Below are 72,089 nucleotides of genomic sequence, written 5' to 3' on the forward strand. Positions count from 1 at the left end.
TTTCTAATCATCTAGCCACTTTTTCTTCATTATAATAAATAAATATATTTTTATTTAACATTAATTTGTTAGGATCAAGGAATAAAGTATTAAATTCTTAGAAAAATGCATGTATATACTTTATTTATTAACATTTTAATATCTTATTTTTTATAAATTTATTTTTAAAAAAATGTTGTTATATCTATGTATTAGCTGTCATCAGCGTACTACGCCCCCGAGGAGAGTTGTTTGCAAATTGTGTCTTTTTCTTATAGTTATTTCGATTACCTATGCAAAAAAATAGTAATTAAAGGTGTTAAATAAATAAATAAATTATTAATTAAATAAATTTTCATTAACAAACTTATAGATAAAACATACAAAACAAAAACATTTTTTTTCTTACGTTAATATCATTATTCTTACACTCGAAAAATATATTATATAATAACATTATGTAACGTCGTTAAATGAATAAAGATAATAATGATTATTAAGTAACAATATTGGGCGTGGCATCTGTGGGTCTTCCGCATCATAGAGCCAATCGGCGCACTTCTACTTTTCTATTGGTTATTATTATTTTTAGATACATTTTAACCTATCTTAATTATTCGAATCTCAAGATTAAGAACGTCAGTCGTAGTTAGAACGCAGTGATCTACACTTCAAACCTCGAAACACTGTTCAAAGAACCTAGCCGTTGTCACGTCTCATATTTTTCGACAATAATAGCTGATACATCTTCGATTCTGTACACACATTTTAAGGTTAGTCGTGATCAATTGTTTAATTATACGCTTTAAAAAATTATTTTAATCTACAGTATAATATTATAATATATAAGTCGAAATTTAAATTTTATAAGGAAGTCACAAAACTTATTTTGTGTATTTTATTAGGTATGTTCTCGTTTCGAAATAAATGAAATACAACACATACTGCATCTATATAGAAATACGTAGATATTTTATGTGTCGTATTTAAGGCTTTTCATTAATCATATTTTTAACTGGAATAGTATTAATAATTTGAAGCATCTCGAGTATTTAAAAAAATGGTTTTAAAAGTTATTTGAGCGTATAAATAATTTAATTTAAATCTAGATGGAAAATACTAAAGTTTACTCTAAGTTTATATTTAAAACCTAAATTAGAATAATATTTCAATCATATTAATATTAAAATATTTGTAATGATTTAAAACGCAGCTAAGTAAGAACATTCTACGTTTAAATAATTACACTTGTTATAACCAAATACTTGGAAAAATGTTTTCGGACAGTTTTCGTTGAGATGAAAATAATAACGACATTTAAGTATTATTATATAACACTTAGGTAAATAATAATTTTTATCGTATCAAATAACTACTTAATTATACAATTGAAAATAGCTTTTATCTAGCATATTATTCTATAAAAGTATTCATTGTATATAATATTAAAATGATATTAATATTCATCTCTATGTATAAAAGGTAGTACCGTAGGTACGTGTGATTGTAGTTTATGGACTAAAAAACTAGACGGATTTTGTCGAAAATTGTAGTTAGCTCTTAGAGATATTTGGAACTTTTAAACAGTAATTAATACTACTTATGTTAAGTTTGTACTGCCATAGAAAAATTCTCAAGTAGTACAAACAATTTTAAGTATTTTTAAATTTTGTCGAAGTACATTTAAACATTTAAAAAATCATAATTTTAAGAAATTAATTATTCAAAGAAAAAATGAGAAAAGAAATACTCGATAAACCACTCAGTGTATAATAATTTTTGGTAGTTTTTTGTGTGTTCTACGAATATATGCAGCGTAGGAGTAGATTGCCAGTGTTTATTTCAATAGTAGGTATATGATTACAGTGTTGTGCACGTTTCATGGGAACTGCTGGCAAATGTGTTTTCGATTGTTTTTCGAACGACAGTCCGATAAACTTCGAAAACTGTTTGAACTCGGATAAAGTCGCGGCGGTGGTGGTCGGTTGGCAGTGACCACAAATCCGTTTTTCCGAGCCGCACTACGATACTATTACAATAATGTGGTGTAACTATGTATACGGAGTATATTATATATATCGTCAACAATTTTCCAATACCAACCGATAGAAATCCAAAACTATCGTGACGGTGGTGAGGAGAACGATTTCCCAGAACGCCGGAAGTGACGGGTGAACCATGGCATCAGACCCTGTTCACAACCTCCCCATGCTTTACTCTATATTGCCTATATCTATGTATATATATATATATATATATATATATACACTATCGTTCGGATCGGAATAGTTTATGTTTTCTCTTGGTACGGGATGAGGCGTTCAAGTCTTGGTACGTGTCAGATTCCTCAGACCCCGTTTGCTACCCCGCCTATTTTTTACTCCGGCTTACAACTTATATTGTTCCTATATATATTTAATTAGATAGGTACACGCCGTTCAACTCCGATGGGTCTTTTCGTTTCCAATCGAATTCCTATCGGTCCGTTGGCGCGTGTCTCGTACGGCGTACCATGTACTCGACACATTAATTAAAAACCAATGTCCGGCCAACAGAAACAATTTCGGCAAGTAACAGAAAAATAATAATAATAATAGTAGCAATCGAGTGTAAAAAAACTGGTCTAAATGTCTTTAAAGTCATTTGGTCTGAATTATTTTTTTATTTTCTAAAACTTTTCTTTTTCTTTTTTCATTTATTTCTTATTTCTTTTCTTTCGTTTCTTGAGAACAGCAGAACAGCATATATACGTCACGATAATATATGCTGAAGTGCTGAAGTATTTGCCTCACTATACACACCGCGATTCTTTTTGAGTACTTTGAATAGTCATCAACACGGCTACTCACCCGCAAAAGAATGTCAGCTGACAAATCGAGTGCAATATATTCATACGGTATACTGTGATTTTGATCATAAAAAAAAACAAACTGACATTCGGCATCAATAAAATTTGTTGTACACCTATAGTTTATTATGTACACATAAGATATCAATGTCATGTGATGTTTTTTTTTTCATTAGCATGTCGAGGGTCTTAAAACACTGCATTTATATTTTTTTTTTTACTTACGACAGAGTAAAAATCATAAGCCAAAAACAATCAAATACAAAAAAAAATGGTTTCAGAGGTATACAGTTCTTTTATGTGTACCCACTATCAGGTTAAATGTTTTTATTTTATAATAATACTTTTCGTAGTATTTAATAGAAACTATCAGAGAACACTAAACTGTTAAAGCACATCCCAATCGTTACGTTTAACTGTTTTATTTTAATAATTCATTCGTTCTAACAAAATAAAACGTAAAACTCAAACCATTAAATATAATTTTTAAATTTTACAATTCAATTTTAATTTAACTCGATAAAAGAAAAAGAATTAAATTTTTACTGATTTTAATAAAAAAAAATTAAATTAAACTTAACCGTTTTTGTATTATTTTAAATGCTTATTTTTATAATTTAATATATTTATAAGATATCTAAACTCTAATTATTATTTATGATATTTCTACGTATTTCTGAGAAAAAAAATGTTTATTTTATTTTTATTATCTTACAGTTGTGCTATTTTAATTTCAATTTTCTGATTTATTTAAATCTATAAAATATTGTAGTTAAAAAAATAACAATAATACAACTATACGTATAATCTAATAGATAACCAATTTAAATATTATAGTAATTTATTATAAAGGTTTTTATTTGGAAAAATTATTTTTTTAGAACAAAAGTTAGTTTTCCATTTATTCATTATCTACTATGTTATTTTAATGACCGAAACTGCAAATATTATATAATATTCTTGTTTTTTACGACCTTCATATATATTATTACGAGTAGTCATAATATACTACCGTTTTATGATTAAATATAAAATGTATACACCATGACTTTAACATCAACTATTATTTCAGATAACAATTTATATACAGTATACAGACACAGTTTATTGACATTCACTGGGATCGATGGACAGTAACGAAATTGAATATAAAATATAGCAGCAAAATCTACTATTTGGTATTAAATAAAACTGTATTTAAATAATATAAACAGCGCAGTTCATGGTTTATGAAATTTTGAATTACGATGGTGAGTAACACTAGAGTTAACAATATTTAAAAAATATATAATTTAATCTCCTATGGATATTCATCCCTTTTTGCCGCTTAATAATAATTAATTTTTTTAAATTCAGTTTTTTGGAATTCAAAGATCATATTTATTTTAAAGTACTTATATTTCTTATACTAAATAAAGTATCTTAGCAGATACCTGAAAAGTTATTAATATCTCTAAGAACATTAATCTCTGCTATTTTCTTCGAATTAAAACTACAATTTTTTTGTAAATTGTTAAGCAGATGATTTTTTTTTATTCAAAACTAATAGTTTCTTTATTATTAAAAAGTACGCACTAAGTATAATAGTCCTAATATTTTTTTTACATTAAATAAAAAGTAAATTATTAAAATAAATAATTTAGTTATAAATATTTGAAAAATTGTTCCAAAACATAAAATTCCAATAAATTTATATAAATTTGTATAGTTTAAAATAGTTATAGCCTACATACTCATATTACAATATTCTATATATGTGATTTCTCAATGAGATTTGCTACCCCTGAAATCATTATTTGTCAAAGTATTTACTATTTTTTGAAAATATTTTCAATATAGGTACATTATGCAACAAAACTACTAAAATAGTATCGTACTATTAAAGCCTAGATTTTGGCAGCACTATGTGGTTACTGTTTTTTTCTGTGAAAACAACAACTGTGCAATATACGCATACAGTATTTATTACCTTTGTATACGATAACCTAAAATTGACAATACAATTTAAACATTAGAATAATATCATTATTATGTTTTTTTATTTTATAGTCATTTGTATTAAAAAAAAAATGTTGTGGTATATTTTTATGTTTAATCTGACCGTCGTATAAATTATTTTATAATATGGCTTAACATAACTACATTTATAATTTTGTAGGAGGATTAATTTCAAAGATGAATATCTTTTAATATCTTTGACTCATAAATTCAGGAGTGAAGACGCCTATAGAAGCGTCAGGCCACATTCTCGCCGAATCTAATAAAATGTCCTAAGCACACTTATGATTATTTTCCTTAGTACAGAATTTTTAATTACTTAAAAACTGATTGTTCTAATTATAATATTAATACGTTGAGATTATCATAAGATATACAGTTCTAAAACTTAGCATTTGAACATAGTATGATACTTTAGTATACTTAGAAATTCAAAAGTTCCAAATAAATCAAATTCATTTCTAAAGAGTTTTAATCGTGCTTTCTCGTTTTAGTTTTTGAGTGGAGCGATGAATGTATTGATTTTATAGTGATATTCATGTTTTTTTTCTAATTAATATCACCTTTTGAGGCAGTAAAAATTTATCAATTTAAAACTTTAAAAGTGGTACCAAACTATAACTATGTGATAATCTGTGTGGCTTAAAATATAAAAAAATATTATTTTCAAAATAATTGGGAAATAAACTAATCAAAAATAAGGGAAAACTGATTTCTGACACAATGCTAGTAATTTACGAAGGTAATTGATTTTTTTTTTTTTTTTTTTTTTTGTGTGCAATGTGCATGTTAATCAAAAGCGAATAACCATAGATACTTGAAATTTTTACCAAACGTTTGTTATATACGTTTGCTATATGGTTATACGCAAATTTATACATGATAAAATATTTTGCCTTTTTTTGGCCATGTGAAATAATTTAAAATTTTCAATTTCGTTTAACTTATAAATATCGATAAAAAAATGTTCGTTGTGCAAAATATCATATAGATATTATAATTTTATGTTATGTTAAAGTTAGGTATATATAATATTTCATTCGATTCTAGTTGATTTTTGATTATTCTGAGTAACGACGTAAATTTTTGTTTTTTAATTTACAACATACAACTAGATAGTATTTTAAAACAAATGTTTAAGCAGAATGTTGTATTTAAAAATGATAATGAATTGGAATCGGAATTTGAACGAATACCCATAATTTTATTATAAAAGTTAATAAGTATAATACTTATTATGTTCTAATAAGATTACTGATTAACAGTATCATAACCATTGTAAACAGAATTTATTCAACATTTGATATTTAAACAACAGCATTAAAAAAATATATTTTACTTTTGACTACGCAATTAAAAATAATAATATATAATAATACAATAAGGTAAAATAAGATTATGTTTGTACAAATGTAGCGTTATAAATAATTTTAATTAATATAATGCAAATATTTTTGTTCCATAGATTTCAAAATGTTAACATTGTAGTAGGTAAGTGTGTTATTATATATTTTTGTACAATAAATAATACTATTTAAGTTTATTCGTTTTTACTAAATATAAAAAGAAAATTTTAAAATTGAATTTCCGTATAATCGTAAAATTGTATTTTATATAGATTTGTTTGGTTTTCGTAGAAGAAAATTTTAAATTTTGATTGTTGTTTCAGGAATAGGCTGCGGATTCCCACAATAGCGAATGATTTGGACGGTAATAATTTATAAAATTAATCGTATTAAAAATCTCTGAAGGTTATTTCTGGGTATATTATATACGTAGGTCGCTTTGTCTTTACTGTTGTTTTCGTGGCAATTGGACGTATATCGATCGATTGATTGAATTTCCTGCCCACGTTATATAGACATACTTATACGACTTCTCGTCCATTTTGACCCGACAATTACTTGATCGACTCGGATTGGCTTATTATTGAGCTCACGTGACGCATTATATTCAGAAAAATAAAACCTTTCCATCACTTTTTTTTTTCAAATGTGGATTTTACCATTCGTAAATAACGCTTTTGATTTCTCTCAGCTTTGACTATAATTGTTTTTTTTTTTTTTTTTTACTCAATTTGTGTTGTATATTATTCGATTTTTCATATTTTAATTTTTTTTTCATGATGTGTCAGAAGATTGTGTCGATACTAATATTCTGTTGCTTCTAAATCCGGGATTTTTTTTTAAGGTAAGACTCACCGAATTGAACGAAATCTGTCATATATAGTATTGACTTTTCACCTGGAAATAAACTTTAACTTAAATTGAACATGTGTAGTGAGTACTAGTTAAACGTATATTATATTTTTTTGTTATAGATAATATTCAAAACTATGCATAATATAACTAATATTATGTCTGTTTTTCTAAAGATACATTTTTTTAGCCACTCAAACGAAACACATAAATATTATTTCCAAAAATGGTTATAAATATTTTTATAACCAGTCGTTCGTTTATACATAAAAAAAATATTTAAAGTCATATTATCGTGTTGTTACTATATCTACAATATTCGTTCAGAAAAACATAAACTATCATAATTTATTATTTTTATTGTTTTCTCTCTTTGTTTTGTTGTTGTTTTTGTTGTTGTTGTCTTTGTTTTTTTTTTTATTCCGTTAAAAAGACACACATCTCATGCACGTTTATAATTATAGTTGCACCACAGAATACATTTAATAAGTCTTAATTTATTCTATGTAAGCACTCACATGCGGTAAAATGCGTCGTAATTTATAGCTTCTATTTATACTTAACAACGCATGAGTTCTCGCGTATAATTCCGACAGGGCTAAATTGAATAATAATTGCTGTAACGGTATATGTGCACCTGACATACAGGATGATTTTTTTTAACCTCAATTCTCCCGTTTTTATGCTTAAATTATATGCACATAAATTGTTAGTTATTATTCAAATTTTACTTTTGCAATGTTTAAGTATAGCTATTGCAAATAAGTACCATGAAATCTTCGAATATGTTTTGAATTTTTTCGTTTGTGCTGTATAAATCTATAATAATTTATTGGTGACATACATTTTTGTTATTTTTCAATAAAAATATTAAGTTATTAATAGTTTACTGTGAAAAAAATTAGCACACGATGTGCTCAAAACATTATTAAACTGGAATTCAATAGTGTACATTTTCCAAGTTGTTTATGATGTCTGCAAAAAGATTAATCCTTGTAAAAGTTTAATATAAAACTTTCTTTTAATCGAGTAACAGGGAGAGTATTTGAAGGCCATAACAACTCGAAAACTGTTAATATTAGTACAAACATTCACTAATCACAATTTTAATAATTTTAATTAAATTATGCTTAGTTTATATAGTGACTAAGATGGACTTAATTAAAATATCAAACAATAGAATACTTCTTTATTTTAGTAGGCAAACGTCACATAATTTCAATATTCTTTTTTTTGATATGTTTTTATAACGCTTTGCATACCAAACTGCGTCACCATTTCATGGTCGTGGTCTCTTTAAGCATTTTGTTTTGTAGGTAGGTATATGTGTTGTTAGTATGCAATGATTTCAATCACTCTAGAAAATATTATTATTTTGTAAATAGTTCAATTACATCAAGAGTCACAAATCTTCCAAGTAAAATATATTTGTATGTGAATTAATTAGGTCTGAAATATTTACTGTACTCAAGTTATTAAATCTAATCAGAATTGCTACCTATAATTTAATCATTTAATTAACTTTACTTTATGCCCTTACGATGTTATACATACACTTTTTATACGATAAAAAGAAAAATGGTATAATGTATTTTATTTACACGAAACCCATTGTAAGTAACAATTATCACTCGAAATTTCCACTCCAAATGTTAAAGTCGAACTACTTGTATTTATACAATTAACTTAAAACAAGCTTTTCCCTAACTGTAATATCATATGTTAAGTAAGGTTAATTTAGATTGGATTTAGAGTCATACAGTACGATGTTATATGACAGTAATATGTTTATTATAATATAAAAATGGGATAAGGACATTCTGTCAAATTTACACAGTTGAAGGACATAAGGCTGACAGCCAAATGGCAGGAACTATCTGACAACGCCAAGTGACGAAAATACAACAACGTAATTATAAACATAAAAGCTAAAAAAAAAAGATGTTAATATGCACTTATATCAAGTCAAATGTTATCATAATGGTATTGAGGAAATTACAAATCAATTACAACAGAAATTGGTATTTAATTTAAAAAAAATGTTCTACTAATTGTAATAATACCTATTTAAAATAGAAAAAAAATATTGTATTTTTATTCCAGGCAGAATCACAATTATTTCGTCGGGAAAAACTAGACCAAAAGAAATTACAAAATATATCAAACGTCAAATTCAAATAAAAACCAGTATCAGTCGTAAAAGGAAACCAGTTCTAAACAATAGGATTATTTAGGTAAGTACACAAAACTCACATGATTTATTTATTTATATCAACTCGTATATCTATTGAATTTAATTTTCGTCAATTAGGTATTAATATATTTTATATTATATATAACACGCGATCAACTCGTATATTTTAACTTCGTAATATTTAATTTACAAACATTTCATCAGTATAAAACGAATTCTTAATAAATCGGTCAATACATATAGTGTTGTCGACGACCGACTGAGAAAGGTCTTTTGTACCGCTGAACCACCCACGATACACATAATATGAAAAGGTAGAACCCGCGTGCGATGCTTAGCGAGTGCCGATATGGGAGTTTCAACGTCAATTCCAAAAACCATGGTATAATTTCGCGCCGTTTTTGAGATACGGCGAACATGAATTATTGCGCTCGCAATACAATATCGTTTACTCGTACATAAACTATACGTAATTTATTTGAGAGGGTGTGTAGTACGTGTGTTTCGCGTGTTACGACATGCTACGACTACAACGGTTTTCGCGAGATCGCGTGTGATAATTAATTTTAAACGAGTTTGTAATACATAATATTATATTATTATATAATTAATAAAAACGATATGGCGTATTATAAATAACTACGTGTAATATACACGCGCGTCTACTAGCCAATAACTAGCACCGGCCAAAATCGTCTCGTTAATTTCATCATTATACTATATTATTATAACCGATTCGGGACGAGGGTTGGCCCCGTCGTCACTATATATTATTATTACTACAACGCCGAAGCGATCGTCTCTCGGATCATTTAGCAATAATAAAACATAAGATACCGTATTGAATTTCTTTGGAGTTTCGAGAGAAGACGCTGTCGTCGCCGGACTCTTTCCGCGCGCGCAGTACATTCGCGTACGTAAAGTAACAGCGAGTACCTCTATATACGCTGTACCGCGTTGACGCTTAATGAAGACTCCATTTCCGTCTCGGTCCCGTGCCCATAAATTATCGGATACTGTCAGGGCCCCGCCGGTCTCGATATCAGACATCAATTTTCGTTTGACTTGTTTATCGTTCCCAATAATCTTCTATATATCACGCTGAGCGTTAGATAATAATATTACGCGTTTTCTCGGTCTCCTCGTCGCCTCCCCCCCCCCCAAACCGCGTCTCGAAAATATTTTCCGTTCGTCCGTCTATATCGTATATATAGTATAATATATATTGTATATAAATAACAGATTCGAAACTTTTACTCAAACGCGCGCGCAAACGGTGTAATATATATTATTATATACATACGAATGTGTGTGTGTGTGTAACTGCCGTTGTAGCTGTCTCGCGTTTAATATTCGTCTCGTCTGCAAATGTGTTTTTTTTTTTTTTCATCAGTCTCCGCGGGACACCGAGAGAAAACGATTTGGCGATACCGTGTACGATATTATAATGTGGAATATATTTTCGCGTTGACGAGAAAAACGCTCGATTCCTTTGTTCCGTCAACGGCCGCAGCATCCGCGCGTGCATTATACTATATTATTATTATTATTATAATGTGTATTGAGGTGTGTGTGTGTACACGACGACGACACCGCGCGCATATCATAATAATATGGTATCACATCGAAACGTTTTATTTTTTTTGTACACGCAATAATATTATTATCGTTTGCGACGAAACAAAATGTATAAAGAAATACTTCGCCGTCTCGTCACGTATCGGAGGTTCCTAACGAATACTGCTCGCACTCGAGTTTGAAATACGTTTTGATACAGGGGGATCCGAAGAAGTAGAAAAAATCGTCATATACGTTACGGCGGCGCGAATTCGTTTCACACAACAACACGTATATTATTGTAGTCGAAGTACGATAATATATAATATTATTATTTTGTTTTGTGATAAGGTAGTGACTTTTCATAACTGTATAATGGATTCCAAAACGCCACCCAACGTTTTATAAACATTATAACATCGATTCTTTTCAGGTGCATAATATTCTGACGTATTTATAGGTACGTACTATTCAGACGATTTATAATGATATTCGTTTTTATAAATTGTACATTGTCAAATCGGTTGAATATTATTTCAAATTCCAAGTTATTTTTGGACTGTACTTCCGTTTTACTTTTTAGTTTTTAATAAAATGTAACAGAATTACAGTGCACACAGTGAGTCTTTAAACTCGCATTTAAAGAGAATGAGATTAATAATTGTGCTAATAATTACATGAAAAAGCTTGTGTTAACACTCTTACTGTCATGTCAGTCATATATGACTGATTCTTAGTTATCTATTCGGGTTCTCGAACAGAATATAAAATAATTATTGTATAATAATAATAATATACTGCAATATATATATATGTATAATATATATTATTATTAAATAATTATTGTATATAAAAAATATATACAAGTGCAAAAATATTATATATTATTTTATAAGTAATCACAAGTATGACCTGTATATTTTTTAAAAAAAACAACGAGGTCAAAAAATTTTCGTAAAAATTATTCATTTTTTTTTCAACTCACTTATCATTTCTATATCAATGTACTCAAAGTATACAATTATTAAATTGTTTTTTTAAACACTCAATGATATTTGTATGCACTCCACGCGAAAATTGTGTATACATGTTATTCATTTATATAATTCTACTGAAAGATTATTTAAATACAACCGAAAAATCTCGTTGCAATTTGTTTAGTTTAGTATAAAATTTAATATGATTTTCAACTATTCAAAAAATATAACGTAAAAAGTTGCATATTATATTTATTTAATCCATTATTAAAATTCCGACAACCGCCATTTTATTTCCATTTTCAAAACGTGACTTTTTCTGTACTTACATATTATACTGATAAGTGGACGTCATACAAATTTTAAGTTTTTTGCAGTTTCGTTGACTTCACGAGGTTTTAATATTAAATCACGTATTAGAAGATTAACTACATATACATTATATAATATATGTTAAATCTATTTCTGTGATATTAGGCTTCGAATATCATATAATTTTATTTAATGCTAATTGGACAATTTAATTATCATATACGAATACAATGGTACATAAATATATATTTTTTATTATTTTATTGGACAGTAGAACGCTACAAAATTAGTTCAAAACAGTTATTTTATTTTTTTATTTCTTTTAATTTGTGTTCCAAGTTGATGCAAGTCTATAATTTTTTTCAATAAATAGAAACAATATTACTATGTTTAGAGTTCAGTAAACAAACGACCAATAAAACAGTTTCATTTGTTTTAGAACTTGTTTCGTGGTCGGTTGTAGAGTGCTGATCGATTTCTGTATATAACAATATGACGGTAAAATTTCTCAATTTGTATCAATAATGACTTGAATTTATATACTGAATCGTATGCTTGTAAATTATATAAATGTATATCATTTTTTTTATTTTACTCGCTCCGATGTAATTTGTTGCTCAAACAGAAATGTATACTGAAGAACGGATTCATGACAAAAGTTTTCTTTTGTTCTCGATAACATCGAATATATAAGATATAGTGAGTATAATAAAAAAAAAGTAATTCAAATGGATGTGATTTGATTCTCATATTATCTAACCTTTTGGTATGAACGACTTACTATGATGAAAATGATAGTCGCAGTACATTTGGCAACAACCAGAAGTCTACTATAATAGTGTGTGGGCAACAATAATTGTTATTGTTAAGCTACAGCTTTCCGTTTAACAGACATCTACAATACGATCGAGTGATTGAGTGATAAAACAGTAATCTCTGATATTGTAGGATATTGGATAATATTCTCTATTTGGTTTGAAATATCGTATATATCACTAATACAGATTGACAATAATTGAGTTAACATTATTTTCTCAGTGTTTTTACAACTATTTTATTTGTAAAGATCAATAACATTGTTAAAAATACACGATCTAAGTACTATTGTAGTTGAGAATATCCTTACTAATTTAAGTGATACTGAACTGTTTCAAATATCTAAAATTAGTATTTTTGGAAAAAAAATTGTGTTGAGTATAATTTAAAATTTTACGATTAAATATTCAATGTATCCAACTTCCATAATTCATGAAAAAATCATGAGAATAACATTCAACTTTCTTTCTATTAAATTCCGTTAAAAATCTTTTGATGAAACTTTATTAAATGTTCAAGTCTAAGTCGTATATTCGTACCTTTTTGTAGAAATTTTATAAAATTTTTAACGAAATATTTCTAAAAATACATAAACCAAGAGCTTTTGACTTTTTTAACTTCTTATTACGTTAAAAACATTAAGATATAATAAAAATTTAACATAAATCGAAAAAAACTAAAATTGTTAAAAAATACAGTCCTTTAAATACTATAAAAACTAAATATTTTAAAAATCAAATTTAATTTATAAAATGTTAATATTTATTATAAAATATTTATCAAAAATACAAGTCTAATTTATAATTGAATCACAATAAAAATAATATTTATTTTATAACAACTGGTTTTGATTAAACTGAAGTCTTATTGTTCGGCTTTTTTTCTAATTAAATAATAATTTTGAAAGTATAGGGAATTTCTTACTTTAGACTCAACCAACCCTCAAAGTACAATTATATCTAATTTTCTACCAGAAACCATTCAAAAGCAATTCTTATCCCTTCAATTTCAGATACGAAATTAAATTTAAAAAAAAAACCACATAATTCGAATATCGATCCATTGAAAATTAAAAATTGTATAGTAATCTTGACACACAAAAAAATATATTTATATTTTATAATTAATAAACGTTAATAATGCTTTAGAATAAACATCCTGTGTCATGTAATGGTATTTTTCTACGAATTCATAATTTAAAACTTTGCCGAGTTGTATTGTTCTTGGAAAAAAAACAAAAAAAATAAAACACACACACACACACACACACATCGTTTTAAAACTAACTAATAAATTGCTCTACTCAGAATTTAAAACTAAATAACTTTCTTGATGCAAAAAAAAAAAGATCAATTTATAATAAAATAAACGTTAATAATACTTCATAAAAGAATTCTAGAGTAGTGTAAAAGTATTATAGTAATTTTCTACGAATTTAGTCTAAATGGCAGCAAAGTATTTTCCTCATTTAATGAACACTTTTGAAAAAGGTTTATTTGATTTTCAGTAGAAAATTCGGCATACAATTATATAAAATATATAAAAAAAAAAAAAAATAATAAATAATTAAGAATAACGATTTTCTCCGAGATAATGCAAATATTTAAATTATGTTAATCGATGTAGCTTAATAATTTGGGTACGACGATATTCAAAAACTTTTTACTAGCGAAACCTTTATTGATATGGCACACAGAGCCTCGGTCTTATATAGTTGTCCATATAATAATAACAATAATAATATTAAAACTTTGTTACTTGCGCCGTTGTATATTTCTTACAAATTAATGTTTAGTGTTATCGTAATCAGTATAATAGTTACAGTTCCAATGAGAATGTGCATCATTAGTTTATAATATCGTTGTATTTCATACTGTAGAGTACAATTGGTTTTTATGAATGTAATACAATAAAAAAAAAAAAAAAACATAACAATAAAATAAATAAATATAATTTGTTATCTCAACCACCGGTGCGACCTTAATTAAAGTATAATGATATCAAAAATCCGTCCATAATAATAACGTTTATATAGGTTCCAAAAAAGCGAATATCATATTATTATACATTCGAATAAGTATTTTCACAAAACAAGGAATATTAGGCAAATGTATTTTACTTTGGAAAACAGATGGAAATTGGTAATAGACAGATCGCTCTTCCCTCTTCAGTGTTTGGCCTTAGATTTTTCTTTATACAACTTGATTGCTTACTTATTATTGAGTCTATGTTTAGTGAATTAGCAAATTGTTTTCAAATAAAATCCAAAAAATAACAACTAATTAAAAATATAAATACCTTGATTAAATTTAAAAAAAAAAAATGTAAATAACCATTAAAGTTTTATTATCCTTAAATTAAGCAAATTGACACATTGCAGTAACACATTATAAATGTTTTTAATATTATGTCCAATTCTATAGTGGGTGTTCAACGTTCATGTAATTAAAGTGGTGTTGTAGAAAATTAGTTTGAAGATAACCCAAACTCGCAGCAAAACCCGTTGTTGTAATCTGACGTGCTTTATTTTATCATTTCGTTCTCAACTGATTCGAAAAAAATGTCTTTCAATTATTATATTACATTCAGTCAAGGTATCCACTATGCCGTGTAAGTATAAGACTTTTTATTGAAAAATACACTATGTTTAATCGTCCTATTAAACATCAGCTACGATGACGATGATGACGGATCATAAACTATTTATTTTTATTTTTATTTTTAGTTTAATACGATTATATTTTATTTTGTAATAATATTATAATATCATTTTTTTTTGGCACTGGGAAAATATCTGAAGGCGTATATTATTTATCATTCTACCCACAACGTATTTTCAAGTTGAAAATAACAATTTATACTTTATATTTTAAACTTTTTTTTGACGAAAGCCGAATTATTTTCCGATCTCATAGATCCATATAGGAGTGGTTTAGTGGTTTATTTGTATTGTTGGACTTGAGTGTTTAGCCATAATAACCTTCGTTACAAAAACTAATAACAATCATTAGCTCAGTATCTTTTAGTCATTATTATTTTTTTTTTTTTTTTAAATAATATTTGCAAAGTTTTCGATTACTGCAACACACTTCACACACACACGCGCGCATTTAATGTGATTTAATTTTTTATCATGTAAATACCATTTTTATTTGATCGTTGAAATTCTCATTTTTGGAATTTCGAATACACATTATTATTAAAAACCATTTTTAAAATTGGTTTTTCACAATAATATAAAAATATTTCTGTGTAGTACGATTTTTTTTTTCAAATTAGAATATCATTTTTTTTCGTGTAATTTTAAATCAATTATATATTTTTAAAATGATTGTTTTCTGATTTAAGTATAGTCTTCAGTGTATGAATAAAAATCGCTCAAAACTCTATGTATAGGTAATATATTATTATTATATAGTTCAAATTTCGATTTGAATACATCGACATTTTCGACTAAAGTTTATCATGGGCTCGTGAGTTTACAGAAATAACGAACGGTCTCATTTGAAGGAAAAAATATCTTTATCGTCGATTTAGGAGCCTTTTTTAAATGCCGTTATAGAAAAAAAAAAATAAGAGTTTAATCCAGTCGTTTATCGATATAGCGGATACGCGTGAAAATATAACGATCTAATCGGAAAAATCTGTTTAAAATATTATTATTGCATAGTGTCGTATGTATTATAACCGCTACAGTAAGTAAGTCGTTACAGACTCTAGTGTTTTTTTTTCCTTTTTTATTTTTTTTTTGTTTTTTCATTCAGCGCGCCGGCGACTGCCGGGCTAATCCCCTTTAAATTCGGAACGGTTTAACGTCATAACTGTTTCACAACAATTACTAGAATATCGACGAAATATCGGAATCGCGGGAGAAAATCCAAATTAATCCTCGCACGTTCGCCCCGTCATGTACGCAAAACGCACAGTATTATATTACAATGCATTATATTGTTACGGTGTACTACTATATGTATAGTGTTATCGTCTAGGCCGGCGACGGAAAGACCTATTGTCCGCAACAGCAGCGATACGCGTCCGCACCGATCAATCGGCCGCGGGAATTTAATCACGCGCGGTCCGGCATGACGTAGTTGGCTTATACAATATAACATAACGTTATTATACACAGTAGATACTGTAGTTATCATCGGTAATCTCGTATCGGCGGAGTTGGGTTTCGATAATATTAATAATAATAATAATAATAACAATTTTCAATATAATGCTTTGATGCGACGACATGACGGCCGTGGGTGGTTCGAAGTTTTTTGAGTCCCTCCGGCTAAACGCGCTCCGTTCGTTCCCGATTAAACTCGCGATTTGCCACATTAATTATTTCCACTATTATTATCATTATTATTATTATTATTATTATTATTGCATTGTTGACGTATTCGTACTTTGTACTTAAAAAATTTTCAAATATTGAAGTACTTTTTTTTTGGTAAGGTATTTGAATAGTTACGTTACCTAATAATAATACATTGTAATATAAAATCATGAGCATACAAATAAAAATAAAAAAAAGTACGAACGTAGATATCGCTAAGCTGTAGATTAGGTGTCGAATATGTCACTGTAGTATACATGTATTTAATTTTAATTTGATGATATATACGGAAAACGAGTCTAGACGAAGACGGTATGTCATCAACACATCTTAAAATATAATGAGTTTTTTTTTTTATATATATAAAGCTACTAAAGTAATTTATTTTTTCGTTATTATTATTGTTGGTAGATATAATTCAAATCCAAAAACATTGAGTTTATTTCGATATTTTTTATATTTAATTTTTACAATCTTTTTTTAGATCTTATACATCCTACTAGGGTAATTATAAAGAATACAATATGTATATTGTATTAAATTTTTAAACCTAAGTTATTTAAACTGAAAATTTTATATATATTTTTTACTATAAAAAAGGTACTTGTAGCTTGCAAGTGTTAGCAATGTTGTAAAAATTTAAACTTCAGCGCATAGGTATATATATATAAAAAAAAGAATTGTGCGTAGGTATGTTTTTAATATTTTTTTACATAATAAATTAGAACAACTTATGTGGGATTTTCTATTAAATTTTCAAAAATTTCGATTTTTCTTATTAGAGTTTTAGAGATATTAAGAAAGTTTAGAGAGTAACCAATGTATATTTTAATACACATAACACTTTTATGCCCATCTCCATTGTATTAGCTCATAAAATGAGGTACATATACCTGTAAACTGTAGTAAGTACACTAAAACCGAAAGATACATAATATATAGCACTGTATTTTACATATTTTTTCTCTTTTTTTTTATGGTTAAAGTCTAGTTATTCAACTAGTAATTTATGTAAAAGTTGCTTTGTTATTGTTCTTGTTCATATTGCGTTATTATTATTATTATGACCTAGTCGAATACAGAATAATAGAAAATTAGATGATATTTTTATCATGCAATTATTTCTAAACTAAAAATAATTAAGCTACCATAATAATTTATTAAATACTTATAGTTAACTGGGTATATACAGCTGTCACGAATAGTAAACGTATATTTTGTGACTAAAAATATTGTTTTCTTCTCAAATGATTGTTAAACTAAAGCGTCAACGCGTTAAATACCACATTTTAGTTATATTATTAACTAGTAAAATTGATTTACACAAACGGGTCTTATTAATAAACCAATCGTAAATCCCATTGACGAGTAAAACTATTTATATTATTGGAACGTTTGGAAGTTTGTGTAGGGTAATCCTTCATAAATTAATAACTTTTGACCACAGAGTACTCCAAAGGATGCCCACAAACAGGGATATATATATATTTTCTGATAGTTGCTTGTATTTAAATTATAAATTCATTGTAAGCATACGACTGTTTGTTTCGATTACATTTACGTGTAATGAAGTATAATATTATGGTATTTCATGTCGGTAAGTACATTTTACACAGTGCCATATATTAGTAGATACCAATAATTTTAATACACAAATAACGTACCTAATATATATTTAACAAATAATTCACAGCAATATATTTATATAAATTCAGTTATATTAATTCTAGGAAAAAAATCTCATTTAAATTTTTAAAACAAACTGATGTATCTTTTGCAATTAATTATTAGAAACCCGATTGGAACCCTTGTGACAGTAACTAGAGCGATGGCAGCTGATATAGTAATTTTGTCGACGAACATCAACAACAATTAGAGTGATAATGTATACCAATGCCGAATTGTTAATTCAACATATTTATTTATTTAATGCCTTCGAAAATACACGTTTAAGTAAATTCAATTAAAACTTTGTTAGAGTAAATCACGAATTTTATCGGTGATGAAGTTTGCGCGCGTCGTATCGTCATACGGAGACTTATGTAGTTCTAGCGATTGCCAAAGACTGTCTCGTCCAAAATGACGAGAAGCGAACCAACTGAAGAATATAATATGTAACGCAGTTGCTGTTAGATGCAAAAACTATCATGGCGTAAACTTTTGGTGCATCATTGAATAAAACACATGGGACAAAGTAAACTTTTACGTGTATAATTAATAAACAGATTAATTTATGCCGAGGCCACAGAAATGCAGTGACGAAAACAGTAGGTAGTGAAGAAAGGTAAATATGTAATATGTAATAGTACCCATTTTAAAAACAATATTGGTTCAGTCTAAAAAACCATTTCATCCAAATTGCATGACTTGTATAATTTTATTAAGCAAAATAACTTACTTTTCCATTGAAGTAATGATGTTTTGCTACATTATAATAAAATATATGAATATCAGAGAAGGTGATGTAATGTGAATATCAAATTATGTTCAATCAAACAATTAGCCAAAGTTTTAAATAAGTAATCAATTTAATTTAATTTTACATTATTACATGATATTTAAAATAAATAATAACGTTATAAAATTTAGCAGAAGAGATTATTTCGACGTTTCGGACTTATAGGTAATATACAACACAATACAATATATTATATATAATACTAATAATATTAATAATACAGTGAGTTCCGCTTAACGTGATTACTGGCTTATAGAATCAACTGTTGATTAGAATCACAAATGAAAATCCCAAACCAAATCGTATGTGTAATATTGTATAATATGTTTTATAGAATCAACCAGTTAATAAAATCAAAATGACCTGCACCGAAGCGATGACATTAAGCAGAAGACAGCGGAACTCACCGAATTGACACAAACGTAAGTAACAATAATTTAAACAAAATATGAAAAAATGATAAAAAAAAAATAATTTTTAAACCAGTAGTTAATTAGTTAAACCATTAATTTAAAGTAGTTATACAATTTAACATTATAATGACGACACCGATAAGAAAATTAATTAAAAGAATTGTGTTAATATAATGAAAGACTTTTAATTATGTAAAAACAAACAAAATATTAATGATACATTGATTTATTGATAAAACTATCATTAATCAATAAAAAAAAATCACTTTTTTATATCTGTCACATCGATCTGCTTACACAATAGTTATTTTCAAAAATAAAGTACTCATCAGTATTTAATCACCTATTATACGTACGTTTATTGCATTATTATCAAAATATTGTTATAATACGTATCGAAAATAGCGATCGTACATTAAATTACGTGTTTTGAACCTTGATCAACTATGTTCATCATCATGTCTATATCCATCATTGTTGTATTCACTAATTAGTAATATGTTAATTAATTATTATAATAAGTTATTAGTAATAACTTCCTAGAATACTTTTAAGACCAAAGAGAAACGCCAATATTGTATAAGACTTCTCTAGATTCGTAAGCAATGACGATTTTAGTGTTATTTTTTTTATTTTTTTTTTTTGGTTAAAGTAACGTGAGTTAGGTACGTAAAATTATACTGCCAGATACAGTTGATCATTAAAAAAAAAATGAATAAATAAATTAACATTTAATACCAAATTTGTTTGAGTTATATACTCATATAAATATAAATGGTATACATAAATTCTCGTTTAGTTCTTAAGATTAGTCGTTTTTTTTTTTTTTGAAAACATACTGAACATACTATAACGTGTGAATTATTCTGTTGTAAAATAAGAGTTCGAAAATTTGAATAAACCATTTTCAAGTTTTCCCTTTTGAAATACAAAAGAGATCATTGCATATTATTATAACGTAAGAGTAGGTACTTTTCTCGTAAATGATAAACACTAAGACTTTAAGATAAAAAAATATAAAACTATGTCACATATTAATTCGTAAAAAACCTTTATCTAGCTATTTTCCCGGCACACTATAATGGCACTAGAACTGTATCGCTTAAATAACAGTTACGACTTAAAAAATAAAGTTATTTTTCAATAAACAAAATGGTAGATATAATAATCGGATTTAGAAGTTTAATATAATTATTATCTTTCATATAGTGTTTTAGTATCAATACAGATTTTTTTTTACCAATAGAAATATTTTTAATAGAAAAACACTGTTAGACATATTTTTAATTTAACTCTATAAAATTTAGAGTTTAAATAATCACTCAATGTTTTAAGTCTGTCCAGCATTATATATTGTTGTCGTTAAGTTGACGTATAAAAGATTATGGATAAAATGTCAACATCTCTTAAAGTAATTTTAATAATTCATCTGAAAAGCTTTTTCACATATATTTACAAACTAAAAAAAAAAAAAAAAGTTAGAGCAATGTCAATAACAACTGCGTGTTTTTATCCATAATTTGGCAGATACATATATTAAAACTTAAAATAGATAAGAGCATTAAAATATTAAATAATTAAATAATTGATAAGTAATAATAAATAAAAATGTTTTCCAAGCTCAAACATAACACATTTTTTTCTCGTATACTGTTTGACAAATAAAAAAAATTATAATAAATTACTTTTGACATGAATTTTTATAAAATAACAACATAACATTCCTAGTAAAAATATACGATATAATATAATTTGTTACTTTGAGAAACTAAAATTAATTTATAGTATTATGTACGCAGATAATCTAATATAGTAAACTTCAATGAAAAGTGAATTTAGATGAGAATATTTTTCAAATAGCAAATTTAATAAAAAAATAATGTACTTACGTATATTATTTTAAACATCAAAATAAAAATTGTATTTTAAATCATCTGTAATCTTTGACAGAACACAGAAATAGCTATATAAAAAAAATGTACAAAAGCTCGAGCTAATCAATATAAACTTAATATTATTCGTTTTAAATAAACTATAATATCATCATTCATTCGCAACACCAATTTTGATAAATTAACAAACCGATAGGTATCCCAAGATAAGTTTAGAGTGATAATATTATAGTTTATCAAACATTAAAATACATTAAAATTGTGCTTATTTTATAGAAGGTCAATATAATACATAAATGGAAATGGAAAGTAAAACAACTAGGAAGACCTTTTTCAAACAAGATTAAAGGTACATAACAAAATTATGATATTAAAGGTTCTTCGACTATTACCATTCTTGTTTAATAATACAAAATGGCAATACTATTGTTGTCAATTTGTTTGTACAAATTCAATCTTATTATAATATTAAACATCAACTTAGTACGTATATTATATGTATATTTATATGTAGTTATACATGTATATAATATTGAGGATGATGTTTTTGACGTATTTCGAGACAGATGGCAAACAAATTTACCTTACAATGTTTATTTTATTAATAATAATCATATTATTATTGATGTTACGTGAACGATTGTTGATTCTGTTTAAAAAATATATCAACTAACTAAAATTATATTAAAATGGTTATATTATATTTATTTTTAACATATGTCTTAGGTCAATCCATATCAGATTTAAATATACAATACTTTATAAATACAGTGTATTTTATGTCATATATATATATATTTTTTTTTTAATAATAATATACAATGTAAACGTTATAAATAGAAAAAAATTATTGATACATAAAATCGTAACAACAAAAATCATATGAAATGTAAAAAAAAAATCCTGTATTCCCGTCTATTCATTATTTTTAACAAATGAAATTTTTTTTTATAAAAATTTAGTACCCAAAGCATAAATATGTAGCACCTGAAACTTTAATGTAAACAAATTGAGAAATTATCAATAATTCATAATTTGATATCTTTAATTTAATATTTATAGCCTCTGTTAATATATTATATTATAGCTCAGCAATATTAATTACACGCAAAATAAATTACACTTCCGTAATATAGTAGTTAAATTAAAGTAAAAAGAGTTTCAGTAAAAAGTTTTAATTATTTTACTATTGTGTATGCTAGTACTATATTGATTTCGTCAGTTACAGTAAAACAAATGAAAGTTGAGTAAAAAATATACACATTATACATAATATTATATTCGATGTGGAAGTTTGATATTAACAATTAGAAAAATATAAAAATTTATATGGATTAGGTTAGATTAGGTTAAAGGAGAAAGAAATTCAGAAAATTATTATAATTTTAAACAGTGTAACAGACGTGCAATCGATTATTGTAATAGGTTATATTAAGTGTAGTAATTACACTTTTGGAAAAAACACACTGCGCTAAATATTTTTAAATAATATTCTGTCATATAAAGATTGGCTATAACTTATAACAATTATTTTATTTTAATTTAAGTACCTAATCATTATTAAAATATAAATTTATATATGAAATAAATATGCTTCATTTTTATAACGAAAATGTATTTGTAGAAAGCTAAACTATGATAGAAACAGCTAGTTAGTTTTCATGTTATATAATTACGTGAAAAGCAATGACAAAGAAAATATTTTTCACTATTATTTTGCTGCAACGCTATAGAAAATATGATTAGAAATGCAATACAAGTTATTTTCATCTGATAACAATTAAGTTTAAATTTATTTTATTTTATTTTTATAGATTATATTCTAATACTATTATTTGCAGATCTTCCAAACACTCAAGTTTCATTGCTGGGTAGTTAAAACGAAGTTGGATATTTTCTTATAATCTGTAAGTCATAATATTATATATTAAGTATATACAATATCGAATAACAAAATTATGCAATTATAAAATAGAATAAAAAATGGCTATCAAAATATATAATTATTGTATTTTAACCTTTTATATTGTTTGGAGTTATATAATATAGTTAATCATACCAATTCATATACACTATCTTCCACTACGGTTTTGCTATGTTGTATAACAATATAAATTTAAGTATCGGTTTAGGTTAACATTAAAAGTAATATCTTGTCTAATTTTGTGATGCAGACCGCCATTCGTATTTAATCATTATTCTCGGGATAATAATTTAAAATACAGGAAGATCAATGTCCTCGATTAAAATACAACTGGGACTCGCCTGTTTTATCATAATATTTTCAGGAGACGAAAAGTCTATGTATTTAATTTTCAACTATGATTTTTAACTGCACATATTTGCTTGATTTCTTATCGCGGAGAAGCTTAACGGCTTGACTTGAACGTTGTCCTGTATGAGCGTCGTTCTAAGTCAGGAAAAATAAAAACAATACTCAAATAGCATTACGTGATAGGTGATAGTATAATATATTATTAGGGGAAGGGTTCAACAGGTTTCCAACTTTCGATCGCCCGTACTAGTGCACTACTAGAATATTATAACGGACGATTCAAAGTAAAACGTATTCTAGTGCATCACTACCGACCGTCGACCATCCACGAGAAGGATCGATCCCCGGAAATACTGCAGATACTATAGAGTGCGTGTGCATTAAGGTACGTTTCCGTGGTACGAGCAGTTAAATTACAGGACTGCGTAAACGTTATCGCCGACCGACTGTTATATTATTATTATCTTTTTCGGAACCATTCCGCACCCCCACCCAGTGTTACTAACACACTATAACGACCTGGAAGTCTATGCCGGTTTTCGTGTATATTAAGTTTGGGCGGGCATATGCGCGTAAGGAACATTATATACGTACAACACGCGTATATAATATGTATATATATAGTATTTAATGTGTATAACACCTTTTAGCGGCGGGCAGGGGCGATGTACTATAATTTTCGGCATTTCCATAGTGGGGTGGCGCGGTGGTTGCATAACAAATGTCTGGCTGCTGGCGCTGTTTGGAGATAACCAACCGGCTCCGGACTCGAATTTATGTTAATCCCGTTTTCGAGAGCGTTATACATATACAATATCACACGATATTAGGTATATATATATATATACCCACACTGCAGCCACCTAGTATCGTGACCTAGCAAAGCAATTAAGGCAAATATGTGTGTACACGGCGGCCGCCGTCGTACGCTCCGAGATTGTGTGAGTGCAAATGATGGCACAATATATATATATATATATATAATTTATATATTAAATGGGTATATATATACTCGCTCGATCCGACGGACGACAGAGAGAGAGAGAGAGAGAGGGATAGTGTGATACGAGGCTCGCGGACCAAAAGAGCTTCGTGACAAATTGCCACAATAACCGACGGTGGGGCTTCAACTACCCCTTCCGATGCTGCACAGTGCATAACCCGCCAACCCGACACGTCGACCATCAGAATATACGCCGCCGCGGAGTAACAACGCAATAAATAGACCATCGCGAGTAAGGGGGGGTGGCGTGTGTGTCTCCTCCACGCTATATACTTCTCCGTGACCTATACCTACGAAGAGAGTGAACCCCCCCGCCGACGGGGCTTGTGACTGTGTGTGTGGGATGAACGGCGGAAGAAAGAGAGCGAGAGAGATAAAACGTATATACGCGTGAGCGTTATAAACAATAGAGTTATGGACTCGGAGTGTACACACGCGCGCGCGCGCACACGCACACACAATCACAGTTTTCCCAACTAATAAACCAAAACCCGTAAGTACCTCTCTGCGGAAAAGTTTTAGCGCCGCGCAACGATGTCGTCGCCACCGACTGTCGACCATAACTCGCGCGGAAAAAGTTGTCGAGCTCGATCCGAGAGCGCACCCGCCGCCGCCGCCGCCGCTCGGAGACTCTTCTCGGGGCAAAGACTTGGCGAATAACAATAATACGTTACACCCGTCGTACATATATATATACTGTGCGCACTCCCATTATTATTATTATATATATATATATATATATATATATATATAGTATTTAATGTGTATAACACCTTTTAGCGGCGGGCAGGGGCGATGTACTATAATTTTCGGCATTTCCATAGTGGAGTGGCGCGGTGGTTGCATAACAAATGTCTGGCTGCTGGCGCTGTTTGGAGATAACCAACCGGCTCCGGACTCGAATTTATGTTAATCCCGTTTTCGAGAGCGTTATACATATACAATATCACACGATATTAGGTATATATATATATACCCACACTGCAGCCACCTAGTATCGTGACCTAGCAAAGCAATTAAGGCAAATATGTGTGTACACGGCGGCCGCCGTCGTACGCTCCGAGATTGTGTGAGTGCAAATGATGGCACAATATATATATATATATATATATAATTTATATATTAAATGGGTATATATATACTCGCTCGATCCGATGGACGACAGAGAGAGAGAGAGAGAGAGAGAGGGATAGTGTGATACGAGGCTCGCGGACCAAAAGAGCTTCGTGACAAATTGCCACAATAACCGACGGTGGGGCTTCAACTACCCCTTCCGATGCTGCACAGTGCATAACCCGCCAACCCGACACGTCGACCATCAGAGAATATACGCCGCCGCGGAGTAACAACGCAATAAATAGACCATCGCGAGTAAGGGGGGGGGGGTGGCGTGTGTGTCTCCTCCACGCTATATACTTCTCCGTGACCTATACCTACGAAGAGAGTGAACCCCCCCGCCGACGGGTCTTGTGACTGTGTGTGTGGGATGAACGGCGGAAGAAAGAGAGCGAGAGAGATAAAACGTATATACGCGTGAGCGTTATAAACAATAGAGTTATGGACTCGGAGTGTACACACGCGCGCGCGCGCACACGCACACACAATCACAGTTTTCCCAACTAATAAACCAAAACCCGTAAGTACCTCTCTGCGGAAAAGTTTTAGCGCCGCGCAACGATGTCGTCGCCACCGACTGTCGACCATAACTCGCGCGGAAAAAGTTGTCGAGCTCGATCCGAGAGCGCACCCGCCGCCGCCGCCGCCGCTCGGAGACTCTTCTCGGGGCAAAGACTTGGCGAATAACAATAATACGTTACACCCGTCGTACATATATATATACTGTGCGCACTCCCATTATTATTATTATATATATATTACGCACACACACACATATATTATCTAATATCATACACGCGAGTCGCCCGGTCGTTATTTTTACAACGTACCGCTTTCTTTGGGGGATATTTTTTACACGCGTCACCCTCGTCCCTTATCGACACCGAAACTTACTGCCGTCTCGCGCGCGGCTCTCTCTCGAACAAAAACCAAACTGTGTGATACGTATCCGGTCTGGGCGTATGACGTGCGCACGAATATAATATTTATTTCCGGAGTCATATATTTATTATAGGTATATATATATACGCGAAAGTACGAGGTTTTGAGACGATCATATTATGACACACGGTCGCGAGCGGTGTAATAGAAGCAGGTCGAAGTGTTTAACGAGTTCCGTGGCGTTTTGCGTCCCCAGCGATTGTGGCTTCTGGAAATGTGATAGAAAATGAAATATTGCGAAACCCCTAACAATAGAACGCTAGCGTTTTTCCGACGTATTTCCGCCGAAACGTCAACTGCACAAACGAGACGCTATATTTTCATAGACGCGCTTTGTAATCGTTATTATTTATATGTATTATTTTAATTCATTAAGTTTACCCCGTTCGACGGACGTCAAATTTTTGTTTTTGTTTTTTTCGCCTGCCACATGTTTTCAATAACCGCGGACGTCGTCTTATGAGTGAATGCATCTTATTTTCATCATTTGTTTGATAATATGTGGGTTTGCTAAAAAAAAAAAAACGACAAAATATTATTATAATTTTTTTTTTTATCTCGAGGACACTTGCACTTCATTACGTAAGTCAGAAATTGTATTATTGCTGACAGATGCTATTTTTGATAACACAGTGGCTTAATACTAACACGAAAATAATTTTTTGTAATCAGAGTTTTTTTTTTTTTTTTAATTCAGATGTGCCCAATATATCAAACTTAGTACGAACGATTATTATTTTTATCGAGGAACCAGAGTTTCTCGTTTAACCATCATCGTCGTCGTTTACGCAGTTGATATATATTTAATATAGAAGCTATCATAACAAATTCACGAGAACGTATATAATATGAACATAATATTATTATAAATAGAGTGTATTGTTTGAACGAGGCATCGTGGCACGAAGATTGCCATAAGACGTACGCCGCGAAGACCGACGAACATTGTTATTATATATATATATATATATATATATATTATTGTCACAACGAATGCTTACGGAGAGGGACAACAAAAATATTCCCAGACGATCGTGGAATAATGTATATGTGTGTATTACACACACACACACAAATGCGTTTGTATTTAACTGAATGTATTGGTGTATATGCTATGTTTAGGTAAACGGTACAGCCGAAAAGTAAATGTTTTCGTAGTTGGTCGAGTTCGAAATTTTTTTTAAATGGCACTCACTCGTGTGTATGTGTATATTACATACGATATAATATGAGTATAACATGCGCGAGTAGTTTTCAGTAAAAATTCACAAAACGTTATAAATTTGTGCCGGCGCAAACAATTATCGCATAACACTATTCGATGTTAGCATATAATATTGTTTTAAATATTACGCTGAAATCATTTCCAATGTGACTGCAGATAATTTTAACGACCTTAAAAATAAACGTGCACATTTTCCAAATTATAAGCATATCTGCAGTTATATTTAAATATCTAAAAAAAAAAAACTATCGCTAAAACGTAACTGTTCGTTTAAATTTGCAACAACTACATACCATAATATGTATTCGTATAATATTGGGAATAAGCAATTAGTTTGACTATGGGGCGGTTTGGGAAATTGTTTCTCCCATCCACCTCTCCCGACAGTCAAACACACACACACACTCACAGAATTTTACAAATTATTTCAAAAATTAATATACGGAGAATAAAAAATCCAATGATAGCCTAGTAAACAAAACGATGGTAGGTACATCGTTTACATAGTGTTCAAATAATCATTTATTACTAATTTTCATACAAGCAAGTGTATGACGGCGTTCCGTATAGGCAATTTCGCTACATGAATGTGTGGTACTGACTACTGAGTAACAAAACATAAAAAATTGTATAAATAAAATAATATGTAATAAGTTACTTTATCAGAACAACAATATTATATATAAATTAACTAGGTATTAAATCATCAATATTTCTGGGCCAAGACATGGAGCAGTGGATACACCAGTTGCTTAACGGCACTGGTGTCAAGGTAGCGATACTGTAGCTAGTTCCCCAGTGGTTGACCACCTGGGAATTTCAGCAACACACACGCCATGTACAACTTAACCTTAATCGTTGAGAAAAAAAAATAAGTCTCCAGCTAATATCTCTCTCGATATTAAAAAAGGTATGAAATAATAATAATATCAACCGAATAAACCGTTATGGATTTTAACTACAATACATGATGTATTAAATATTATTTATCTATTTTTATAATAAATTGATCACAGAAATTTTGCGTAAAATCGTTTATGAAAATTTTATCAATACATTTGGTCAAACATTTTTAGTCGAAATACGATTTAATAGGAAAAACGATTTTCTCACCCTTCGAAATTGAATGATAAAAATCTTTACAAATATATTAACCAATTAATTGGTGGTTGGTAATCATCGTTTCTAATTTTGTAAATTCAAACCACACATTATTGACTATTGAGATATATGATAATAAAAAAATAAAACTTTTGAGTCGTAGAATTCGAAAATAATTTAATGTGTATATGACTATACCATTAATATAGATATAAGTGACCCATTATAAATATCTTAGACATAATATTATTTATAAAATCGTTATAATCGACGTTTCGTATGTACTTTGATTTATTTAATAAGAATACTTTTAATTTTCAGATAGAGTATTAAAAAGATGCTGAAGCCACACAACATATGAGATAATTTTATATTTTATTTTATTATTATTAAATACTATTGTAATTAAAAAAATAAAATTATTTTGGAACCAATGATGCAATACTTAATTAATCGGCTAGAAACGATTTATTTGGACATTAAACCTAGGTTTTTGTATAATATAATAAAAATATAAAATTTTACTTTATTGAAATATGTAGAGGTAGTTCTATTGGTAGTAATATAAATATATAGAACATTTTATAAAAACCATTACAATGAACGCAAATTGTCCTTAAAGGACAGCTGAGTTTTCAATATACTTTGTAACTAGAGTTTATAAAATAGATTGAAATGAATTATTCATCTATATTATTTATTTATTATCTTCATTATATCTATTATATATTATGTTTATCTATTTATTTTGAATATAAAAATATTTTTTACTTAATAATGTTAATGTTTTTCATAAAAAGATTATTGAGTAAATCTGACAATATTAAATAAAACGTTTAACATTAAATCGAGATTATGCAGCTATCGTACAAAAACCACGAATTAGGTTAACTGTATTAAGTCAATGGTGAGCTATTATTATGATGCCATAGATTTTGATAAGACACGACTTGTTTTTAAAATACGATCTACACACTTTATAGATATGATCAAGTAATATCAGCGTAGACAAATAAAATAGGGTTTTCGCATTCATTGTTTATTTATATGTAGAATCATGATAATTATTATTTAAATCTAAATAATATATTTGTAGTAAAATAAACCAATTCCTCGAAAGTCGTTCATATATTTTCTACAATTATTTTTATCGTAATGCCATAGTAGAGAAACTGGGGACTTAAACTTATTGAGTATAATAACTAATAACTAACTAGACATGCCAACGATATGAAAACGGTTTTTTTTTTCAGAACTACAAATGCCACAATAGTTAGGCATCGGTGGTTTTTATTATTAAAACGGATAACCGATCATACCGTGAAAAAACCCAAGGTTGACCCGAAATCTATTGTCGAAGAAATATGAGTTCAATCAACAAAACATTCACATTCTTTGTACATTTTTTCGGAAAACGATACGATTCTTGCCGAACAACCGATGTCACACAAATGGGCAACGGGCTATTGAACATATGAAAAACGTTTATCTACACGTACGTTATGGCCTTGCGATAACTTCTATGATTACTTTAGACTTGAACGTTTGGAAATCTAAGACACTAAATAAATAACTCCCAAACCATAGAACACCATCGACGACCAGCGAATACGTGGCTAGCTTATAAACGCTTTGCGAGTCAACGACGATACAATGACAGGCAATAACCAAACCTAACGTTACCTAACCTAACCAGGCGCTCTGTCAGATATACACTGCTAACTGAGATGAAGGCAGTTTCACGATCAAGACCATTTGAGTGTCCAGTAAACAAACAAAATCTCTCCGTGGTGACAACGATCCGATATTCGATTGAAACTAAAGCTCGCCATAGTGCTTCCAAACCAACGTCCGAACGATGATTAGAATTGGATGGAAACCAAGAACTCTCTGAAACATTGACGACCTAACAGACGAAGAATTCCAGTCAGAAACGCTGTGGACGTGTAGACAAGCGATTTTGAGGCCAAACAGTTTAAAAAAATAGTTTTAAAACAGTTTTTATTTGAAAAATCTTTAGTATTTAAAAAACAATCCTTATGAATGGTACTAATACTGCCGCCTTGACGGGATTAATTGAACCTCGTCATTATACCAACAAAGTAAGTATACACATCCACTTGTTTTATCGTACACATAACGCACGCTGACCTTGTTGCCAATTCCGTTGTAAAATAATGAGTCGATTTTACTTAAAACTATAATAATATTATATTTTAACGTGTCATAGTATCGTCAAACCTAAAACCTCTATCATATCATGGTCACCTATAATTATTCACTGTTAATCGTTTTTATTTATACAAGTTCGTTAAATGGTTAGTACAATTTGATTAAATATATTACGCTTTTAAAAAATACTAACATGACAACACTAAAATTGTTGGAGATACGGTACATACAGATAAATAAAAATATATAACCATATTACCTATTTTATCTCGTAACATGTTATGATAATATGTTTTTTAGTTAATAAATTTAAAGTGTTCTTAAAAAACATTAAAGATTACAAATGTTAAGAACATTTTGATATCTGTCGAGATGTTCGTTTAAGTCGTGACGGGTGAAGATTATGTGTATACATAAAAAAAAAACTCATGGTTTTGAATAACTTAATATAATTTTTATGTCATTTAAGATAATCTTGGTTATTTTGTGCATGAGCCAGACTAAACATCTCGATTTTAGTGCGCAAGTATACGCTATTAAACGATTTTTTTTTTCACTTAGAATCTCGAGGAGAAGTACTAAGCAACATGACATGGGTTAAGAAAAATTACTCTCTAACGTTACCAGGAATTTATCCTATTCGGGTTAATTGGATTCAAGCCAAAAAAAAACATACACTACAAAATACGATCTACTGTGTGTAGTTCCCTCAAATTTATCTGACCTACATTTTTTTTAAGCTATCCTCCATTTGCTTGTTGTTCTTACACGACGTATTCACGTCAAATTAAACGTCACGACGTATATAAAAACAAATGAACAAATACGACAAATACATTACACAACCTAGACAAACTTAAACCTTGGACTGTACTAATATTATTAGAAATAAATTATATACTCTGAAAAATTAAACGTTACAATAACACAACTAAAATTTAACAATATTATTCCAAGCATTGCAATAATAGATAATAATGTTAAATTGCCATCATGATATTCTGTTCTATTTTAGCTTTTTAGTGAACGATCAAAAACAAAAAGTTTAATATCATAGTGCTATTATTGTCTGTGTAATATACTGTCAACCGTCGTAGTTTTCTAAACCTAACGGTGATGTTTTGTCTGTGCTTTAGCTTAGATCCAATTAGAATATACTACCGGATAACGATATCAAAGAATCCAAATAAATTTAAGATAAAAAAGACATAATAATTTGTATATACATTAAACTACGCGATTTGAGTTTGGACAACCGGTAAATCTAACTTTATCTAATTCTATCACACATAATAATATGGACCGCAATGTTTTCTACAAACATAATATAAAGAGTAATTCAACAAGCATTCTAACTTCATTCTTTTTTTCATTTAATAGTAAATGAACTTTACTAAAATACGAATTTTTGAAATTTATAACTTAATCTAACGTTGGTACTCTATAACTATTTACTATTTAGTATAACATAATGATTCCCAAAATTCATAATTTGATCAATTAATATATTATTAAATAATACATTTTTGTTTTGCAGAATCAATTATATTAGCTAACGAAAAATGTATAATCGGACCACATTTATATAGATTACTTAATTTATCGAAGAAAAGATGGTATTCTCTGTAAAATATCATATCACAATAATAAACCCTTAAAACTAAAATTTCCATTTTTTTTTTCTATAGATACAGCACATACAAGGTCGTACACCGCTTTATCATTGATTATAGACAATAAAACCTTACCACGTCCACCCCTTAAATACTATACTTCTTGAGAATTTAAATTATTCTTTATAATTTTACGCGACTGGGTATTATAATGATTTTGTAATATACAGATAATTGGTATTAGTTTCAAGTACGGTACCTATATAACACATATATTTAAAAATGTTAATTTATTTCACATACACTAACAACTTCTATAATTTCTACAAGGATGGTGATTTTACCTATTTAGTCTTCCTTAGAATATGACCAACTATACCATAATTAATAAATAACTTAAAATTAGTTTTCCTGTGCTATATTATATAGTATATACCTATAATAAAAATAAAAAAATCGATAAAAAAATTCACTTTATCTAACTTTTGGAGTAAGATGAGGGTTATTCTTACTTTTACTTTTTAGTTTATGTGATAATTTAAGGCATATCATTAAAAATAACGTAATGGATTAACCATTCCGTGTAATTCGTACTGTAATATTTTATGACGTTCACTCGTATGCCCGACAATTTATACTAATATCGCTTATTTTAGACGGTTCAGTAAATGCATCGACGGATTTTGTGACGGAAAAACTGCAGGCGTAAATGAACCAAACGATGGCGACGACCGAAGACGCGATGACAATTGGGCTTGACACGAGTGATCTCTCTCTACTTTTCGTAGAAAAGTTTCCAGGAAACCATATTTTCACCGCGAACGCGCACAATGAATCGAACGTCGATCATTAAAACTCCAATTTAAAACGTAGACACGGTTCGCCTGGAAACGAACCACTCGAATGACCTACGATTGTTGATTTTATTTCACAATCTACCCTGCCCCCCGAGTGCCGTCGCGGTTGACATCTCGTTCGAGAAAATTGTCCATTAATTTACACAAAACGACGACTAAATGACTATACAGCGCAGTAGGTAGGTATACGAAATTAATAAGTTTTTCGTTCGATTCAAACGTCGACAAAACTGTCAGAACTGCATGACCCCGTTCATGTTAATGGTTATTCGTTTCTCGGAACAGAAATAATATAGTAGAGGTATATATGAATAATTTAAACGTATAATGTTAATATAACGAGTATCTCGTATTTATCGATAAATAAGTTTTAGAGAATTTTTGTGATATTTATTTAAATGTGCAGCGACGAGTTCGGAGACGTTATTATAATATATATCTTAGTAATCTAAAAGCTTTTTTATTCGAGAGCCGTATTAAAAAAATGAATTAAAAGCTTTTGTAGTTGGCCAAAATTATAAAAACTCTTATTGTTTTTAATCGTAAAATATATATTATATTAAATTATGAAAATTGTGATGCATGACACATGCCATACATGACACGAGATAAGTATAGTACATATTATTCGGGTATTTATTTATATTTTTAGATAATATTCATCATTGTTAGGAAAATCGGATAAAACTTATTTGTTATAATATGGATAACTTATCACGTATACTATTTTTATTCTAGTCGTTGATCTTAAAAAATATAAAAAAACGTTTACACCCTTTCGTTACAAAAATTAAAACACTATCTTTAAACTAATACTGTTTTAAGTTGATACGGAAATATTATATGATATATTGATTTTATTTCATACACAACTAATAATTAAGTGACTGTACTATGTAATATTTTTTCACCACATAAAACTGTCAATTAATTGTTTGCATTTACATCATTACGTGTGTTATTTAACGTTGTGTCTACCACGTACTTATGCTGGTTATATATCATTTTAAATATAAAATTATTGTGTGTGATTAGGTGATATAAAATTAATTAATAGTTATAAATTTCATTTCGGACCCATAAATTACGTGTTATATACCATCAGTATTCAACATAATAGTATCATATTATTATAATCATGTTCAGTTATACAAACTGAATAAATCTGAACGTTAATACTATTAAGGTTTTTTTTTATTATTATTATTATTATTTTCTGCCTCTATAAACATAGTTACGAATTTAATAATTTTTCTGAAAAAAATAATATTGATAAAAAAAATGTTCGTAGATAGAAATTACAATATTACATTAAGGAAATTATTTATTTATTATTTACTGTGATTTATATAGGTGCTGTATTTACCATAATATCTCTTTACAATTTAAAATGTATTTTCGAATCCCTTTTACTATATTTCAACACAAATTCCATGATTCGTGTGGTTTTTTGAAAGTTCGTACGTTTTTTTTTTTTTAAGTGGTCATCAAAGCGTAACATTTATGAGTAACACCAATCAACAAACCAAATAATCTGTTATCTCTTAGCTTAGAATTCTAAAGGTCAGCCAAAAGACACTCAATTTACATTAATTATAGTAAATGTATTAATTTCAAAACAAATTACAAATTATAAATATTAAGAAAAATATATTTATAATTTAAAAAATATGGTTGTAGTACTAACAATTTAAATATATATATTTATATATATTTATTTATGTCTAAAACGACTAACGGATCTAATTATATTTAAAATTTTGTGAAAGTATTAAATAGTTGTAAATGTAAATTATAATTTTTATCCATTAGTATTATTATAAATATATTCAATGTTGAATAATTTTACTTGTAATCATTAATGGTACTCGACTGATCCGCGTAGTATACCAAAGTGGTAAAAGAATTTTCACAAACCTCAGTTTTAACTTATTTTATTAAACATTAAAAATAAATAAATAAATAAATATTTTAGTTTTAATTGAAGATAATATTCGTACTTCACTGTTGGAATAGAGTTATACTATACAATACCAAGTATCAGTTGAATTACGACGTATATTATATTTTTAGTGGGTTATTAATTATGTAAAAAATGTAACATAAAAAACAATAATTTGAATTAAATATCTATGATTTCACATTTTTATTTTATTTTATTACAAATTGATATAATATTATAGTGGGAATAAATACGAAAATAAAATGTGTTTTTAATTACTTTTTATTTATTCTTCAGGACATTGTTCGAAACGTTCTCATTTTTAATATTACTAAAATATATGACATCAAAACCAAGTTGTGTTTCAATTATAATATTTTATTGCACTTTCTGAACTCCGATATTTTTCATAAACTATGGTAAGGATTAATCGCTGGGAGCATCAGGAATAGTTTTCTAACGTGAAAAAAATCAAGCACACCCATTATAAATTAATGATTTTTCAATTAAAATTGGTGATAACGATGAGCTTGGGTATTGTTCAAAATAAATAAATGCATTTAGATCACAGCTAGTGTTATATTCGAAAAACGAACGTTGAAATAAAATACTATTTTATTATTAAATTCGAACTTTTATAGATAACAGAAAAGATATATTTTAACGAGTCGTTATTTCCATGTAAGGAAAATGTGAAATGGAAAATTTGAAAAATCGTCATAACAACGACGACGAGAAGTCAATTTATTATTTGAGTAGTTTATTTGTATGCTTTCAATATTCTGATGGGTTCGTGCTGCGTATATACATTATATACATACATATGTATATGTTGGAGGGAAACAATAATATATACATAGGTATTGGAATACTAAAAAATCAGCGTGCTCACGGACGTATTTTTTAAATAAATAATTTATAATAGAAGTATGTGCAATATTTTGTTACTGTGATTCTGACATAATATTAATACGAATGCATTATAATAACATTATATGAATGTGTGTGTGTGTGTGTGTGTGTTGTTTATAATGTAATTTCAAATATTTTTTTTTTTTTATTCGTTCACGTCATCATACAGAATGATTATTTTATCACAAAACACCATATTCACACAACATAAACTCAACTACAAACTGACTTGGAAAGCACATCGTGCGCTACACTACACTGTTTTAAATCACGCTGTATCTACCTCGAAAATGTGTATACCATCGAGATTTTAGCAATTATTATTCAGTATAAACGACGCTTATCCCGAGTGATGTATACGATGGACGATTAGTTTTACGCGGCGAAAGAAATTGGTCGATAATTCAAATCTACAACAGAGGGTTATTTAAGTGAAGACAAACGAAAATAATCGACCTTCGAACACGTTCGACAACGATATTCGTCCTAGTGTGGAGCCGACTTTAGATACTTCACGGAACCGTCGGGCGAAGTCGATACTGTGAAAATTGCACATTTCAACAATCAAGTTTCGATCGATATCCGATCGTGTACTGCGTAGTCGTACGGAAGTCGAACAATTTCCACGAAAAAAATATGTATAACAATAATGATTTTTGTTTTTTTTTTTTTTTGAACTACACTCATTCCACACCACTAGCATGTTATCGATATTTGCGTATGTAAATCGTGTGTACACACTACGTACATATTCGAATGCGTAATAACTTGCTGAAAATACACAATTATGGAAATAAATTATAAATAATAACGATTGCGTTCAAAACGGTTTTCGTTTATGTGTTTATGTTGTTGATTCGAAGTCAAACGTGCCGAGTATAAGTACGTCAGACCGACCCGCGTTTCAAATTTTCAATTGTATTGCCGTTATAATTCGAATTATTTGTAAAAAAACACAAATTCGACAAACATTAATAGTAAATTAATAATATACTTATTATTATTCGTTGCATGACTACGAACGAGACTTAGCGAAGAAATGCATTAACATTTATTGTGCTATTTTTTCTCATATAGGTACGATATATTAATATTTACGTTGTTATTTGTGAATTACAAGTAGGCAGGTATATTACTTTAAAGTCAAAGAGGTCTATTTCACATAATTCATCTCAGTAAGCATAGCACGTATAATCTACGTTTATAATAAGTATAACTTTGGCGTATACATAATTATTACTCGTATATAATCATGATATTATATATAAGATTCGTTGAAATAGGTTAATTTAAAGTTTACAATACATATATACGTTATACACGCGTTATAATCGTATATTTTTCTCGATAAAATTACATTTATTCGACGTTAACCATACGTTGATCATTAGTCGATCGAATTTATATCGAAGTGTGGGTAAGAATAAATTACATAATATACTATAAAACATAATATACTGTACGTATAATTTATCTGAACTTAACCACTGCAATGAGTGATGTATAGACCTTAACGAAAAAAAACTAATGATAAAATATCAATTATTTTTCTCGTTATTCAATATTATACGGTGAATGTTGAAAATATTTGTCGACACTTTTTAAACTAATATCCGTTTATAAGTATTGACATTTCACATACCGTAATTATTTTTGGGTTATCAATTTGATTTTTTCAAAAAAAAAATAAAGTTTTGTTACCTCATTCACGCCTACTCGTAGCACGCACACTTTTTTTTTGTTTTCATATTGTTGCCGCTTTTACAGCTCATTAACATTTGTGAGTTTAATTTAGTGCAGGTTAAAGGTGGCGGCTGGCCAGTCGGCATACCTTCATATATTTGTAAATAGCCTTTATTAATCATTTTTTATGTTGGGCCGGCAAGACCACGTTTTACGGTACAATAAAATATACCGTGTCCAGCCAAAAGTGCTAAAATTATTTTTTTATTTAATATTTACTTAAACGTAAATAATTATGCTAATATATAAGTAATTATAATTTACAAGAGCATTATCAACAGATTATAAATTATTACCTTTCATATATGTTTCAACGCATAGGAGCTCTTCGACGTTCACCCTGCAATCTGGTTCACGTATAACCATGACCACTCTTAGCGCAATAAATTCACTACTCGGTAAACACAAAAAAACCAAGTACATTATTGTAGGTACCGATCTATTCATAAAAGTACGCAACAAATTCGCAACCTGCCGCGTGTTTTAATAATATTATACTGTCCTGGCCTGAAAAATTCCACTGTGATAAAGAAATCCATACTCTAAAAAAAATTTAAAAAATTGATGTGAAACTTTTTAATTTAAAACCACAAATCTTAGTAATATTTAAATGTTCAAACAATTGTACAAAAATATGCCTATATATAATATAAGGTTATGAGTATAAAATACTTAACGTGAAATTTTCAATAAAATATTGAAAAATGCATTGTTTTAATTTTATGTTTTTGGATATGTATAATAAAGTCATCACTAAATGGTCACATCGATTTCACAGCTGATCAGTGATCATCAATATTTGGTCACAATGTAGAGAGTATATATATTTATATTTTCTCTACATCGTTTTCCCGATTAATAAATCATATCAATAATCAAACGTTTATTTGTGTACAGTACAGTTTTGTAGTAATTATATCTAATTACTATACATAAAATATAAAATAAACATTAATTAAAAAGTTTTTATAGTTCATAAAATATGAAGTTTTTTTAAAAAAGGTTAAATGAATTATTGTGTAATTTGTATAAAGTACCTACTACGTAAAAAATATTTCTATGCCATTTTCCACTAAATACTTAACTATAAGTAGAGATGTCCACTGCAATTCTCACTGGTTTTAAATTAAAATTAGCTTTTTATGTTTTTCGTCGAAATAAAATATTTCATGAAATGTGAGATCCCTATAATATTATAAACCGTTGTCGATGATCGATGTTAATAAAATATTTTGACGGTGTATAAATTATAGCGGTTAAAAATCAGTTATTGCTATCATCGAGACAAAGTATAAAAATATAGATTTGAACACCTGATAGCAGTATCAATAAATATCTATTTACTCACTTTAAGAACTAAAAACTTTTTTTTAAGAACCCTCTCTACGTTTATTCATCGACCAATATGAATATCGTATTTATTTTAAAGATAAAATATTATGCACCGTTTAAGACTAAAATTATTTTGCCTGCATTGCACAATAATAACGCGCGTGATACATAATAAGTTCAATAATATATAAATCATAATATTATAGAGAATATTTTCGTCCCGATCACATATGGTTTTATTGATAAAACTGATATGTCGGTTGGTCTGAGATCTTCGGGATTATCTCACTGATCGAGGACCACCGGTACAGAAGTGTAACGTAGGTTCACGTTATACGCAAAGGGCCCCCGTCTAAGTACACGTTGTCGTATCTATAATACATCGACGCGCGAGAAACGTTTGGAAGACGAAGCGGAATGAGTACTGTCCGTCACCGGTGATCATATAAGGGTACTCGCGGTACGAAAAGCTTTTACGCGAGAGTACGAGGGATAAAAGTTTGGCGCCGGGTTGACGTGACGGTTCCACAAAAAAAAAAATAAATAAATACAACCCTCGACCGGGGGAAATATCTGTGGACCGCTTGCAAGGGCGGTGTATAGCTATTAAATATAGGGACGGTGCAGGTCATAGGAGAAAAATACGAGTCGGCGGACTGGTGGGCCGTTGAACGGGCGGAGAGTGTGGGCGCAGTTGACCGTGTCGGAGGAAGGGATCAGATCGAGATTCGAGAGGAGCTAACAATAAACGAAATTGATATCTGCTCGCCCGTGACAGTTGATAAGTAGCGTGCATTGCTGGAAACTCTAAATTATTGGTGTATTTTCGCGAAAACGCGTCCGAAAAATGGATTTTTATTATTATCGTAAGACGAGACGTCGCGCGTGGTCATCGACGGCGATCGATAAATCGATAACGTCATGAACCGCGATATGTATTGAATAATATCATCATTGTTAACAGTACAATTGACTTTATTAAAGGAAAACCGCTCCACGTTCCGTCGTTGGCGTTTGATTTGTAAAAATCAAAATGTTTTCGATTGATTAAATATTACAATTAATAATATATTTATATTTTGTGTACGGTGACGAGCATACGTTTTCAGTTCGCATTATAAATTTAAATAGCTTGTTTGTTTTATTTAGACGCATAATTAATCAGATGTGGATTGATTTAGAATAAAAACGAGTCGTCGGATATAGACACAATATGTTAAATTATCGTATTATTAAAAAGGGATAATGATGATAAACTATTAACATAAAAATTATTGTACGTACAGTGAGAGACTTAATTTACTATCGCGCTTTTTTTTTTTTTTTTGTTTTAACTAATCATATAAACGGAAAAAAAATCTTTGAAATGATTTTCAAAATGAGACTTATGCCCAACGTTGTATTCATTTCCACACGTGACACGCCGTATTCGATATCAAACGAATAGAGTTATTATTATTTATTAAGTTTAAATAGCTTAGACGAACCGGGAATTTCTCGGAAAACTGCAAAGCAAACGACCCTGGAATATATTATTCTACTCTTTACTATATTATACTCTCGTCTGAGCTTTATGAATTCGTATAAATAATAATAATACCGTTGATTCTGCAATAATATTCGATACTTTTATAATACATAAACGTGTTCGGCATATGAAATTAAAAAATATATGTAGTCTTGTTACAAGGGTGTTGACTAGAATATCATGAGTACAATTACTTTAAACGTTTTACTATAAAATAATACATAGCCATTTACATACAAATCTACCAAACGAATCATAGAATATTGTGAAATGACTTATCTAATCAATACACAACGTTATTTTACAGCATAATAATAGGTTTTCAAAAATAGCTTAAAAACATTTGAATAGTACCTTCGAATATAGATAATTTATACGTGTATAAAAAAAATGTTTAAAAAAAAATTATTGTAATAGTATATTATATTTGCAACACTTTTTCAAAACTGATTTTGAAATCAGAAACCTTATATTTAAATAACATGAGATTTGTAATTAATCAATTAGGTAATATTTTTTATTAATAAATTAATACCCAAAGCCACATTATCAAATATAGAAATATTGATAGAGGCGTTGAGTAGGTTGAAGTTCTTGTTGCTTAATACACAATCATGAAAGTAACTGTTTTCAAAATATGAAGCAGTATTACTCCAGTTGCTTCATTACAATTTTTTGATCCATTAAACTTTTTTTGAAAATAGATTTATGCTACTACCTTGTGATGATATTAGCCCTGAATCAATATATATTATAATAAAATGTATAATATTTTATATTTTTAGGCTATTAACATTTTATAATAGTTTATATTATAAAAACGACAATTTTTCGTATATTTCATTATTTAAGAAAAACTATTGTAAGCTGATATTTAAGGATTAAAAAACCACTTTTTACTTAGTACAAGTCCATTAAAAATATAATATATTCAGTGAATATTATTCACATCATATGATATTTACCTGAGATGTAAAACTCAAAAAACAAATAAATTATGGTACGCATTTACAAAAGTATATGTAGGAAATGTATACCTTACCTACGTGTTTAGATCTAAATGATTACGAAATCTAAAAATATATAAAACAATAATTATATACAAACTTATAAACACATTTTGAAAAAATGATGAAATCGCGGATCAGATTTAACAATACATTTATTATTCATAAAAAAAATGGACATTTTCGACATAGAATAATCTAAAATCTAAAATCGTTTCTATCATATGATTAAATACAATAATACTTGTACTTGTAAATTTTGATTTACTAGAAATCGCTTTTATATCGTTCTCTGGTGTATATACCTAATTGTTATTAAAATGAAAAATCGATAGCGTGATGTGCATAAAACTGCCTATTCGTGATGCCGTGTGGCCTATGGAAACCATCGTAAGCCGGATTGTGGGTGCCCTGGTTAAGTTTGTATACCTACGGTATTCGAAACCCACACTCTAGTTGTTTTGGTGGTCGTATGACCCACACACCGCGGATATCCAAACGCAAAACCCGACGACGACGTAAAGCTCGACCGCCACCGCTGCGTCGGAATTTGTAGAACAAATGTTAACACGTCTATAGATATTACACCCCCTCCCCACAACCCTCGTGATGCTCTGCCTACCCAAAATTTAATACGGTCCGCTGAGCACACTCCCTATGACCTGGTAAAATATCGGGCGCGACACACGCGGCAGATCTTCCAACATTGTCGAGGGGCATATTTTCTATCGTGCAAATAAAACGATAAAATAACAGAAACGCGCAGTTGTCCGTAGAAAATCGTATGGCGAAAAATTTGATAAAAAATTGTAATTTAAATTTTGCCCTACACAGTGAGAATAAAAAATGTATCGTGGCAACGGTTTTAATTTTATTTCAAAAGTCGGTTTGTTATTTCTCTGAATACCACTTCAATATTATTATGTTGTAATAATATCACAATATATTGAATAATTAATGCAATACAACCATTAAATGAATACATTAATCATATTTTAAAATGACTATTAAATTATTTGCGCATATTAAGTAGTTCCGATCCTAAAACATCTCTTAAATAACTCTTGCCTTATCGACTTTATTCTGTAAATTTGTCGAAAATGTCATAATCTAAAACACACCTTACTTTACTGGCGGTTAGGCATTAACTTGACTCTACCTAATAACCTGTATGTATTTAGACGAGTTATTAGTACATCTTAATGCCCCCCCCCCCAAACTTTATTAGTACAATTGATCAATCTTTCAACAACACAGAGAATACCATGTTGCCGACTTCATAATAAATTAAAATTGTTATGCCTTACGTAGGTACGTTTCACCGATACCGACTTACTTCAAAGAAGCTGTCTGAGCTTGATCTTCTTTATTAACATATTATTGAACTTTATAGACTATATAATTCACTATCTCTGCCATTATTACCACAGCGCATACATCTATTATCCCTTTTTAAATCTCCCAACATCCTTTTCTATTATTCAAAATATATTCTCGACATGATTAAAAAAAAAATATATATTTTCCTTATAATGTTAAATTTTCAAAACTAATTGAAATAGAAAATTTTAATTCAAACGAAAAAATTTAAGCATCTTACAAAAATTGAAAGTATAATTAAAAATCTTCACAGGTAAACATTAGGTATCTACAAATTAAGTATCCATTAATGATTTATATTATATAATAATGTAACTAAATAATTATCAAAATCTAAAAAAATATATTATTGATTTATAATACTACCTTTATTAAATTGGTGTAATATAAGTTGTAACCACCATTTACTTACAGCTACTTACAACTCTTCATAACTAACCTAATGATATCAGCATTTCATAGAATTTTATAGAATTTTAGCTGAAGTCACTTATTATTCGGTAAAAATTATTTATATAAAATTTCAATTTATTGAATTCATCGAATGAAAACGATAAATTATTTAGAGGAATCCAAACTTAATGATATTTCTATGTTAAATAAGCAAATATAATTTTACTTAAATAAAAAGAAAAATCATAAAGTTTTCATTTTCTCACTATTGATTCTATTCTGTAATTGAAAAAAAAATACATTTTATTTTTAGTGATTAATAGTACAGTTTAAACATAATTTACTTATTATAACAATTTATAAGTTATATATAATTTATCTTCTGTTGAATGTATTTAATTTTATTACAGTTCAATATAAATATTAAGACAATAAAAAGTAAAGAACTATCTAGTATTATGAATATTAACTAATAATCGATTTATTTATATATTAAACATGAAAATAATATATAAGCCAATTATTTTAGCTGAAAACTGATAAGTAAACAAATATGTAATTATGTTTATTATTAATGTTAATATTGTAAGTACCGACAATGCAAATATTTTATTATTATCAAAATGTTATTTAGGTACGTCTTGTTTAATTTTAATCATATTTACCCGGGACTTGTGTTTGTATGAATTTTTTGTTGTTTTTTTTTTTTTTGCTATTGCATTATGAAATAAAAATCGATTGAAATCATATTAACAGTGACTCATTCATAAATCACACATGAATAAATGCTTGTCATATTTCACGTCCAATATATAATGTCAATATAAATTCGTTGTTCAATATAATAATACATGTTTATAGCTTTTTTTTTTTTTTGCAAATCCTATTCCACTTGATCATGTTGACGTTGTCATTGTGATTCGGGAAAATGAATGTCTTTGTACACTAAAACAAACATTCGAAATTGATTAATTAACGACTTGTAACAAACAATTTATGTAGAAATTATTTTATTGAGAACCAAACGACGCGACGGCTTAGAGATAATTTCAAACAAAATAACCGGCATGCTGAAAAAAAACAAAAATACACATTAAAAAAATACAAAAATATTATTACGGTTACTGGAGTAGAAAGTCACTGTACAGAATACACAGTGCCGTTTATTAAAAAAAATAAAATATAATTTATTATGCCTCTTTAATTTTATTCAAAAACTGTCGAAACATAGTATAGCGCAATGGTTAATTAAAGTATTAATTTATACTTTACGTTAATAGAATAACGTTATAGTATATTTTAGATGAGATACCTAACAAACAAAACAAAAATAAGATATATTTATTTTTCGAAATCGCATAATATATAACTTTCTAATATTGCACTATAATATCATATTGTATACTATATGTAAATAACTACCATTATTTTTTATTAATTTTATAAAAATTAATCAAACGATTGTATTATGTAATAATAGTTATATAATCTTTCCATCTTGGCACTCGACAACCCTTCAGATAATATGAAAAATATAATGTTACATAACTATTTAAACAAATATTATTATGTTATTCTCTATCTTAATTCGTGGAATTATGATATATTTTTTTAAATAAAATATAATTTCCGGTCAATTTTTTTTTTCATCAAGTTTTGACAGTTGCCGAGTGCCAAGAATAACTGAACTGATTATAATATAATCTATTATGAAAAATCCACGGAATGGGGCATAGGTTCACGGAAAGGGAGGCAGACTGTGGAATTTGCTTTCCTGGCTTTTCAAAAATATGTTTTAAGATAGATTACTATTTATTATGTAACAAATCCTAACGTTGCTCCCTCCTGGAAAAATGTCTGCGGGCACTTATGTCCATGGGCCAATAATTATTTTGTAGAATAATATGAAGATAAAGAATTTTTCTTTAATGAAGTTAACTCAATATAAGTTACAAATTTAAATAAATTTAAAATAAAATATATTTAAAAGTAAATTTCAAAATGCATTCATATTATACAACGTTCGTTTTCCCAAAAACATAATTTATTTATATTTAATTACTTTAATATTTTGTTATGGATCTAAAAACGTATATTTTTCAATTCAATTTATTTATTATTTATCAATAATTGTTTTCATGTACATGTATACATTATACAAAATATATTGATTGCAGTACCTAATATGATTATCGTTGTTGGGCTTTATCCTTAGCCAAAACCTCACTGACAAACAAGTATTAGTTGAGTTAACTTTTTTAACAAAAAGTCCGACCATATTAGCCGTTATTGTTTTTGCATGTTCGGTTACAGATAGCCCAATTAATAGTTTTAAAACATTTCGTTTCAAATGTTTTGAAGTAATTGAATATTACGAGACGTGAATTGATGAATTGATAATAGCTTTGTCGAAACACTATAGGCAGTTACTTGCCAAAAATTAGAGTATTATTAAAAAAAACTTTTCCTTCAATGTATAAGAAAGTTTTCTTTCATTTTTTTAAACTAATAATAAATGATTATTAAATGTAGTGTTTTATTTTGTTGCCATTACTCTGGAATTAAAATTTCAAAGAAAAAAATACAATATAACTTTACTTTTCTTTTGAGCCACGTGTTGTCGATTCTTTTCTTAATTTTTATTTTCGTAACTTAATCAGAATCATAGACGTTATAAAACCAAATAAACATGTTTTCAATATGCAGTTTTTATATCAAAAATATAAACTGATTTTTAAAATCTATATCTTAATAGATCGATCAGTATGGAATTAAAACAGGTCTAGTTAGTACAAACATTTTAATGACTCACAAACTACTCGCTCGATACTTTTTTTATCTAAATAAGTGGATCCATAAAAATATAAAAATCTTTAGTTTAAAAACTTTTATTAAAAATGATTGGTTCTCAAATGAAATATATATATATTCACGTTACACTCTCCAAATAGGATAGACAATGTAAGTATTAAAACAAATAATCCTATTATGTATTATATTTGAACATTTTAAAAATTGTATATAATTTAAACAAACGAAAGGATAAAAAAGTAAGTGATTACTGACCATGGTCTGTGAATCACTTTATATATTCATCATCATAAACGTAAATTCTGATTATGAATTTAGTATACTAAATCCGTCTAATGATACAACCATAAACTAAGTTTAAATGGTAGGAAATGAATTTATCCTATGATGAAAGAAAAAATGTGATAGATAATGACTGATGTACATAATACAAAACATAATAAAATACTTTGATATGGTAACAACCATCGATGCATGACATTTATTTTTATACTATATTTCTCGGAATAAAATATCTTATAGTATGTTTATTGTTTATAATGGCATCGTTTAAAAACCGCATTTCATAACTATAATGTATAAAAAATAATAATAATAATAATAACGACGGTTTGAATTCTATATATATGTTAACAGTTTTCTAAAAACAATAATGTTTTCCCGTACACAAAACTGGTCCAAAAGGATTGCAATTTTTCAAATGTGGTCGAATGAAACGCAAGCTGGCGACCAACGGTTTCGTCTCGGGACGATTGTATATATTGTGCCCGAGGACTGCGCGGGACAATGAAAATGTTATTTTAATATACAATGTTTTTTATTATTTATTATTATTTATTTTGAAATTGATCGCGGTGGGTCACGGCGGGAATCGGTGTATAAGAAACGGTGTATAAAATATCATTATTATTGTAATGGCTTTTATTTTCGGTTAAACGTAACGTGTACGTTGAAATGCGTCGCGATACGAGCGGGCTATACTTTTTAATGGTGCGCGTAGCGCGCGCGCGACGTGAAAGACTGTCGCCGGAAAAAAATTATACGGACACGATTAAATAAGAATTGAAGATGATCTATACAGTGCCACGCACGGTTAAACAGCGGAATGTCGTGTGTCGAATTCCGGAACGGAACACATCTAAGGCCAACTTATTTACGTTTATCCGCAATACCTCGGCGTACACGCGTATTATAATTATATATAGGTGCGCGAAAAGTGCCGTATTTTGGATTCAAAAGGCACGCAGTCTGTGTAGTAGGTACCCACTACAGCTACTATTAGATACGGAAACACTGATCGGTATGTACGGTATGAGCACCGACAAAGGCGCATACCACCGCGTGTACACTGTATATAGCATGGTATATACGAGCTATTTCAGCTCGTCGATATAAAATAATACGTAGTCATCTAGACCAGAGGTTCTAAAACCGCGGTCCGGCTCGTCCCCCCCTCGGGAGCGATCTAAACCGTCGTGCCCGGGGTCCGCGGCGCTAACAAGTAACACTTTGAAAGTTTTAATTCCGTTCTCGGGAATTTATTCGTGCAAAAAAAGCCTTCTGCACCGTTGTGTTTGTATCAAAAACAAATTTCGAAACCGCACAGAAAACATATTACGGAGTCCGAACTATTTACGATTAATGAGTATTATTATCGGTACCGAAGTTCAAAAACTAATTTCTGGAATGCAAAACTGACCACCGCGTTAAGAAATTAAAATTAAATTTGTAAAATAATTAATAAAGTTAAGTATATTATTTAAAACTATTACGAAACACGTTTCTTGTTATATCATCTTTATGTGATTATAGTAATATTATAATATTAGTTATGATAACAATTAATAATATGTATCTATTTTTTTTTTTAAATGGATACTTAGAACAAAATTGGAAACGTGTATGTTTAAAAATGTCTTTCTTCAGCCGTTCAAATACTTCAAAATTGTAAGAACCAGTGACCTAGACTATAATAGTATATTATTTACGACTATCGATTACTGTAAATTTAGACTTTAAAACGATTACAAAAATTTTAGCCAAAAAATGTACTTGGGCATAGTAAGCTTCATTTTAAAGAGTTATTAGTGGAGGAATAATGGCTAAAAAAATTTAAATTCTTGCTTAGAAATACTTAAAAACCATGAGCATTCAAAGATTTCCTCTAACATAAATACATAATACGTGTACATAAATGTAGTATAGTATAATAACTTAAGTATTATGTTCAGCATAGAAACTGAAGTCGATTGTTTAATTTTTAAATACATTAATTATTATCATTATTATATCAATGACATATAATAATTGTTCTGAAACATAAACAGTATAGAACTATGAAGTTGAATCTTTTTGAAAAATATACACTGGTTATGCGCTTTATATTCAAGTTTATTTAGAAGCGAAGCAACTTTCCCAATATCAATCCTTCCAATTTATTATTAAGTAATAGAAAAATCCAAATAGATAATATATTATTATGTAAAAACGGAATTATATTATAAACAAATACAAATAGTAACCTACTCGCAATCTGATATTCGAACCTGACAGTCCTATTTTATAGGATATATTACATTTATACTTACATTAAAAATATAATACGTCTAAATCCTATTAAACAAAAACTAAAAAGCTGGTAACTCGAAAAAAGTAGAAAATAATGGTCATAGAAATTATATAATAATATTCTTTAGAATGGTATAGTTCATCGATTGAAATATCTATAAGATGATTATGAGTCTCTATATTATAATGTTTATACAGATAATATTATTTTTATGAAAAGTGTTTGACTACTGAGCAGTGCGCCAATTTGTTTGAGTTAATACATAATATTATAAAAAAATATATATCAAACTATTAGATATTAATCTAATTTTAAATCAAATTCCATGATTTTTATCGTTTGTGCCGCTGCACATAAAAGCTAATTTTCTTTAAAAAAAAATATTTTTTATCCCCGGGGATTTCACACGATCACTCGCAGTGAGGAATCTTATATTTTGTCTTCATTACAGGCGCGTACGCTATAATAATATTATATTACGATGTTTTAGTACGTTCCTACGTTGTTATTTACTATTACCACTTTTTTTTTAGAAGCTGATTGATTTTTTCGTATTACGGCATATAACTATAGTAAACATTCATTCGTTTTTTGATGGATTTAGAAAATTGTTTGATAAATATATACTATAATATAAAACGTACGCTACTTTCCTAGACATTAGCAATTTGCTCACGTCCATGGATATTACAACAAACACTTTGCTTAAGATCCCACATGTCCACTTTTCTTTATTTTTTTCGGTTTTATTATTAGATCTAGCGATACTCTGGATATATTTTTATGATTTATTTTTATTATTTTTATACAGAACAGTATATTTTCGACTTTCTGTTCGTTGTTCCCCTACGCTTAATATTTTAAATGTGATTTATTAAAAAAAATATTGTGAATACTCGTATTATGCATATTTATTCATGACTAACACGTGAATTTTTAGTTACTTGACTTTTTCTTAGGATAACGTTTGTTAATTGTATTGGTTACAAATTAAAGTATTTAATGTTATTTTACAAACATTTAATTTACAAACACTATCCTAATAAGAACTAGACTAGTATTTTATTTGTATGTAAAATAATTACTAAGAAGTTTTATTTTTGATAAAGAAATGTTTGCTAAATGTTCAAAAATTGATTTAGGTACATCAAAAATATTCAATTTAATAGTTCACAAAGTAAAAATTTATTTTTTAAAATCAGAAGTAGGCAGGACATTGTTTTCATAGCATAAAAAAATCAAAGTATTTTGAAATATTGTCTATAAGTTTACTTGAAAATTTAAATTTCAATTATTAAAAGGTAAAATGAGTGTATCCGTAGATCAGTTAAATAATATATTTATAGTTTAAAGAAGCGTGTCACATTTATTTTAACTACTATGTGACAATTACTTTAATACGCTTTTAATTATTATAATACGACTTTATTTTAGTTTAATGTTGAAAAATACACAAAAAGTACACTTTTAAAGTGTACTGGTTGACCATCACAACAGAACAACTCATCATCAATCATGATTAATTTTCCGATAAATTATCTAATAATAAATATATTGTTTTTATTAATAATAATAAATATTAAACATATTATAAAAATTCGTTAGTATGACCATTAAAAGCAAACGACGTGGGCTGTTAAGGCCAAATTTATATATATCTATACATTTAAAGGCAACGTAGATAACGTATTACTATTACATGAAAGGATTTTGGTGTCGAAGTTAATGTACCATATCCATAAAAAAAATATATATGGTCAACTGCCGTTCTTTTATTTATTTGTCCTATCTCCTTTTACGTCATTTTATATATTCGACAATAATAATGATATTAATAACGAACTACGCTGATATCGCGGTTCTACGACTTCAAAATAGGGGGGAGGGAATAAAAGAGGACGATAACCGGCATAGCTGGTATTTTTCCAATTTCCGAGAGAGAATTTAATCTATTTACGGGCAGCTTAGGGGGATGACCATGTACACTGTACAGGAAGCGATGCTTTTCAGACTGCCGGGTTGCGATAAGTCACGGGGCTAGTTGCGTTTCGGGGTATTCAATATCAAATTTGACCCCCATCCCTCTCCCGAATACCTGACGTGATACGATGACGTAATGGACCACGGTAGCTTTTGACGTGATTTTGAGCAGCGCATCCTCTAAAGGACGCGTTAATTGCCCTCGTCGTCCCTTATTATGTATTTACATTTAACGTACATCGTGTACACTAACTCGTTTATACTCCTCTATATGACAATGTTTCCGCTAGCAGTCACAGACGCTGTGTTTAATATAATATATAATAAATTAGGTATACAACGTATGATGTACGTAAAATATACAGTGTACACGTATGGTTGATCTAAGAGTTTAATTTAATCGGGCCGTGTATGACACACCATTGCGGAATCGTGTGCATGCAATAAATCAACACGACTTAAAACGACTTTACCTCACGTGGAATACAGGATGGACATATGTGAACGAAATTTTGATAATAAATAATAGTATAATAATATGCACGGATGTAGTTGATAACCAAATTCAACAACGAGAGAATCTTGGTCCGTTCTAAAGATTCATTTATATGTATATTATTATACAATTTTTATTTAATCATATTTTAATCACCACGTAGTTAAAATGCGACGAACTCGAGGTCGAAAAATGTGCTGCATCAAAGCGATCAAAATAACAGCGAGTAGTTTGTTCACGTAAACACTACAATCAAAACAACGCTAAACGAATATTATCATTTGTAATATTGACAAATCGTGATTGTAAAATTTTAACGAATGGACGATTTGTTCAAATTAATTACTTATTTGTTATTTTTCTAAAAAAAACATATTACCTATACAACTAACAAAATGCACGTTTACAAGAATAAAATTAATTTGTAATTTTAACGTTGATATTTTATCAGAATCGTTAACCTTTTTTGTTTAAAATTTAAAATAAATATTTACAATCTGTACCTTGTGAGCAATAATCAATTGTGATAAATACATAAACAATGACTTAAATAACATGACTTGATTAAAACGAGGAAGGGAATTATCCATTGATAGAACCCTTGTGTTGATTTTAAACCTAATTAAATTAAAAAATGTCGTTATTAAAACTACAATATCATTTATTATTTGTGTTATGAACAAAATACAAGCTCCAGATTAAACAAGACATTTATTGGCTGTATATTAAAAAATATTTTGTTGGATCTACCTATATTTTTCATCAAGTGAATGTCATGAGTTAATAAATGATGATACCAATGATAAAATTAACAAAACTGTCTCACTAAAAGTCGATAACCTTACATTAATATTATATTATGTTTACTTTACACCATGCACACCACACATTAATATATATTATTATGTACCTATAATATTATGTATATAGTACCTACAAAAAGTGTAGAACTATGTTGCATAGAAATTATATTCACGAGATGAAGTAAAAAAACTACTAGACGTTTAAAAAAAAAAAAAACTTGTACGATAATAATTTAATGCAATTATATTTAATTAAAAAAGCGTAACATCAACAATGAAATTCTCAAAAGAATTCTATATGATATTATATATCAATTCTCTAGTTGAAAAATAAAAAAAAAATGTTTTAAAACAACAATAAACATTTCGAGTCGTTTAATTTGATGGATTAGGAGATACAAAGAAAAAATCTTTTCATTAAATTTGCTTTATAGGCATACCATATTTTTAGAAAAAATATTTATGATTATAATCTGAAGTGTCTGATTACTGTATACCAAGTGAATAGCGTGTGATTCAATAATACATATAATATAAATACGTCTATTTGTATACACATATAAGTTATATGTAGTATTATCATGATTTTGTATTCAGTAAGGCTGTAAGTACCTACGTATATACATTTTTCACGTTTCACGAGCGATTTAATGTGCATAAAATGTTGTTAAGTGCCAATATAAATATTATCTTTCGTGAGAGTTTTTAAAATTCAACTTTAATGATAATATCTGTACCTAATACATATTTTTGCACGTATCGAAGAAAATAATTGTGCGTTGAAACTCATGTTTGTTTCATATTCTTCATAGTGAACTCGATAGTTGATTTCGTATTTTATTCTGTAAATTTTTCTTTTTAAGCAGGGACTTCAATATATTATATTACGTTCTAGCTATTGAATGTTTCATAGAATCCAATAATACCGAGAACAATTTTGTTCGGATTTTTTACGACTCGACTGAAAATGACAGTATACTAGTGCGTCCTAGATCTAAAATAATGACGAAACATATTGCAATCGGAAAGCCTGAAAATCACCCTGTAATCTTTAACATTGTGACGACTAGCCAACCAGATGTTACGAAGCACATTCCCGTACTCGGGTAGCTTAGAAACTGTACATTTTCTGAAAAAATAAACTCCTTTTATTTTTATTTATATAATTATATTATAGTAAAAACCATTATCGGAGTCGAAGCACATAATACAACTCGTATATTATTTAAGGACCTATAATGTCTATCGTAGATTAATCGAAAATATTGTATAATGTACACTTGTTATTAACATATATATCATTCCAAACACACTGTAATAATGTACGTATGGTACATTATAAAATGTTAAGCTGGAACGTTATTTGTTATTGGCAATCTCGTCAAACTCCTACCTACACTTCTCCACTTTTTACGAAGGACGGTAACAAAATTATTTTTTTCTTTTTATCATAATGATATTTCAAATTTTTCAACCATCGTGGGTTGTTTTCAAACAATTATTTCACAGACATGTGGGAAAATTACTTAACAACACTCAATCGAATTTGAAATATTCATTATTTTGATTATCAACGTTTCAAAAATGTTTCGAATTTTAAGTAATATAATATTATTACATAAAATAGTGTGAAATAATATATAATAATATGTATGAATTAAAGAATAATATTTTTGAAGTTTGGTTTTACAGTGAATTGAAATTTTTCTCTAAATTTAAAGTGCATACAAATATCATATTTTTCTAATTTAATAGTTTCTCACTATTGTGCCGCAACTTTGCGCAACTATACTATATAACGTATTTAGACTATTTAGATAATACATTGAACTAGGTAATAGAAAACACTAATTTCAAACCTCTACAAGCAACTTTTTTTTCAGTATCTATTGATAATATAAAATAATACATTTTTTACGTATTTTAATATTTATTTATCTATTTTTCAAATTGAACATGCAAAACTTAACCAAAAATATATACATACATACCTCCCACTTGTGTATGCATGATATTAAAGTAAAATAAACGATATAACTATACGCTCAAACGATTTAACTTGTTATTAAAAACCTTATCTCTATAGTATTAATATACTCAGTACACTAATAAAACTGCACGCAATAATAGTGTTATGTTATATTAAATATAATAAGTCACAAACTACCAACAAATTAAATTCAGTTTTATGTCCATTTACAGATTATGAAAATTTTAATTTTAATTTGAACCTAGTCCCAATATAACCTTTTATGACGAATTAAGACCTGGGTCGTTTTAGGGTGTATACCAATTGAGTCCCTTGAAATATTAACTATAATACTAATTGATTTTATGTTTTAGTACTAGCTAGTAGTACTAAAGCTTAGTACTGGTCCCGTCAAACTTTTTGTTAAAAAAAAATATATATATTTACAAACTAATAGAACTGTATTGGTGTATACGTGTATAGGTGATGATAAAATTAAATTTTTTGAATTCATAAGAATACGTGTGATAAATATTTTAAGTATTAAAATAAGTGTGAAAATAACATATTATATTTTAATATCGCCGCGACATAATGTGCGCTGTGTGTGGACGATTGATTTTATATTTTACTCAAAATAATCCTTGGACTCAATCGATATATTTTTAATTTCCTAACCAGGGACTCAATTATGGTGCATTATTTTTTTTTCCGTTCAGTTATAAAGTCTCAATTAGTATATTGTTTTTTTTTCCGTCCAGACGTAAGGACTCAATTAGTACATAGCGTAATTTTGTATCCCTAAATCAACATTCTTGAACACCGTGCGTCGTACAATAATAACATTATTTTTATACCTAAATCGTATAATATTATGGCAATGATGTCTGTCAACGGGTCTATATTACTTATATAGATAATTATTGCGCGGTACTCTCCAAATATCCGAATTCGCATATTTTATCCATATGCATTAGAATGCGATCGATCCGGATCGAGTACGCCGGATTTACAACGTGAAAATTCTTACTCAGCTAATTTCGACCGATAAATCGCTTTTACCCATTTTAGGTTTACGTGTTATATGTAGACCGTACCGCCGACATTTTAAAATTTTAATCGCAAAACCCAAATAGCATTATCGCCACTAAGCCCCGTGCTGTAGGCAGATCGAACGCGTACGCATATTGCATTGTTATAATCCGATCGTAACCCTTTTAAAAATACATTCCATGTATTAAATTATATGCGAGCGCGTTTATGTGCGGTGCGTAATTATTTTTAAGCAATAATATATTTGTATATATAAGTCGTACGAGAATGCGAACGACTTACTATAGTGTATAATATTATAATTATTCATCGTAGTAACAAATTCTTTCGGCAAACGACTAAGTACTATTAGTTACTATGTTAGTATATTGTTACTATTATTATTAAAGTTAAGTACTACATACACCTTACGATTATCATCGTATAAAGGTTCTTGAGTTTAAGTGAGTTGATTTTTTATAATCGAGTTTTCTACGGCAGTTTTTGTGAGCGATTCGAGAATATTGCAGTGTATGGTTATACTCGAATTGCCCACAGTTCCACCACCATAATCCATCAAAAAAATAAATTGATAAATCAATAACAAAAAAAATATATTAATCATATAATCCAGTTTAAGAATTTTGATTAAATTTATAGAGTGAAAAAACTAGAAAAATGTACAAAATATTTTTTATTGATTTATTATTACTTATTTATTTGCGTTTATAACATTCAAAATTATTTTATTTTGTTATATTCAAAGTAATTGAAACCTTAAAATAATTTATTTGTATTATAATAATATGTATTGGAATTAAATTTTAAAAAAAAAACTTGGTGACCTCTCATAATAAAAAAAAAACAAGACTTTTGAAACGTTGACGATTGTCGTTAATTAAACTGCAGAAGTGTAGACATAAGAGATTTTATAAGTTAGTACCTATACAGAAACTATGTGTAAACACAAATTGATTGACTAACTCATTAAGTACCAACTACGAAATAGAAAATAATAAAACTGTTTACTAAGTACTAATTTATTTATAAATAATAAATTCATTTACGCAATTTTGACAAAAAAAAAAGGTAAAAAAACAATTGCAGTCTTCATTCTTTGCAATTACTTAAAACCACATTTATTTGTTATTTAGTAATTTATTATGCAAATACCAAGTATACTAAATTCACCTCCTATTATTATATTAATTACTCACTTATGACGTATTATCACGTTTTTCAACAAAGTTTTATATTATAAATTTATAAACAATAATATTTGATACCGGAAAGTATAGTTTGTAACTTAATTGCCTATAAGCCGCCGTGTTATATCAATGTTACTATAGGTATTATTATAATGCTTGCAATATTAAAATAAAATGATAGATATTTCGAGATAAAGGCTTTTGATTAATTTTAATAAAGTCTATTGACAAAAAACTAAATCTAGTAATTTCTCATTATAACGTATCATATTATCATGATAAAAATATAATATGTATAATGTATATCAATTAACACGATTTTAATGAGTTATCTAGATAGGTAAACATAGGTAATCTAAAAATATTTTAGTTTTACGAAAAAAATAAACGTACATAAGGTTAGATGGAAATGTACAAGAATGGAATAGATTCAGACAATACTATAAAACGATATCATTGGCGTAGTGATTCTAAAAATAATTTTAATATTAAATGTCAATGATGTCCTACCCAGTCTTGGAAGTCTAAAATCAAGCCTTATTAAATTGTTATGTAAAATAACTTTTTTTTCTAACTGGCACAAATAATTATGTAAGCCTAATTTGGAGCCAATGAAGAAAATTCAGGTTAGAATTAATTCATTTTAATTTTTAACAATCCTTAAATTTGATAGAAAATAATAACTTATTAATCTATCCTATCCAGTATCTATGAATATATTTTATGTTTGTTCTATCTATGAAAATATTTGAGCAATTCAATTTCCGAAATGATTTATATTATTTATACTTAGACATAACTGCATATTATTACAGTGCCAAGATACGAATTGTTTTTTTAGAGAGGAGGATACTTAAGTTTTTTCTCTAGGTTTTACAAAACTTGTATAGTTGTATGCCTACGTATAACTCATTTATTACATATTACTTCTTTTATTCATTAACTGTTTACTACACATCTACTTTTTTCTAATGGTTGTACGATTATGTTAATAACTACGGTATATAATTTTACATAACAAGTATTAACATTGTTTTAAACCATAGATTAACGTATTGCCTAATTAATTTAAGTATATTAATGTGTAGTAAACATGAAATTTCATTTTTAATTCGACTATTATTGCTAACAAGAATACAAGACCATAACTTTTAACTCTTATAAACGTATAATAAAAAACAAGCAAACAAGCCATAGCTGACCTTACACAAATGGGATAGCTAAAAATAAAGGAGATTATTATGAAACAACTAAACAAATTAAATGATTAAGAACAAAACAAAAGTCACAGTTTGTACACGAAGTTGCAATAAACAATTAATTGTGCGAAAGCGTGCGTTTGTAGTGTTTGTACGGCGTACACACCAAATGTACAACAAATTAAAATAAACAGTATAACTAGTCTCTAAGTTACATTATTTTAAATTATAACATAATGTTTTTAGGAATTTTGGTATCATATTATTATGTAGGCTTATAACTATAGGCACAGGGTGTGGACGGAGTACACCACATTTATAATCAAACATTGAAGACAACGATGACGTTGAAATCGATCATTTGTTTTAACACCATACTTAATATTTATTCATCACTATATTAAGCAATTATATGAATAAAAAACACGAATAATTTATCATAGATTTACTATGATTTATAGAAATATCATACGTATAGTGGGAATTTCCGTACACTACTGATACGTACTGAATCTCAGTAAATACAAAAAGATTTTTGATTAAGTACAATATTATAATATTTTATATCTGTGCGGTAAACCTTATGGAAAACAAAATAGAGTTGTGTGTGTGTGTGTTTATAACTAATATAAAATATCAACACTTGCTTAGGTAATAACAACTAACATTTAGAATGATCTAAAAGGTTTGCTAACAGGGGGGGGGGGGCGATTTTTAAAATACTAGCGTGTCAGTAATCTCTTATCGTATAATAAATAATGATAATAATAATAATATAAAGAATTATATAAAATCAAGAGATTCTGATGGGGCATATAGCCGACTCACGTATAACCATGTATGTATGCCTCGGTGGAGATGACGACTGCTCGTTGATCAGTGTGGCAAATGACAACGTGGAACGATTGCACATGTATTATATATTGACGGCCGTTTTGAATTAAGAAATTGCTCGTATGCACCTATGGTGGAACAAACACGAGAATTAGAAAAAAAATTGAGTAAAATAAAAAATTGTCTTCTCGTGATATACCGCGTGAGGTAGGCCGAGCAATTATTATTCCAATATCGTGTCTTGACGAGTGCGGAACGTCGACTGCGGCCGCGACGACGAGAGGATATGGCTTGATCCGTCGTTATCTCCGTGACCTTTGCGACAAAACTCGTTTGTTTATTATATAATGCGGAACATTGTATTCTAATTCCGTTTCGACCAATACACAATATAACAACTGCACTACGGGCCTAACTACGACAAAAATTTCGCGGGACACCCCCCCCCCCCAACGTGGCTGCGACACTGCAGGAATATTAATATGTACGACTGCGATCGCGTATATGTGACGTTATAATAATCGTGTCCGTATATAAAATCCTTTAACGTAAACCGTGAGTATAATAATAATAATAATAATATTATAATATACGTATAATGAATCATCTCATTAGTCATTAATCATTATCACCTTGCCCGTATTACGCTCACGCTGTTTAATTAATACTGGCACGGTAATGATCCCATACACGCGCGTCACGGTGTTATTATATCGTTGTTGATAATATAATATATTATAATATCGCAAGGGCCACTTTGTATATATATCGCAATGGCAAAGTCAAAAGCCCCCGAGTCGCATACCCATTTGAAAACTTTGAATTTCGCTCGTTTAAACGAATTCCGCAATCATATATAGGTACACGTGTTATTATATGTATATATACTAAATTATACGTATATAATATAGCTGCAGGTATTATACGTACTATGCTCGAAGAAGGTACGATATTATAATATGTATGTACGTATGACGTTCCAAAAACTTCGTGACGATCCACGTCGTCAACCGCGAATACTTGCGACCCGCGATTTGGTAGCGTCGTCAATACGGAATATATATATATATTTTATTATATTATATAATATTATCTACCCCTGCACAGGTCGCGTGTGTAATATTATTATTATTATTAAAATATTGTACATCGAAAGTACGGGTAAGTCGTCACACTAAGTTTTAACACGGCGGAATACTCGATCGAGCAGCAAAGCGTATTGCGGTCACCTACGCGTAATAAATAATCATTTGCAGATATCGTAAATGCATTGTTTAATAGTGGTAATCGTATAGTGCAATGTAATATATTATTGTAATATTATTACTACCGTACCGATTGAAATACGATTGGATGTAAACGTATACACGGGCTTACGCGGATCGGATAATACGCCTGGTCACGTTAACTCTCGAAATTCGGTTATTTTGAAAAATAAAAATGTTTTTTATAGTTCAAATTATTTTTAAAACGCGCTTTAAATAATGATAATGTTTTAAACGATTTATTATGATTAGTGTAGCTTTCCCGATTAAAAACCTTGTATATAATAAATAAAACCTATTTCCGATCAATTTTATCGGTAAAATATTATATCATTATACAAAAATAATATTGTTACTGACCTTGCCGGGGAAATCAAATAATAATCAAGTAATGAATCCATCAGTCGAAAGCTCTTAACTCCGTTGATCTTGCAGTAGTTTCTCTCCCCTTCTTAAAGAGTAGAAAAATAAACAGTATTTAGAAATGAAAATATAATTTATTGTAAAATTATTCTTATTTTTATTGAATTAAATTGTAAACGTTGTTTTGAAAGAAACATAAATTAATTAAACAATCATAAAAGTAAAAGAAAAGTCGTAAATTTGTTTTTATTACAACAAATTACGTTCAAGTTTTTTATAAGCATAATTTTTTATTCTAAATTAGAGATTCATTACGATAACTATATGGAAATTAAGCAAACAAAATATTTTATTAGCTCTTAGCAGTTGTTACTAAAATATAATTGTTCTTAGTAGGTTTACTAATATAACCATATATATACTGCCTAGTCCAACTTTGAATATTAAAAATTCACGAACATGTTTCCATGCCATTTATCATATTATGTATTTTATAACAATAATAATTATTATACTTAACTCATTTAAATTTGAAATTCATAACGTTTTCATATACTATACCGTATTTGTATTCATTTATTCTTGTTCGTGATTATTCACACGCGTATCTTAAACGTATAAAAAAAAAAAAAATACTTTAAAAAAGGTTTTGGAACAACAAAATATATGAGTACATTTAATATTAAAACAATAGATAGTTTGTGTTGTTTTAAATTTAGAAAATATAACATTACAGGCTAGCCTAGTTAGTGACTAAATAATCCTAGTAATAACTAGGATTGTGGACCTCTATTTTATTTCACAATTGTCAAGAAATGTCACAGGACAATGCAAGTGATCTATTGCATACAACACAAAGAAGTTGTATTTGAATTAATTTTTTATTATTTTGTTATGTACAATTTAAGGATTGGTCAAATTGATAAGTACCTAGTTAGTATAAAAAATAGTCAGAGGAATCATTATCTGGGGTAGTCGATATAATATTATAAACAGTAGCCTGCAGAATCTACAAAATTATCGAAATCTATAAACAATAATATTAAATCTTTAAGAATTTAAGTAATTTCTATTATCACTGACAATCCGTATTTAGCGTACACTTCTTCATGTTTGTTAAACTGTTATAAAAGTAAAAAGTAAAATGTTTTAACGATTATTAGGTCTTGAAATTCAACGGAATGTGTTATGTCGTTAAATGAACCGCTTTATGTGCTCCACTTTATATATTATATAAGTGTGTGTAATATAATGTGTGCATAATAATTATGGTTTTATAAGGTTTGGATTATAACAATTTCTAACGCATATTATTTTTGACCCTTCAAGTGCTATTTCCTTTGGGAAATTATAGTTAGTCCCTAGTACGTAATCGCCTGCTGCTGTGTACTGGATTCAAAATCATTAAACTTTTCCCTTTAAACATGTATGTTAATTTAAGTAGGTACTTAAGACATCTTGGAGGCGCAAAAGTCACTATAAGCCTAATGCCTAGCCTAATTTTGCATACCGTAATCTACTGGATTTTAGTCCCAAAATCATAATATATATATAATATAATATTTCATAATATGTTATGTTATATACTGGATGATTCACCAAGCACATTTATTTTTAAATTTAATATTGAATTTATTAAAGTTTAGATTTGGAATATCAAGTATAACTTACTTAACAAGGATCATATCTTCAAATTTTCAGATACTTCATACCATTTAAGTGGTGTCCAGTGATTTTTTTTTCAAATGGAGGCGTACATGCTTTGTGAATAAAACTATATGTATAATATTTATATCAGTGTATACAGATTTAAGTAAGTTACCATTACTCAACATGCCATATTTTTAATAAAATAAACAATAATATAATAATATCATGACTTATACACTGTTTATTATTATATTAAACCATAACTGGCTATGTGACTAACACCGTATACAGATACAAAAAACGTATACTGTTTCTTTACAATGTATCCTATACTATTATATGGCTAGGAAGAAAATCATTTGGTTGCTTTGCCATAGTTATAGTTCTATTAAATATCACAGCAGTGACTATATTGAAATTTCTAACAGTTAAACATATAATTTATTCAACCTACATAGAATTCATTAGAATTGCAAAACAGTGAAGGGTAAAAAATCCCTTATTCTATTTTACTGAATTTATATTTACTATGAAATTGAATAATCGAATTCCAACAATTTGTTAAGTTTGAAATATATTATTTTAATTGGAATTAATGTTTAATAATTTACAGACTTTAAATAAACCATTAACATTTCCAGTAAATTATACTTCAATATGTTTCAAAAAAAAAATGTGCTACATGGTAACAATTAAAATGTTAACTATATCTGATACGGTATTACAATAACAGATTAATACCAAACGAAATAATATAAGAAGATTTAGATATTAAAAATATTATACCGCACACTTTAACATACCGAGTACAATATTCAACTTATATTAAAGTAAAATCTTAATATTATAATATATTTTAGTTAACTGCTGACTCCCTGGCTACACTACACAGAGCAATAGTGATAAAATGAGACTTCTTTGGTACATGAATATGTAACAGTCCGAAGGATTATGTTATTATAATTGTCGTAAATTAATCAAAATAAGTTATAAGTACCTACATAGTGGGACCCTGATAATACAGAATGAATGTAAGATGACACACATTTATAGCCGTTTAGGGTATAGGTAATGAATAGGTATATTATAATGGTAACGTATAAATATTGTAACGGTTGTTAATAACATCATTACAGTAGTATTTTAATAAAATGTTGAAATTCATAAAATACGAGTACCTAGTACAAAATTTACCAAAATATTTTGAAATTTTAATTATGTCTAGATTAATCTATTTGAATAATTTGTTAAAAATTACGAATTCTTAATTTTATTAATTTTTAAATAACAACAAAATAAATTTTGTTAACAAATGGTTTTGCTTTAAATCTCAAATTTTCTTGATTTTCTTATTTTTAAGTCTATTTTGAAAAATACGAAGACATTTTTACTTTTGACTATCTGTAGTGTCAACTAGATCCAATTTTGTACTATAAACCAACCTCAAAATTTAATATCGGTTCAATTTTTCTGCCCCATATGTGAAGTGAAAATAAACTACACATATTAATCGATCCACTTATATAATTTAAAGATAAGATAATATAAATATGTTTGCAGAAGTAGTTGATTAAAAATTTATATAATTAATTACTATAAATATGATTTAATCTTTGTTCAGAATTTAAAATCTTAAAAATTGAAAACAAGGTAACTTATAAAAATGTTTATAATAATTTATGTCTAACAATTATTATTATTTTATTATAATATAAAATAATATTTTTTTTCAGAGACTCAAACGATTCACCATAATTATCTTTATCAATAATAATTTATTTACAGTATCTGACTCAACAACAAGGTACAGTCAAAACCTTCTATACCACGGACAAAAGAATCACTTTTAATTGTTCAATATCACTTTACACTTTATCAGATTAGATTGCATTTCAACAACTACAACCCGAGAAATTTACGTCAACACATTTTTCAAAATGCATTTTTACTATAGACTATAATTATTTTATTAAAAATTGGTGCCTATTAAGTGTTGATTATGAATTATATTTGCTAGAAAAATATCTACAATTAAGTACTTAACTTATTTATGTAAACTATTGAGAACAGTTTAGTCTAAACTTAATCTTAAACATTTAAGTTTAGAAAATATATGGTAATTTATTAAAAATAATATAAGATTGTTACTTTCAACGAGATGTTAAAAAATTATTTATTTGGAAAATCAGAATACTATAAAATATGTGGATTCGTCATTTTAAAAATCATCATTAAAAAGTAATTTACCCTAATACGTGATCTTTTTAAATAGAAGAATAGATTATCCTATGTTTTTTATTAATATTTTTTATTTGTTGATTACCGTCATATTATAACCTTTAAAGAACACATCGGGTAATCATATACAACATTATTACACGAATATGACTATTCAAAGTACTATAATTACTATGAATTTAATGCACTAAAAAACCATCGAAGAGTAGGGAAAATGGCGTGAAAATTATTTTTTTCAAACTGTATTGATTATTAAATTACTAAAACTCTTTAAGTAAAGTCTAAGTAAATATTACAATAAACTAAAAAATGAGCTTTCCTAAAAATCAACAGGAATTCCTAATATAATAATTCACTAGCCGGTACTACAGTACTCTATTCGCAATAGTAGCAACGAAACCCCATCACGTCATAACGCGTGGTTCCAATATATTCCACGTTTACATACAATTTATTCAAATTATATCTCATTCCATAAACAATATCTAACCGAGAAATGCGGCTCTGTTCTGTTTTGATCCCTAAATAATAACAACAATAATAGAATTATTCGAGACGAGGGATACTACTCACTGTCACTCACTCACTCTTCTCTTTCTCTATCTTTCTCTCTAACGCAATGCCCTAACTGCTCTGTTGTAACAGTCGTCTTTATCTCGCCATTGGCATCGAAATTGGTCACTATTGTCCGCACATAGTCGTAGTAATTGTGTGAGCGTGTTTGACTCTTGGTTTCCAGATGTCAATTACCAAGAATATCAAAGGCTGTGTTTAGATAACGCGCACCAAAACCACAACGAAAACATTTCGTATTATCACACTACAGCGTAGTAGACCGTCCCAAAGACGCTTTGGTTGTCGACAAACAAAATACATCTAGAACGAAAAACGTATTTACGCGAAATGCCTTTTTCCCAAATTAAATTCTTATTATGTGTGTGTATGTGTGTGTGCGTGTACGCGTGTGTAAAATAATGTCTTCATCGTTTTTGCGATACGAAATAAAAATAATGATTTTTGAGATTAATCGCAACAATAATTTTACGTTTTTCAACAAATTCACATTCTAGTACGCATACCTACTGTTATATATCGCAGCATCGCACTTTGAATGCAACAATTATTGTTCTTAAGTTATCAAATAAATATGTTTCTAATTAAAAACACATTTTATTTTATTAAATCGGAAAGAAAGTGTGAAGTTGTTGAGGTTGTGTACCTACTACTACAGATGACTGCCAAAGTTATATAGTAATATCACTCATATCAATTTAATCAAACCTAACCAGTTGAATTTAAGTGGTTTTTAAAAAATCTATCGAACAAATTAAATGAACAACTTATTCTTTTTCATTATATTATTGTTTTAACACGTACCTATATTACAGCTAAATGTATGCTATGTATTTCTAAATTCTAAATTTGTTATCGCCATTATTATTTAATATATAAAATATGAAGGTAACCGTTATAATATTTACTACATATTAAATTTACCGAATAAATTTCAAATATTATCGATAAACTATAGCAATATATAAGTGTTTAGACACTAGGTGGTATACAGAGTGATTCTTTTATCAAACAACACTCATTATTTCAAACAGTAAATTGACTTTTTTCAATTTTTTCTTTTTCAAGATGTAAGATCTATACTTTTCTAAAATTATAAAACTCATCCATATTATCACCCTTATATTTATTAGGTAAACTACTATCAACTTTTGGTTTTCAAACGACAACCTATACTTAAAATTTCATAAATTAACAAGGCTATTTTTTTATGAATTATCACATTAAAATTTTCATTTTCATTTATTGACTAAATGACTAAAAACTTTCTAAAACCAACAACTTTGAGCAGCTATAAACTCGCCTACGGATCAACATAAATTAAAAAATTTAACGTGAAAATTTATGAAAAAAATGACTAAATACTTAATTTATGCAATTATAAATCTAGATTACCATTTAAAAATAAATCAAAATTTGTATTTTTTTACTAATAAATATATAATATTAGAGAGCAAAAAATGGATCTAAAAATTTGAAAAAAAAATCTTTACTTTTAAAATAATGAATGTTATTTTATAACAGAATCACTCTATATATTTTAGTGATATTAAAATATATTAATTAAACGAGATTATTCTCTATCAGAATTGACCGATTCAAATAAATATATATACGTATTATTCACACCACACAGTTTATAGGATATGAGCAGTATAATAAATCGTAGTTTTAACTTTGTTCGACAAAGTTCATTAGTAACAATAGTAAAAATATATTTTATATATATATATATCAAAGAAATCAATTAAAATCTATTAGAAGTCCATAGTCCCCTATTGAACTTTTTTTCCGTTTAAAACAGGATCCATATAATGACATTTTCGTAAATTGAATTCGTCCTTTTGTCCAGTGTTTATGTGACGTAACGTTTTCAATTGTCATACAGTAGGAACGATCAGTTGTGTACTAGGGTGTGGACGCAACCTATCATCAGTTATATCAGATATCGAGTTGATACATTGCTTAAAGACAAAAAAATATCGACATTTCCAAATTAAATTCAAATTTCTAATAAATTTAAAATTAAATGCTGTATTGGTATTTTTTTTTTAATTCTCAATAACTCAAGATGAATATTATGTCAAAAAATCATATAACAATAAGAATAATACGAAAAATTATATATGTGTAGTAAATATCTATATAGCCGAGTATTTAATTCAAATTTGATAAATATTCAACATTTCGTACAATTTGACATACAATAGCTATAGAAATAAAATGTTCAGTAATACAAACAATGTAATATGTATAAAATTTAAAATATACATAGCTTATATATAATACATGAAAGTGGTTAAGAATAACCTAAACCGTAAACTAAATTAAATGGAGTAGAAAGCTCAGAATCTATTTCAGATACCAAATATTTTTATTGAGTTAAATATTTACCATACATTAATCGATAAAAATAATTTTAAATTTCAAATAATAATATCACTAATTCAATTTAGCCAAAAATATAATTTACCACACCTGGACATTAAAAAATGGACACATAAGTATAAAAATGTTGGAATCATTGAAAACTTCGTAACAGAAAACTGTTTTATTTTATTATGTAAACGTCATTTAATCTAAATAAAATGAGAAATGAAGTGTCAAGCATTGTGTAATGTAATGAAATCTGCTACAATGTGTTAATTTATTATGATTCAATAATGAGTAAAAAAAAGAAAGGTTTTATCTAGTTCACAGACAAAACATTTAATATCTTTGAAATCTCATCAATCGACATTTACATTATACTCCAGGGATGACGAAACGTGTATATCATGTACAAACAATAGAGACAGCAGCACGTTGTTATAGTAAATTTTCTGTGCCAGAATAAATATAGTACTGTAAAAGACACCATGTTTCATTTTTTTTTTTCGTTCTTTATTTTCAAATGGTCCCAGGGAACCGAGTTTGACAAATTATGATACCTTTCATTCTGAGCAGAACTGCAGAAGACATATTATTATTTAGCCTAATATCAAAACTCCAAAAAAAAATTAACCATATAAAAGCTATCCGATTATTTTTAAAATATTTAAATAAAAATATTATATCGACAGGTATACAAAACAAAATTTTAAGTACGACTTAGGTATAATTTATTGATATCCAATAATGTTTGCGATACATTTTCATAGGTAGTGTAACGATGAATAACATTATAATACCCATCAACGCCAAGCAGTAAACGAATGCCAGTTTTTTAGTAAATATTCCTATTCTAAACACAATTGCTCCAACAAATAAATCGATTCGATATCGAGAATAACAAAATTTGGTAAATGAAAAATCACATTTACATAGCACAACAAGCCAACACACTCTAACCCGTTCTCGGGTAAACCCAGTTATAGATCTCGAACGGTCAACAAATCAAACAATCCCTCGTGCCTGTTCAGTTACCATTAGCCAGTACCTATTGACTGTTCAAGATTATAAAAATTAATTTCTTATACAGCCAAAAACAAAAAAAAGTTATTACTGATCATTAATACTACATCAACGTTCAAATTACTTACAAGGCATATATGCCTTGTATACAATATTGTAATACAGAGTACCTATTTGCACCTGAACACCCATTTCAACAATATAGTGGAAAGAAAATATAATTTATCGTAAATGTCGACAAAGCTATAAAATATAGCACTAATGACTCAGAATAAATTGAAAACATCGATGTATATAATTAGTAACTTTCATATAATTTATATTTAATACTAAAAAATTATACTAAAACAATAATACAAAATTATCTACATATTCGAAAAAATGTAAAAGTAGTTGATTTGTATTTTTGTTAAATTGTATTAATACTAAATTTTTAGATTTAAGTGCACTGAAGAAATTTATTTATGAGTAAAATATATAATATAACTAATACGCAAATGAGAAAATGTAAATCCACGCCGTTAAACGCAATCATATCTTTTACTGTTATACTTGACAGTTTGCTGGAGGTTTTATAGTACCACTTTTGTTAGAGAACATGTCAAATATTTTGACACTTCCAGATTTTTACAGAAAATGTTTTTTGTATCTAAACACACTATTTAGCGATAAAACAAAAATATCTACGTGTTTCTATTATAGTAACAGTATGTTTGCCTTTATTTCAATTATTCGATAGAGAAACATAATAAGTTACACAAAATAAGTTTTGTGTCTCTCCCATAAAATTTGAATTTTGACGTATATGTATTATAATATATTAAAATAATTATTTAAAGCGTATATTTAAGCAATTGAATATGTCTAACCTTTGAATGTGTGTGCAGAATCGACGATGAATCAATTATTATTGTTGACGTATATGAGGTGTGACAACGACTCGGTGATTTAAACGGTCTTGCAAAATTTGAAGTGTAGATCACTGCGTTCTAACTACGACTGACGGACTCCCGGACTAAGATATAATGGACGGACTTAATCTTGAGACTCGAATAGATAAGATAGGTTAAAACGCATCCGATAATAATAATAACCAATAGAAAAGCAATAGCGCTCTGATTGGCTCTATGGTGCGAAGACCCACAAATGCCACGCCCAATATTGTTGTTTAATAATCATTATTATTATTATTATTATTATTATTATTATTATTATTATTCATTTAACGACGTTATAATATTATTATATAATAAATTTCTCAGGTGTAAAAATAATTATATTAATGTGAAAAAAAATTGTTTTTATTATTTATAAGTCTATTTACGATAATTAATAAACACCTTAAATTATTATCATTTTGCGTAGGTACCTATAATGTATGTAAACTTCATAGAATTTTTTGACCAAAATATCTAAAAGACAAAGAAAACAGCCCCAAAATTTGCAAGCAACTATATGTGAAATCCACGATAATTCAATCGATTTCGATAAAAGTATAATGTAAATTTAATGAAAATAATACTTTGACGTGTTGAGTTGATAGTGTTAAAAGATATATATATATTAATAAATTAATCTATGTTGCTGTAGTAGTATTAATTTTGTTTAACAATAAAAACTCGCCGATAATAATATCTTGATTATTGATACCTAGTATATAAAACCTCCAAAACTTTTTTTTTGCGGCCGACCCATCGATATTTGTATATAGTTGGTGTGTTAACAAGATAAAACAAAAATGATTAGAAATCCTGTAATTTATTAATATTTACTATGTACAAAAGATTTCATTATATTGGATAATATGATTCAGGTTTCCTTATAATAGGCGTATTTCCAAACAATAGATGCATTAAAAATTAATGCTCGAAACCTATAATAGGTATAGTGTGCACATATAATATTGTATATATTTTTACATTGTGTGCACGTGCGGATGAAAGCGTGTCCATATGTGGATGAGCGTGTGTCCGTGTGTGTGTTCGTAAAAGTAAAAAGTATTAACTAAAGGGCACATTTAAATGAACTAAAAAAACCCATAGCATAATATATTATTATTATGTTAATATGTTATACAAAAATATGCCCTATAGAACATTATTAAATTACTATAATTTAATGACATTCGTGCAGATATCAAAGATGTACAAAAATTCTAAAAATTAAACTAATGGAGATAAATCAGTTATACCATAAAAAAGTTATTAAAAAAAAAAAAAAAAATAGGTGGATGTATATAATAATAAAAATGAAATAATGTTAAACTAACTATAATATTTGTTTTAATTTGTATAAGCTAAAAACAGTTATATTCATCAAAAAGATTTTCATATTTTAAATTACAACAGAATATATTATATTACTTGGTTCTATTAAAAAAAAAAAAAAAAAAAAAAAAAAACTAATTTTCTGACAAAGCTTCCGAACGAACTACTTTAAAACAATGAATACTTCTACTTGTACATGGACATCTACAGTGAGTAGCTGTATTAAAATAGTTCAATATCAATAAGTTGAAAGTTTGATAAATACCTACAAAATTTATTTATTTTCAAAAATCTACCATCTTTCTCCGTAATTCAATAATCCTCGATATTACTATGATTTTAATGTGTATACAACTTTTAAAGTTTATTTCGCAAAATATTTGAATAGTATAATCATATTCATTCGAACTAAAAATTTAATTTTTCATTCCGAAGTCTCAATACACATAGTTCTTAGCTAAGTTATACAACAACTGCCCGTAAAGAGCACTTTATTGAGTTTAATAATAAATGTTCCAAGTAGCTCTATCTATTGAATTTAGTCGGTACTTCGCAGAAGTAGTCTTCTCTAAGATACGTCTTATTATATTATATAACCGGATATATACTCAGAATTTTTACACCGTTAATATAATTTTCCATCTCATCCTTATAAATTATCCTTATAAATTTCAATTTTTGACGAAATTGTAAACATATTATATAATTAAATAAGAAGAATAAATATAACATAAAAATAAAAATAAATTATAATAGCTAAATTTAAATTACCAAGATAAATCAAACATAGAGAAATACAACTTAAAAAGTAAAGAAAACTAAATATAAATAAATTCAATGTTCAATCGGGATGTAAAAAATAAAATAAATTTTTTATCATAATAAAATGTATTAAAATAAACTTAACTTAACTTAATATTGATGAT

The 72,089-nt window shown here is 28.2% G+C and overlaps 2 long non-coding RNA genes across 3 annotated transcripts; one reads left to right on the plus strand and one right to left on the minus strand.

Moving 5' to 3' along the window:
* The first annotated feature begins 8,546 nt into the window (after positions 1-8,546).
* LOC126551329 (uncharacterized) lies at positions 8,547-23,880 on the plus strand. The gene is made up of 4 exons (XR_007605214.1): positions 8,547-9,044; positions 9,127-9,257; positions 20,002-20,089; positions 23,814-23,880. It is a non-coding gene; the product is annotated as an uncharacterized LOC126551329 (long non-coding RNA).
* On the minus strand, positions 23,704-60,442 carry LOC126551328 (uncharacterized). 2 transcript variants are annotated; one of them, XR_007605213.1, is made up of 4 exons: positions 59,614-60,442; positions 59,409-59,542; positions 27,690-27,818; positions 23,704-23,877 (listed from the first exon to the last, which is right to left on the minus strand). It is a non-coding gene; the product is annotated as an uncharacterized LOC126551328 (long non-coding RNA). The 2 variants fall into 2 exon arrangements; XR_007605212.1 differs by lacking the exon at positions 23,704-23,877 and adding an exon at positions 24,001-24,382.
* Between the last annotated feature and the right edge of the window lie 11,647 nt (positions 60,443-72,089).

Source organism: Aphis gossypii, chromosome 3, assembly GCF_020184175.1.
Source record: "Aphis gossypii isolate Hap1 chromosome 3, ASM2018417v2, whole genome shotgun sequence".
Lineage (NCBI taxonomy): Eukaryota > Metazoa > Arthropoda > Insecta > Hemiptera > Aphididae > Aphis > Aphis gossypii.